We start from the raw sequence: 60785 nt of genomic DNA on the forward strand, positions 1-60785 counted from the left end.
GATAATTAGTTAGACATTAATTTACTTCAGTTTCCATAAAAGCATTGTGGAGTGGAGTAGAGAAATAGTGAAAATCAAATAAAGCGCTTAGAACGCTTAAGAGCTAAGCATATGTAAAATTTAGAGAAATTGTAATAACTAAACAAGCTTAGCATTTTAAACAAAAGGTCCAACGAAAATCGGTAAAGATAATTGGAGAATAATTCTAAAGCAAAGATTGCTTTTAATTTGTCTTAGATAAGATTATAATTTCTCTAAGGAAATTTATTTTCTAGTTGTCTTCTTTCTGGAAATTCTTTATTATATTTTTCATAATCTTTTCTTCTTTATGGAGAAAAAAGAAAAGTGCTTTTCAAAAACTTTTCTTGCTTACTCCTTTTCGTTCGCACCACGGAAGCATGAGAGTATAATAGACATGTTATTGTACCTGGATTATTTGATAATCTGTGTCTAAAACCTGTCCAACTATAAATATACATTATTGGCAAGGATGAAATACTAAGACCCTAAGTATAAGATACTTAGGCAACATGGTGGAAATCGTGAAAATGATGGTATGATTACCATCACTTCGCATCTGATGTATTATTTGGAAACTGACCACAACAGAATGCAGAGTTCGGTCCCTTATCTCACAAGAGAAATGATAAGGACCCCATTCCACTCTCACCTCTTCAGTATTAATGTAGATGGTCTGGGTAAGCGAACACAAAACGAAATTCGTTAGATAGCATATGTATTCAAAGAATCGAAAGGCATAAGGAACGCTTTTGACGTTGACGTCATCGAAACCAATTACGCCCGGTATGTCCGGTCGAAGTCGTAGTATGGTAGATTCTATAAGTCCCGCTCTCGAGCATATGTAGCGAAAAGCTCATGAAAACTCTTGAGCATCGGTGTCACTTGGGTTGTGCAATGATTTTCTATACCTGTCACCATTTACATCAAACAAATATTTTAATAAGCGCACCTATCCATTTACTGAAATTTTGTACACCGCGCAACACACTATCGCGCTACCGCTCATAAGAGAAAACCACTTACGGTATTGCCCCTTGTTCTTCCAAATGTTACCACTTTCAATTCAGAGATGCATCTCCTCCCTCTTTCCCTCCTTTACAATTCTAATCCGTCCTGAGCACCAGCCTGTCTGCATGTATAAAAGATACACCATGAGAGACTGGCTTAGTTAAAAAAAATAAAAATAAAACAATTTGAGTCCGTCCGTCCCTCTGAAGTCTGAGTCGAAAGAAATGAGACTAAGGCTCAAACTTGACATACTTCGAAAATACGTCCATACATGCGTCCGACAACAAGCAAGGAACGACGGGTCGACAAATCATTTCTATTCCGAAGTAATGTTTTGGGATGATGGGTGTCGAAGTTTCGACTTAATGGCAAAATTCGTATTTATTTATTTATTTTTTTTTTTTTTGTGACATTTGGCTCATAAAACGTACTCGAGCGCACAAAATCGTATTTATTGCAAAGTTTATCATCGTCGGTATACATTAAAAAAAAAAAGAAAAACAAAATGTGTCACATAAATGTAACAAAAGTCTTTCACTCTTCAGCAATAAAATGTATTTACTGGCTTTCACATAATGAGTTTTTTTTCTTTTTCATAAAAAATCAATTTATACATTAAATAAGCCTGAAATCCAATTATCGATTGAGCTAAAGCATCAATGACCAAAGCTAATTGAGTCAATTCCACTAGAATGAAGGAAAAAACAAGTTCTTCACTATTGAGGAGAAATAGAAATTAGAAAGGAGAATAGATCATAAAACATTTTTCATTTTATTTATTTGCAATGGTCAGGTTACGGCAATGGAAAAGAAAGAAGAGAAAAATATATGTGAAGGAAAGAAACCAAAGACTTAAGACACAAACTTTTGTAATGAATTGTACACACATGCTTGTACGATGTACGCGATAACTGTAGACGTAACCTATTACTCCATAAATATATATATATATGAATCCGATAAAGCAGCTTAAGTCATAACAAAACAGAAAGACATAAATAAACTGACAAGGGAACGGACAATTTGCTAGTCAAAGCAAAAAGCAACAAACCTTTAGATGATGGAAAACTAAAAAATGTAGAAAACTATAAGGTAAATAAATAAAATAAACATACGCTCTCTCGCTCTGCACAGATATAAGTTCGGAATAAGTTAAAAACTCTAGAGCAAGCAATCCGTGTTTTGTTCGAAAGATTATAAACATGAAGGCATGAAAGTAAACAATGTTTTGTGTTTATTATCCTGACATGGTAACAGCAACACTGAAGTGAATTGTAAATGAAAACAAATTTATGTATACAGTCGGAGCCAAAGCAATATTTCTTGCTGACTATCAGCAGACATGTTTGCAAACAATCGTTACAACACACTTGCGAACAACGAAATCCCTAAAAGGCGTTTATTATTATAGCACACAGGCACACATACACAGCTTTACGCACACTTAATGCACTCACTTGATGTAAACGGAGAGCCATACATGCTACATAGCTACATAGCAGACCTCACAGATTCTTTGTATACCTTTTCTTTTTTTTTTTAAAAAGATATTATACAAGACAACTGACCAACCAATTATTGGCTAATTAATGCTTAACCTTATGCATTGATAGTTAATGCAGTTACTAGAGATATTTCTTCGTTGTTCTTCGCTGACAATGTGTTTTTATTATTATCACTCCAGGCAGGTAATCCTTTACATGTGAATTAAAATCATTATGTTGTATGCTCGCGATCAAATTAATCACTTTGTTATTCTTTATGGTTTTGCAGGTAAGTAATTTACACAAGCACACTATCGAGGAGCTGAAGAGCTACGTGCTCAAATATTTAAAATAAAGAAGTTTTCTGAAATACCATTCACGCACCAATGCTTCTTATTAGTATGTATGGTACACAGAATTTTTTTTTTTTTTTCTTTTTTCTGTTTCTTATTTATTAGAATTCAATTCACTGCAAGTTAGTTTCACTTCACACGATTCTTCCCTTACAAAAGAGACGATCTTAACTTGTCCGGTTCTTGCTTACAACTGAGCACATCCAGCATACTGCAAATGTTTAAAAATAAATTTCGCTACTTCTGATGCAGACTGAAGACCTAAAATATTCTTAGTCTATACTTTAAGAGAACTCAAAAAGACAAAAAGAGAATAATACCTGTGAGAGTGTCATAGTTAAGTTGGACTTTTTTTCCTGCACTTGTAGCTCTTTACATTCTATTGTTATTACTTCCGATAATCATTAGTTTTGAATGGAAAAAATTAAAAATACTTATTACGCAAAACATGGCCTAAAAATACTGTAGATTATGATACGCTTCCTCGCCAATTGTCAATATTGCCATTAATATGACGTGTAAGTTGATTAATTGATTACTGACCAAGTTTATATTGTACTCGCGCCTATTAAAGATTGGAATTTTTCTCATAATAAATAATATAAAGAATTTTTGTTATACATATGAGATGAATAGAGTTCACGTTCACGTTCATTAGAAGCATTATGTACGGTATATAGATTTTCTTTTACACGTTTCTTAAAGAAAGTAAAAATATTATTCAAGGCATTTTTATGAACAACTCTCTTCTCCAATCTTTCTAGTAATGTTTAGATTACAGGCCGAAAAAACGACTCATGTTTTGAGGATATTAACGAACCGTTTTATTCCGTTGAAGCATAGTGAGAGTGATAGTGCTGGTCACAAAGATCATAAAAAGGATTGATTCATATACTAATCAGCGCTTTAGGCAGACGTTTTTGCTTTGTTTTTCCATACTTCCCATAACTCTTTGACGCAAGGAACTTAAAGACGAAAGTGAAGAGTATCACTTTGCTAGGCTAATTTATGTGTCAAGCTTGAGTGTTTTGCAAAAGTGTGGAGATATCGGGAAAGATTTTTCATATACGAAAGTCGATAAAACACCAATTAATGGCAACGCTTATCATCTAATAGGCTATTAAGTTCTCTAAGTGTTCGAAAAGCTTATATGTTATGTGCAATGAACGATTTAGTTTTAGATATCAGCGTAATACTTCACGCCACGCTAGTACCCATATGCGGGCATGTTAAAGACAAATTTTAAATTAAAGAATCCATTGGTTTAATTCTCGTGGACATTGCCTGATAAATATTTCTGCATTTCCCTCTTAAATGAATTTTCTCTTTTACTACCTTTTGTACGTCTTTTCTAGGGACCACACTTTTACTCAATTTTCCATTTTGATGATATTGACATTCGGTTAGAAATACATTAAAAGTTCCTTATAAGCGGGGGATACGTGCCGTGAATACAGAAACCGTGAATACGGAATTTGGGTTGGATACCTGTCGGAATCCTTTTATTCTTATGTATATACTTATTAGAATCGGCGAATAAAGAAATTTATAGCCGCGAATAGAGAAATTGTATCGCATTTTTTTAATCCTCCCGAATAAGAAAACCGCAAATGAAGGAAGCGCGTATAAGGAACTTTTACTCTATTTTATTAGGAATATTTCAATGTGCTACAGTCGTAGTAGTAGCGTTCTGGACAATCCATATCGCCACTTAAAAGATCCACTACGCTCTTAGATTCTTAAGAATCCCGCAAGTTGTTTGAATCGGCGCACCACGCTGTATGCGGCTTTATGAATTGGTCGCCAAACATCTGATATCTTATTCTGCAAATTGGCGCGCATTCGCGTAGGATTCGATGGCGATTCAGAGAATTTACATAAATTGACATCTACGGTGCCTATATCTCTGAGGTGGTATATGAAGAGGTTATGGTCCATCGAGAACCCAGTAACGAGACGTGGTGTGCTATGCCGGCAAATTTTACGAATCTTGATGCTTACCATTGCCCTACACTATGCTAATTTTTTCTACTTCTATTGCCATAGCAGTCTAATGACATGGGGTCTCGGTGCGTCATAGAGTGTTTCTGCACCTATCTTTCCTTCCTTCAAGCTTTCTGTGTTTGCTGAAGAGTCAGACCTTTCGTTACGGTTTTGGTAAATCAAATGCAACATTTATGACCGGTGCATGTAAATAATTCTATCGGGGATTGCAAAAAGAACAAAACAAGCCAAATGGTTAAAGAAAAGGAAATTTAAAAAAAAAAAATTTATTCAAAATATATTTTCATAAACTTAAAAATAAAGACAAGAAACCCTAGATGAATTACTTTATCAAAACATTTCTGTCTTTCTCTCTCTCTCTCTCTCTCTCTCTCTCTGTCTGATTTAAAGAACAATTTATGCAATTCAATGAAAACATATTCAATTGCATTCAGTTCCAATGATACTGAAGGTTCTTTTCTTGTTTTTGTTTTGCAAATGCGCCCTCGTTTCGTCAGTGCTTACATATATACATATGTTTTTTTTTTCTAAATATCATATAAAACTATAAACAAGTTCATTTATTTACTTTGGTGGGTGAAAGTCAAAAAAGTTTCTTATGAACAAATTTTATTATTTGCTTTTTTCGGTTTTAATACAAATAAATAGTTCAATTACACATACATACATCGTACATCAACAGCAACTACAATGAACTTAAATAGAAAATTATGCCAGAACCAACCAATTGTAGGAATAAGAAAAATTTATTAACAACAAACAAAAAAAAGGAGAGAAGAAATTTTATCACGCGCTTGACCAACTCTTTCTTGCTCAGTTGACCTGATTTTAGGCCCTTTTTATCCCCGTCTATTACAATCTGCTTTGAGCTAAAAGAATACAAACAAGATTGCGTTTTACACTAAACTGTAAACTTTAACTTCACAGATTTAAGTAAATTTTCTGCAACAAATTTTACAAACAATCAATGTTTTGCAAATTTAGAGGACAAGCGGCGCTTTTCTTTAAATAAACGAATCGGTCAAACAATTCGCTTGAGTTACTTTGATGTATGTAACGATACTGTGCGCTTGTGTAATTCTTTCGCGACGATTGGCGTCCATATATATGGCAATGCATTTGGTGTAACTTAGCGCTTGACGCAAAGTGTGTTATGTGCTTAATGTTCATATGCTAAAAATAACTGAGATAATGGCGATGGTATCGATGATTAGTTTTACCAGCAGCCTAAATTTACCGATCTGGTTTTGCTTATATTTGCATTCAGTTTTCAGAGGGCCAAAATTCCCATCTTTCATTCATTTATTCAGTTTATACTGACAATGAAGGCTAACTACAATTTGTTTCTCTTATGAGGCTCAATATATTTTAAACTGCCTGATAGAATTAAATCACATAATATGCATGTGTTTGTGTTAATTTCTTGCAATTAATTAATGTAGTCTTCGTCCGCAATTATGGTTTACATTATAATATTTTTGTCCGAAATTATGATATACATTCAGAATTTTAGTTAATTAAAACTGCTTTACATGTGAGATATTAGATTGACAAGGTTGGTGACTTTAACTATTTGTTATTTGGCAATAGTTTAGTTTAGTTTAATATTTTACGGTTATTGCACAGAACTACGCCTTAGCATACCGCGAATAGTATAGCTGGCTGTAATATTACTACACGGCAGACAATATCAAATTAGTTTGCCAAATTTCGTACGAATAACTTTAATCTTTGACGAACTAAAGGCGAGTGTTGTGTCAGAGCGCCCGTGAACTCAAACAAACAACATTAACTCATTTAGCTCATCCTTGAAATTGAATTGAGGATAAGAGTAATATCCACAAATTATGCGTCAAACTAGCCATAGACTCGTAATCAAACATTAGCAGAAGAAATTCTCTCTTTATTCTAATTCTTCGTCGTTCCACGGCTGCAGTATGTCCATATGTCCATATAGTCGGACAAAGAACGTTACTTGTCGTCTCAAGATTAGTGAGAAGATTTGAAAATTTATAGCAATTGAATCTACGCACAATTTGTAACGATATTCACTTCCCGACCCAACTTGGCCCTGACTGCCCGCCTAGAGGTGAAAAAAACGCACTTAAATCTAAGCAAAAATCTCTGCGACCTTTTTTATCCTACAGCACTTGTGGTATAAGGATGTACTAAGTTTCCGCGCGAATCTATCCTATCTGTCCGCCTGTTCGTCGTGTTTTGTTTTGTAGAACTTACAGTTCAGAATTTTTGAGATAATTTGATGAACTGATCCAAGGATGAATGCTCTTGAAAATAATTCGGACCAGACCACATTTTCGATCACTTCTCATCTAACCTATTATTTAAAAAAAAAATTCGATAAACAACTGAAGGATATTGTAGGGTAATCCACTAGCGGGCTTCATGGTTGGAGCACCTCAAAACAAATATTCCTACATATCGTCGCCTTTTAGCCGCAGACATTACTTTGGCAGTATGTTGTACTTTGCACACAGAATCCGCGGTGCAACTTCTTTAAACTTTTCACGAAAAGAATAACTTAACTACACATAGACATAAAACCCACACAAAACGAGATAGGCACAGTAATAAAAATACCGCAAGAATTTTCACATTTAAGGGAAAATAGTAAAAAAAAAATTGCGTTCAAGAGGTGAATTTCAGTTCATAAATTTTAAAAAACACAAAAAGTACTTTTAAAACCCTATCTTCCTACTTGAAATATTAAAAAAAAAAGAGTTATTTATATTATGAAAAAGAGGAAAACAAAAAAGTGAAACACAAACAAACATAGCATTTACGGAAAGTAAAAAGACTGTTTCTTATGCGGCTACTCAAGCCTTGACTATAAGAATAGGAGGAAGATGTGAGAGAATAGAAGAGGAACGTTGTCTAAATTCCATAGGTTTTATTGACACTCCGAATTATAGATATGGTCGTGAGTTAAGTTAATTCTAGAAAAGGTGTTACCTTTTACTTAAGATTTCTTTCTAATACCTTAAGCATAGCTGCAGTATATATATATATATATATATATATATATATATATATCTCTCTCTATCTGTTTTTTTTCTGATATATTTAGATAAAAAATTTTTACACACCTTTTTTGTTTTTTTTTTTTTTTTTTTTTTTTTGTTTTTTTTTTTCTTTGTGTCTGTCTAACTTGCAGTAAAATTAACATAAATACAACTGCAGCTGAGCATAAAGCAAACTTGAAATTATTTAAATAGGCTAAAAAAGTGAGTTCTAGAAAAAGTTGTTACTTCTACATGGAGACAGACTGGATATAAAGTATTTTCACTCATCGTGATCATCAACAATGCTACAACAAGTTTAATAGAAATGTAAACTTAAAGAACAAACTAAATTAGCAATTGACTGTCGAGAAAGTTTTGAGCCTATGGGAAACTAAATCAAGACATTATTATAACTTCGTTGCACTTTTGCACTTAACCTCAAATACGTGGAGTCTATATGTTTTGCATAAATTTCAGTAAACAGGACATGTTGCACTTCGATTAACTCTTTTTCCAAATTTTTCAACCAAAGCCGGTATCATAATACAACACTATATACGTCGAGTTTTCGTCTACGCATCAAAATTCCTTAGCCAAGTTCTTTCAATTTTTATCGCGCCGTGTACATGATTATGGATAGGTGGGCATCCTTGACACTTTTCTCATAGATTAACTCCTCACGCTTTGACTTAATTGCATGCTTTACTTGCATTTTTCCTTTCCTTCCAATCCCAATAACCACAAAACGTATTACGTAAAATCAATCCGACGCTTGCAAACATTTATGCAACTTCATCGATCATCATTATCGTATCATATGTATAAATGTGTGTCGCATTTTCGTGACTCTACCTTTGGAATTTTCAAAGCAATGAAAAAATTTGAATTTCATGGATTGATTAAAAATTTTTGCTTTTTCCCAAATTAAAATTGGGTTGAAAGTGATTATAGCGACTCGTGTCTGTCAACAAAGCGTTTTTGGATGACCTGCTACTGTTAACAACAGTGTGATGTTGAGCCCCCTGGTCATCCAAAATCGCCAGTTGTACACAACATCGTTTTAGAAGATTGAAAAGCGAAATTGCGTGAGATGCTCCATATCTTAACGATAGCAAAAGGTAGCGCATTTACTATTTTGCATGAACATTTCTCCATGAGAATGCTCTGTTCGAGGCAGATTCACAAAGCTGTTTGGCGCTGTTTAGGCGAAATAAAGTGGATTTTTTCATGCTCCAGAATTAAATCGGCAGCGAGCTGAGTGCTCAATGGCCAACGAAATCCGAAAACTAACTCGTAATCTAATTTTAAAGGTTGATACTATCCAAAAATCATATGGGTCAGTCAATAGTGTTGTCTTATATGTGTTAGACTTATTGAGTAAATATATAATAAATAAATAATAAATAAATAATAAAAATAATAGATAATAAATAGTTAGCAAAAGAAAAGAAACAATAGTAAATAATAAAAAAGCAATTCGTCCCGATGGTCTTCGTTCCGAGTGCCAAGTCTCTTTGAATTGCACAAACACTAATTTTCGTGCAATTTTGTTCAAGTAAATAAGCTACAAACCGTAAACAACTAATAATTAAATAATAAATAGGAAATAATGTAATAACATTGTAATAAAATGAAATCAGTTACACGCGACATTTTGTGTTATGCGGTTTTTCCAAAATTCGAGAGCAAAAAGCAAGCCACACTATACGATCGATGCATTAAGATGTAACATATCACTTACCTGCCTTAACCTATATGCAGTCTAATCCTGCTAACGCTGCATATAACACACTTTCTGTTGCCAACATTTTTAACCAATTGCTAAACATTTTTTTTCCAATTGCTAGCTAGAATTAGCGTAACTGTCGAAGGCACAAGTGTTTTGCATGCCTGACGTCGCGACAATATTTCTTCTATTTTCTCCGCTTTTCCACTGTTTTTTTTTTAATACCTCCTTTCTTTGTCAGTCAAGCAGCTCGCATGTAAGGCTCGTTCTGACGTACGAAGACAGCTAACATCAAAGGGCTTAACACTTTTTAAATTACTTCAAAATTTAAAAAAAAAAAAAAAAAGAATTTTTTCTTTATTGTTATTCATTCACCTTTCTTTGCCAATTGATAATAATAATCTCTGTCTGTGGGTGCAGTGTCATTAGTTTACCAATTCTTTGCATTCCTTTGCTATATTTCATTACAAAGCATACGTTGCTTTATTCTTGTATCTAAAATTATATTCATATCGTAGCCCATGACGATAATCTTATCGATAATGCAGAACACGTTCTTAAATGAAAGTGGAATTGGCAAATAAAGTGATAGTGGTACGGGTGCTGGTGCCATTATTTATTCTATGCAAGAAAGACATGTACAGCGCTAGATAGATAGATAGATATTCTTTACATTATCATCTTGTGGATATAAGTACAAGTGTGTAAGAATGCAAATATTAACGTCAAACTATTTGTGTCTTTAACTATTTAAGACTTTATTTCTCTTTACACTTTTGTTCTGCTTTCAATTTTTCCTGGTATTATAATAACTATATATTTACGACATATTATATATATATGGCAATCTATTTGCATTATAGCTTACATTGTTAACAAATTTTATTATTAAATTGTCATCAAGTTATCGTATATCATATACTTATGCATTACTTGGCAGTGCCATCAGCTGAATGTTAGTACAAATCATTTTCATTCGATTATTGTCCTCAATCAGTTTACGAATAAAACATATACTCTTTTAATTCATTTCTCCGACCAACTATTATGTAATCGAAGAAGTAATGAGTTTTCTATTCCAGAAATAGCTTTGATGTCTCAAAGTCGTAAAGCATATAAATCATGGGCTGAGCTACCGCATAACCGAGTGGATAGGATTCGCAATTATCAAGTCGATGTTCTCACAATCTCAATGCGGGTCGACAATACTTTTTAATAGCTATTTATACATAGTTTAGACTTAGACTTACGTTTGCTTATTGAGTCGATTCTCATTAGTTTTATACATTAAACCTAAGATTACTTGCTGGTACTTGAAGTTTAAAAAATATACAAACTGTTTACCTTTAACTAAAAAATTGTTTAGTTGGACCTTGGTTTTTACTTCTGATCGTTTAAGTCATTAATCTTGTATATAGCGTCGCTTAATCCAGCTAAATGCATAACAGAATAGAATAAGTAACGACCCTAAACACTATAACGGGGCAAGAGCTACCATTAAATGCCCAACACCACTCTACAGTTATTCATATATCGACTTTTCAGAAGACGGCTTTATATAGAAAGCGGGCCGCCCCGAATCACTTTCTTACAGGGTTCGTCGTTGCACCCTGGAATAACAAAAGAAAATAAAACAGATAGACAGATGGACAAACAAGCTTAGATCGTTTCAAAAAGCGATTCTGAATAGATCGGTCGAATAAAAAGCTGAAATGTTTCTGGGTGTTGCATAAAGTCCTTCTGGGTGTTGTATATATATAAAAATCTAGTCAAATTTCATTTGGCCTATGTGCCTTTTAAAATAAGCACCTGGACGAAAACTATTGGAAGGAGTAATATAGCACTTTAAAGATTAATAAGTAAAGAAGAGAGAGAGAGAGAGAGAGAGAGAGAGAGAGTAAAGAGCAGATTATTCTAAATTATTTATTTGAGGCTTTGATTTGACTCAAAAGTCAATCAAGATCAAGGTATAAGACAGTTAGTTGAAAGTATTCATCAACAAAAATTATTATCAAAAATTTTGGGAGTAAGTTGGCCGCAAACGAAGTTCGATGTATTAACAAAGCAAAAGCAAAAAAAGTCTAAAAAAATTCAGGTAGAAAACCGCATCATTTTTTGACCAAACCCGGAAGCAACAATCAATCTGAGTGGACACTATCTTGTGTAGAGGCTTTTCTAATCTAATCATAAAAGTTATCTTAATTTTCATCTTAGCGCGCTCGGTACTTTGTAGACAGCCTTATGACAGGCTGCAGCAGTTAACAATCGTTCGTTTCTCTTCTATTAAACGAAAGACTTAAATAAAAAACTTTAACTTTATTATCAGTCAAATGCGATCCTCATACTCACTAACACCACTACGTAATTGCATTAAACAATCAATTATAATTCTTATGTTGTTGGTTGTTGGTTGTTGTTTATTGTTTTTTTTTTTTTTTTTTGGTTTTGTTTTTCTCTTTTCTTTTAAGTTTAATTTCATTCCGCGGGCAGCGGTTAAGCACTTGAGTGCCATAAAATGCGACACCAGTAACTATTACATTAACACACTGTAACCGATATAAAAGGTAAGTGAACAGTACTTTTACCATAATTGTGGTTTTCTTACAATCAACGACGACGATGATACGTTAATGTGCCAAATGCTAAACATTACAATGTTGCATATTTTTTTGTTATTGTTTTTGTTTGTTTTTTTTTTTCTTTCTTTCTTTTTTTTGCCTTTTTCTTTCAAATACTAATCTATTGACCATATCGCCTTAAACTGCATTTTTGTAAAGCAGTAGAGCACTCGTTGGCAAGTTTGCAAAGATGTTGGAATAGTTTTTGTTATTGCTTTGGTTACTTTGCCGTAATAGATATTCTGGAAAACTTGTCGACACAACCTAACGGATTAGTGTAAAATGTAATAAGAAGTTATTCTTTCCTTTCATTCCGTTTACATTTTCTTTTCACATACATATATATATCTATATATATATATATATAAGTGCTGGTATGAAAACCGGTAGGGAGGAAGAGATGGCTACGTAACGTACGTTTTGCCTTTGGGTATTTTTCTACTTTGTAACAAATAGTTGCCAGCTTTTCCCATTTGACAGTAGGTTTTAGCATAAAGTCTTGGCATATGTTACCTTAATTTCTCTCATATCGAAGTACATTTTAAGCTCACTTATCTTAAAGTTATAAATAACTCAAACGCATAGACTATTCAAAAAAAAAAACAAAAAACAAAACAAATGTTTATATAAAATGTAACAACAAATTATCAGTTTTTTTCTTTTTGTTATTGTGTGTCGGTGCAAGTGTCAGCCCCGATACCCCACCACCAAGTTAAACGTCAGCCTCTCAGCAAAATATGCTTTTTGTGCATATAAACGACGACAATTGTTAGAGAACGTGATGGCATTAGGTGTGAAACTATGCAAATGATGAACTTTTTTTTTTCCATTTTTTTTCTTTTTTTATTTTAATTCACGGCAACAGAACTTTCACCGCAAAGCAAGTTATACCGATAAGAAATTTTAATTAAAGTTTATTTCTTTTATTTCTTTTGATCTTAATTTTACATTACCTAGGAAATGTCGAGCTTGAGCTGGTTAGCTACACTCCTATGTTGGAAAGATAAACAAAATAAGCGAAGTGTTGATGGTTATCGATTGACATATGAGTTGTCCTTCCACAAGCGTCGTGTTCCTCTGATATGTCAGTCAGATATTATATTCTTTTCCCACTTTGAGTAAGAGCTTCTAAAGAATGTCCATTGAAAACAATTCCCTACAATTTCCAAGTGATGTCCTATGCAACAATTTCCCAATGTTCCCATTTCCGAACTAACAGATGCAAAGGGGAAGGAAAGCTCGGATCTGTTGTGTACCGAGCTAACAAAAACACGTTGAAGTTGAAGTTTGAAGCGTGAAAATTCTTATATGAAGCAGATGAGCTTCGATTTTTTCACAGATTTTTCCATCATTCGTTCGAATATTGAGTGGATGGAATGTGAAGAAAGGTTCAGATAACATTCTTTGCATTATTTATTACCCGTACCTCACCACTTGTAGCTGTAGCTCAGCCTATGCGGAGTTAAAACATTGAATTTACGTCGACTTCGCTTCCCTTTAGCCAAGATAACACAGTGCCAATGCAAACACACACACACACACACACATGCATATGCATATAAATGTTAAAACGAAGAATATGCCGTAAAGTTAGTGCGGACTGCATATAAAAACACATTCCAATGCGAGTGCAATATTGCTTGAACCATTGAACCACTTTCAGGAATTTAAGACTTTGAACAAATGAAGATTTAGAAAAGATGAAGAAGAAGAAGATTAGAAAACACTTTTATGCTTTAGTCGTAGACTTTTGATATAACCCGTTAGCTTAGTCGGTTAAAAGATCGCGCTGCTAAAGCGGAGCTCAGAGTTTCGATTCCCCTGCGGACCTTTTTTGGTCAGAATGGTAAGATTTCTGCTTGTTTTTCTCTTCACCCCCGTAAGACCTAAATAATCATTTTAGTTTTAAAAGCAGAACAAAAGCGCTCTAAACTATTTCAAATGTTGACAGTTGTCAAAAGGAGAAGATGTCACAGTCATTGAAATAGTTGAGCAATGTGTACACATTCGATTTGTAGAATCGAGAGTGGAACGTAAAGTTTTGCAAAAAAATTTAAGAAAAGACGAGAGATAAAAAGTTTAGAATTGTTCATTAAAAGCGCTCGATACTTAACTTTCTTTTCCATAATTCAGTTCTTATAACTCCTGCTTAGCATTCTGACCCGTTTTATTAAAAGCGAATATCATAGGCATTCAACTGTCTATAATTGTTAGACCCATGTACTATAGTATAGAGTACAGAAGCACCGAAGCTATTGAAACCTGACCAGTGTACGAGTAAAGAGTAGACTATGAAAAGTCGAAATATTACAAAGTAACCTAAAAAGTAACCATAGTCCACAATTCTTCTACAGTTTTATAAAAAAAATACTTTCCTATCATTTAGTTTATGTCAAAAATCATTTTTTTTTTTTTTTTTTAATATTATTACAATACCAGTCAGTCATTTAGGTGATGCCTCCTATTCCTCACTGTAATACGATGACGGTCGGAAAAAAGTGAGAAAAAAAGAGGTCGAAAAACGGCCATGGCCTGGTGGGTGTACGCCCAATTGATAGGTGCTATGCCTTTACCGGCTAAGTACGCACTGCGACTATGACCAAAGGAAACTGTAACGCACTGAGACTTGAACTCGCGAACACAGACTTGCTAGTCACAATTCTTACCTACACGGCTGCTGATGCGAACGTTTCGTATTGATGCCTAAAGAAGCAAACTTCTTGTACCTCCTTGGTCCTACATGGAGCAAATTTTATTTTCTAAATCCAATTGAAGGTAAGTAAATGAAATTTTAAGCTGATCAAGAATTCTTTCTTGCTTACACACATAGTTCATAGAAAAGATTCTAATGCATGCTTCAGTTTCTCACTTTAATAGGGGGCTTGTTGAGGAGAACTTGTACAAGCGGCAGCCAAACGATAGATAGGGTATGAAGTACGAGTAAATCTAATTGAAATGCGCGAAAATGTCTTATGCTGATCATGAAGATGTGTGCAATGTATTCAAAGGTATCTATATCTATCAAACATAAATTATTTCTAAGAGAATGCGAAAGAAGAAGAATGAGATCAATTGTAATAATATAGCTTTGTATGATCGGTTTAGTATAACAAAAGCAAAACCCCACTGCACAAAAACAATTTCTCATTGTTTGTGCGTGTGTAATGGGTTTGAAACGGGCGCACGCAAATCCAATCCAATGCATTTTAATTGTTCTTACATTTAATTGCATCGCATCGTCTGCAATCTTCTGGCGTAGACTTGAGTTACCACTTGACGTTAAACTTGAGAAGAACTGTATTTTAGACAAAAAAAAAATAAAAAAAGGGCTGAGAAAAACCCAAGTTGTAAAGAATTTTTTTTTTTTTTTTTTTTTTGTTCTGCGCACACTATTGGTTTGCACGCACAAACACACCGAACTCTATTACGAACAAGAATAAGAATAAGTGCATGCACAAGTGTTCGGGACGTGCCAGTACTTACTTATATGAATCTTGGACATGACGATGAATACGCGAAAAACAATGAAAAATTCGCGCCGCAAATATTCTTAGCTCTGCTAACAACTGCTGCTGCTTACATATATAAATATGGACTTGTGTGAATCTTTCATTCACAAGAATTCGCACACACACACGCACATACATTTCTAAATTTTATGTTTTGTAGATAATTGCGCAGACATATGCATTACTTATAAGCACACTTACTTACTTACTTACTTACTTAGTTAGTTACTACATGCAACTAATGCAACTTGCAATTCATATGAACCGCACAAGTGCGCTTAGTGAGGAAGAGAGTAATTCATTTTCAGCCAAACGAAAATTAAATTTTCCATTCAACCATTTGCATTTTTCGACTTAACGTTGACTTCGACCTGTTCGAGCATACACTGATCGGTTTTGTTTCCTTGTACTGTGCGCTATACTCTGAGCTATACTCTGCCTGACTGCCCTTATATAACACACAAGCAGGCGCACTCACTCGTCTAATGCCATTGCAAAAGTTGAACAAATGGAACCAACGTTTGCAAGAGGTATGCTGCTAAACTATGCGCAAACAGACACACAGACACACTTAAAATATATTTCATTTTATTGTTACTGCGATCTTTACAAGTAAATGGTTTGGTTACTGTTCTTTCGCGACACGAAAAAGTGAAAAATGTGCTGTCGACGGTGTTTGCGTATGAATTATTTTTACCCTGCGACAAAGGGAACCCTTTGTAGACCTTCGTAGTAGAAATTGTTTAACACGAAACTCACTAAAACGTAAATTCAATAAACGAATTGAGAATTATTTCGGATTGCGTTGAAAAGGTTATAGTATTTTTATTTAAATATAAAACTATTTCGTAATCATTGATTTTGCTTGCTTCGAAAACACATTGGCAGGCAGTAATTGAAATCCGGGAAACGTGATTTCTGAGGTGAGTTTGATTTTGTCCGCTAAGAAGTTCTTTTCTTGTCGCGATATTGTTTGCAACTAAAATCTACTACGACTCTTTTAGCTTTCGTCATGCAGAACACATACACATATACATATTTTGCACGGTTTGACCATCTCTTGTTCCAGGTATTCTTTCACATCCTATGCTCGTTTATTTAGTGCAATTTGTTCTTGTTTTTTTTTTTTTTTTTTTTGTTTTTTTCTTGTGCAAATTAGTTTCAGAAATTCAGATACTTAGTAAGAGAGTATAGGTTAAAGAGAATGAAATCTCTCCAAGTTTTCCCATAATTTCTTCTTTTCAAGTTCACAAATATAATCGCGGACTTTCCAAATCGTGGCTAAACTTTTTTAGAACAATCTAAATTTGAACAACAAGTAAGAAGAACTTTGTTGTCGATTAAGGGCGACCACTAGATATCCGACATTACTTCACCTAGTACAGTTATTCACTTCATTCATTTTTCTTGAAAGCACGCATATTCCAGGACGCCCAAAGCATCATACATAGACCTATGTGGTCCAAGTTCCCTACCGTTATAAATCTTAAAAGTTAAACATTTTCTGTTGTGCTTACTATTCATCAAAAATCTTAACTGAAGTGAACGTCCATGAAATGGATCCATGTGGTCCAAATTGAGTCCTTTTAAGTTTTACATCAAATTATTGTTTATTCATCATAAAACATTAACATTTGCGTCTTTTTCGCAGACAATGCTTTAAGTTTCTCGAGAGTCCTTATATGCGGTGGCATTCAAAAAATAGAGCTGCGTGGTCCGATAATCGATAAGTTCGGTGTCTTGATCTTTTTACGATTATGAATGAATTTTCATCATGAAATATTGAAAATGGAATGGTTGCATGAAAGACCCCAGAACCGAACCAAATTTTTCAACGGCTTTTGTCAAGAAACTTTGAAAATTGTAATTTTTTCCATGCAACAACAACTTTTCAAAACAAATCGATATGTGGGCATAGATAGGAGAAGTGGTCCGATCCAAAAGATTTTCAATAGCACGTCAATGCACCAAATTGTTTTGTAGATTGACTACAATATACGTGGACAGACATCGGACAGACCGACGGCTAAAGAAGATTCTGAACGGCTCGGGTATAATAAAAGATGGATCTATTTTAAGCCCTTCTGCGTGTTACGTACGTCAGCATGTAGCATGTTGAGCAATATTCCTAATGAAACTTACAAAGTCGATCTATTCCTGACTAACTGAACTAAGCTCTGCGCGTGTTCTATCATTCTATCATTCCTCATGCGTTCTTTGAAGTGCATACTGCGAATAATTCCTGATACCCTTCGGCGCCGTCAAAAAATCGATGTTAAAATCTATTTCGTCCCCGAATAAGTCTACTGTAGGCAGAACAATTGTAAAGTACAAGCTATTGCCAATATTTGAGGGACATATGTTCGCACGTTTTGCGCGCATAGTGTATAACTGGTTTCGAACCACATCTTAATAAAAACTGATCCTCGTTTATATTTATAACGAAAGACACTAAAGATTCGTCCATTTTATTTATACCATGGCTATGGTACAAGCACAGCAGTCAAAAAGTGAGCCACTTACCATGCCCCTTGGGAACAACATTAAAGTAAAATTATTCTACGGCCTTTCACCTCTTTATTTGTTTTTATACCCTACATCACTTGTGGTACAAGAGATGTACGTATCACGTAGTGGACTTATATTAAACCCACCTTTTTATTGCACCGATTCATTCAGAAATCTAAACCTGTCTGTCCATCTGTCCATGTAAACTTATGTTCAAGCTGCAGGGCGCTATTTTTGAGATATTTTGATGAAATCTGCTACACTCCGCATATTACGCCCCATTCCGAAAAATCATTATAGTTGCATTGCCAAAATTTCTTCACCAATGTGACTAAGTAGGAATATTACAGCATTCTAAATAGTTTCGCAAAATTTGGATCGGCTGGACCGATTTTTGGAACTCCCTCTCATATAACAAGAACTGAAGTTCATATGACAAAAAGATCTAATTTTCAGTTTTTCATGATTTGAAAATCAGATCACATCGCTAAAATAAATAAAAAAATTTAGTATAACACGATTAACCTTGGTGCCTGTAATAATGCTTTATACGTTCAGCTTGCGAATGTAAGATCTTGTATTGCAATTCGGATCGTTTTTCCATAATATCCTCGTCACATTCCGCATTCGATTTTACTCTCTCTCTCTCTCTCCCTCTTTCCATTTTTCTACCTATCTTCTTAATTCTTCATTTTCATGGAGTAAACATATCATTCTCCTCATCATTGAACCTAAAACGCCGGTCAATATCTTGTAGACGATCTTGCATCGCTTTGTAATTTGCTTGCATTTTAATACTCTGCGTTAGATACCTAGCCCTGCCAATAGCAATTGGTTTTTATTCAGCATGCATTCCCTCGCTCGCAAAGCTAATGCAATGCACAGACAGTATAGAGTATAGCCGAAAGAACAGACAACAAAATCTTCTTTACAATGTGAATAAATAAACCGAGCCCATCAGAAAATAAACAAAATTGCACAATACAACAACAAAATCAACGGCGACATCTCGCAAAGTAAACAAAAATTTAACTAATCACAACGAACGCTCGACAATGTAATCTAAACATAAATGCAATAAATTTTTAACGCATTTATAATCAAAAACAAGAAAGCTTTTTTATCTTGCACAACAACCCACGATTATTCGTATTTGGTTAAACTACTTCCTAACAGATGCCCATGCGATGTTAAAATGTTTAAGTTGACGTTGTCTCACTCTATATTTTAAAACTCTTTAACGACGTATGTTACAAAAATTGAAGAGACACAGAAAGATGTCTACTCAGAGTATCTTTTTACATATTAATCAAAATGGGTTCCACAAATTAAGCTCTAGCTCCTCATTCTTTCCACAAATTAAGTTCTACCTAGTAGTTCTTTTACTAAATAGAGTATGTAGCTATGTCTTAAATATAGTTTCATAGCTTGTTATATTAACATACAACACCACTAAAGAGAAAAAGAGAACAATTCAGGGATAGTCAAATAATTCATTATATTTCATATTCAATCTGGTCTGATATATCAGATATTCTTTCGCAAACGATGTACAGCTTATATTACTCTTCTTATTTATATAGGTATGCCCTATGGTCCTATAGAAAAATAGAACGGCTCATACCATTGACATACCTCGTCAACGTGAAGTATTAACATCGTTCCATTGAAATTTTTTCTTTTCTTATCCTCTCTTTGTTTCCGTTGTTAATGTAAACACTGTCTTTCTCCTCTAGTTCAACTGCTTTGTTGTTCCGTTGTTTTTTTTACGGTAGCTATAGTTTAAACAGCCAAGTGTTTGAGACTTTAAACTTTAATACGTTGATATTATTATTAAAAATATGTCCTTACGATAGCTCAATGTTGCAATTTTTTTTTTCCCCTGAAATTTGCAGAGGGATCTTATAAATACATTTATTTGAGTATCTTGGTATATACACTGAGTGATCCGACTGAAAAAGATCAAAATAACATTCATAAACTCAATTAAAATTAAGCGATGATGTGGAGCAAGATCCAAACCCCAAAGAAAATCTTCTTCATTTTAAAAACAAGCTTAAAATGGCAATTCCTTCATAATTGTAATAATTTTACAATAGCTGTTTTTAGCAGACGTAACAGTCTCACAGTTTCAAAACAATTGCTTTTACATAAGCATTTAAAATGTTGCAACGAGTATTTGAGTTTTATTTGGGTTTGTGTCCTCCGTAAATGCGATAATGGAATGGAACAAAACAAATTTTTTCTTTTTAAACAAGTACGTTGTCCTTATTCTCGGTATAGGACTTCAACTTTGCTGACTTTTGACGAGATTTTGTAGGAATTGGTGTTGTTGTAACAAATAAAACGAAAAAAAACGTAGGGGAAGAACTAAGAACGGTTCATTGCAAATTCGAAATGTATTTATTTAATTCAAGTTTTTATTGTAGCAACTGAATTTATATATTATGTGATTTGATATTTTGGATTATATTCCATATAATAAATATTTGTGAAATAGGAAAGTTTAAGTGACCGTTTTGCTTTGTGTAATCGCGTTAGAGAGTTCCACGCCTATGTTCCAAGACTAATTTTATTTTTAATTTTTTTTTTCATTAATCAATCAAAAATCTAATTTGGTTTTACATCAATTTTCTGTGGCTGTTTTTAATGTATGTATTGTTTGTCATTATGTTTCTCATTTGGGGTTTATGTAGTAGAAAAACTGAATAAGACGTCATCGTGTCGAAGCTTGGTCGGTTATTGCTGCAAATGTTTGCTTAGAAGTTTTTATCTGGCAACATTGTCTACAGTGAGTGTAGTTTAAACATGTTGGTAACAATAGAAGAAAATTCTAAATTTTCAGTAGTTGTTCGGGCGAAAATCATTTACGTGCTAAGGGCATTACAGAAATCTGACTCTTTTAGAGAAAATTGGGTTCGTTTAAAATTATAATTTTAATTCATCTGAATAGGACAACAAAAACTCATAGGTGCGTATAAAAAAATAAAAAAATAGTACTTTTACACAATTTTTATATACTTGTAAATAAAAATGAAGTCTAAATAACTGAAAAATTAGAGTTCGTTCATGTGTCTCCTGAAATTTGTAGAAAAAACACTATGCAAAATTTTCCATATTGAACGGGTGGCGATCTACGAAATAAAGACACATAAGCATATGGCTTAATATTTATCCGAGAATCTAACGCGTTTTGAAAAGCTTGCTCGCAACTCCGCCAAAACTTAATTTTTGATTCCAAATTTGTCAAGCATAATAAGGCGTAATTCGCATAAGACTACTGTAACTTATCGCCATTTATCGCAGTCACCTTTAAAACGTTTTACAACTTTTTGTACTGAACACTTTGTGGAAAACTTAAAAATAATGATACAATTTATTTATTCGTGGAGATTTTGACTTCATTGTATAAAACACACTAAGGGCATTAAAGTAACTTTTCATTTTACATCATTTTTTATAAAATGATTTGGAGCTGAAATGGTAAAGTTAGTACTAACACAATTAAACTTGGAACTCTTTGTCTTATAATTTATCGTGCATACGCATAAGTTGAATGAGGGATCTCTATAAATGGTACGTGCACTTGATATCGCGACCTCTTGCCTGCCAAATGAAAACGCGATCTTAGTTTGACAGTATAGTTGGCGTCAAACGTTTAGAGGGCATTCATTATAGAAGTAGCATATAATCTAATTTCAGTTGATAAATTTACTTTTTTGAAGACTACTTTTTTCAATATTTATCGCTTTATTCGGAAATAGCTAAGCGTGGAAAACTTTTTAAACCCATTTCGCGAATGATTCAAAGCAAGAAATTGCAACGCTTCCCGTGCTTAAAAATTGGACTTATGAGTTTCACGTTTTCATTGCTAAATAAGTAGGGCTACTTATCATGCTTATAGAGCAATAATGGTACTGGCGATTTCATACTATACCTCCTGTCCTTTCTAATAACACACGATGTACATATTTAACAAAACATTTTCTACCTCAGCATTTGAATAAAAGTGCAGGAAGGTCGCAATGGATGATTTATCCAAAATCCATTCGAAAAGATTTGCAAATGATGAGATGAAATACACATCACCTAAAAAGACAAAGAAGGCAAGCGAACTAAACTTTCATACTGTATAGGGTGGGCGCGGCTGATTTTTTCAATTTTCAAAATTTCGCATAGATGTGTGGGTGTTTTAGGCGTGTCCTTCAAAAAGTTTAAACCACTTTCAAATTCTTTTGCAAAAGAATGTTTACCAGGAATTCTATACAGACGGACCTGCTTAAGTGCATTTCGAATTTGAAACTGGCCAAGAATTACTTTATTATATAGTTATAGGATTTTGGGGAAACAAAATTAAATTTTGATTAAGTAGGCGCAGCGGATTTTTTCAATTTTTGTACATTGCTTATATAATATGCCTTAAAATTTCTATATCTGCTATAGCGTGTGAGTAATGAGCAAAAACAACTTTTAATTCTTCGGAGATGGGTATAATTAATAAATCCAGTCGATAGCCATAATCAAATTGTTTCGTTCTGATGTGAATTTATACCGTTTAACAAATTTGGATTGGGATTACGCACTAATTCAATTGTAACGCATTTACATTTTAATAATCGCCTTGCAGATTTATCCAATACCATGGCTTCTAAAAGGATAAATAAAGTTGCTTCAATCGCCGAAAAGAAATGCACCAACTCTGGTTATGGGAATACTTTTCTAGACGGTTTAAGTAAAATGCGTGTCGGGCAAAAGGTAAGCAGGAAACTATGTAACAACGCCTTGATCGAACTAACACGTTGGTACTCTCTCCCATAGCTCTGCGATTTTTCTTTGGACGTACAAGGTGAAATCATCTATGTTCACAAGGTCGCACTCGCTCTTGCTTCGGACTATTTCGCATCCATGTTTGACAGTAAGTCCTTCCAAGAAATTGTCAACAAAAAAAAAACATTAAACGTATAATTCTTTCAAATTTTTATAGTTGATATGGAAGAAAAACGAAAAGGAGTTATTAAATTAAAGGACGTAGACATAATTACTATACACACTCTCGTTGAGTACATCTACAGTGGGGTTATCACGCTCACCAAAGAGAACGTTGAAAACCTGCTTTCTATAGCGGATTTATTTCAGATCCTATGGGTGAAAGAGCAATGTGCTGAATTCCTCAAACTCAGCGTAAATCGAAAAAATTGTTTTCGAATACGAAAATTTGCTGGTAAATATACCATTGGGGCAAATATGCTCAGCGTATAAGTATTTATTCTTTTTCAGATATGCATTGTTGTAAACAGTTGCTCGATTTCAGCCACAAATATATTTTAGACAACTTCCATAACTTAACTGATCAGGAAGATTTGTTGCTGCTGCCATTCGAAGAGGTATTTAAGCAATTGAAACTCTGCGGTAGTCAATTCTGCACCATTTGAATCGCATCCACCTACAGAATATATAACGCCATTCAAGGATATTGCAGAGTTATCATATCTAGATTGCGCCATATTTGAGAGAGTAACGAGTTGGTTTTTGGAAACATCGTAAACTTCGAAGTTTTCACATGCAGATTTCGTTGGAGAAAACTTATAATGTGCTCTCTTGGGAAAAGGGGTTTCGCCGTAATGATTAAGGGCAGTAAACTTGAAACCACCGGCGAGAAATAAAAAAACCTTTTCTTTCACAATTTTTGTTTCTGTTGAACATCTTTCACTTAAAGCCTCAATTAAGGATTTAACGCATTGTTGATCCTCGATAAGCATAGATTCAGCTATGACGTGATTTATCAAAAACTTATTACTGACACAAGGTAAGCGAATATGACTCATTAACTCTCTCAAATGGACTTTTCGTTCTTCTAGATCGAATGAAATCATATCATATGAAACTTGAAGCACCCAAAATTTTATTTGAAAAGTATAAATTTGATGTCAGCTGACATGATAAAAAATAGATATCTAAAAATCAGTTTTAGAAAAATAATTATTGAAACCTCTCAATATTGACAGAACTGTGAAACAGTTAAATGTCGAAAACCTGCATGGTGTTAAGAATATACTTAGAAGGATGATCGAGGAGTACAACACGCTTACTTAGGTTCGATTCCAAGGATCTTAACATGAATGTCTCGGTCCATATGCCTATTTTTATATGCCCACTTAACATTCCACCGAAGCAATGATCGGCTCTCCATCAATTCGCTTACAATAAACACAAAAGTTTCCGTGATAATGTCATCATCGTATTATTGCACTTACTCCGTTATGTAATTTCCCGTACCCGTACGAAGCGGGCGCCATTGTGTTCTGTTTTTTGACAGGATAGGAATGCATACATGTAAGGCATTAGAATGGTGACCCCAAATGTTGTTTTTTACTATCTAACAAGTTATGAAGTCAAGCTAGTGACTGTTATTCCATTTATTACCCGATATTATCTATTTCTACTCCAAATAAGTTTTTATAAATCCCTTATCCTAACGTTTATACGCCGACCTCCGAAGGCCTGCAATACTTAAAAAGAGCTTCAGAGGCTCTATGTAGTGCGCATACTCATGCTCAGCATTAAGTTCTAAATCGACGAGGGCATGCCTCTCTTTGCAATATCTCTGGTAAACATCTTTCGTTTCTTTTAAGCTAGAATATAATATAATTTGATATTATTAAGTGTATTACATACTAAACAAAAATGAAGGTACAGAATAGAGTAGTAGTATGCTTGCAAAAGTAGCTTAGCAATTCGTTTTTCCTGAAAAGGCCCTATTTCACTCTCCTCCCTAACAACTTAAGCTTCTTGGGTCGTTATTAGGGGAATCAATTCATTATCGGTGGCTTCCAGTTTGACTATATCATTTATTCCTTATCTTAACGGAAAGCATGTTATACGTACGTGGGAATAAGTAGTAAATCGTACTATTTATGTATCAAATTAGGAAACAGGTACTAGGACACGCATATCTACTTTTTTCCAAATGAAATAAGAAATAAACCTAAGAGAGATGTTTCGATTTTTGGAGAAATTATTATTAAGCTCGTCCATTAGCACTCTAGTCATGTTATGAGCTTAAGTTAGTGTAATCGATTGCATCTTCTTTCTTTAACTTCATGTCAACTCTAAATGTGAATTTTTAAAATATTATTTTCAGTTCCAGAATTTGATAAAAGACGAACAAAGAAAAAATTCATTGCGATTTGTAGAGAGTGCTTACAAAGCCTCAATAAACTGGATAAAACACGATCTAGAAGAACGAAAAGTTCATTTGAGAGAGTTAATGAGTCATATTCGCTTAATTTGTGTCAGCACTGGGTTTTTAAGAAATCAAGTTGTAGCCGAACCTATGTTTATAGAGGATCAACAGTGCGTTAAATCCTTAATTGAGGCTTTAATTGAAAGATGTTCAACAGAAAGCTGTTCAACGGAAAGACCTTCAACAGAAACAAAAATTGTGAAAGAAAAGGTTTTTTTATTTCTCGCCGGTGGTTTCAAGTTTACTGCCCTTAATCATTACGGCGAAACCCCTTTTCCCAAGAGAGCACGTTATAAGTTTCCTCCAACGAAATCTGCATGTGAAAACTTCGAAGTTTACGATGTTTCCAAAAACCAACTCGTTACTCTCTCAAATATGGCGCAATCTAGATATGATAACTCTGCAATATCCTTGAATGGCGTTATATATTCTGTAGGTGGATGCGATTCAAATGGTGCAGAATTGACTACCGCAGAGTGTTACTATCCATTTAATAAAAAGTGGAATAGTATTGCACCTATGACTGTTCGTCGAAGTAATTTTGGGATTTGTGCTTATCATGAAGCATTTTATGTTGTCGGTGGAACCTACACTACAAATGTCGAAAAATATGATCCTCCAAGTAATCGGTGGGTACCATGTCCAGCTATACGAAGACACTGCCAACAATGCACCCGCGCCGCACTCGCGGAGGGTAGCATTTATAGTTTCACCTATGATTCGTTTTTTCGTTTCGACCCAAGGGAGGGTCACTGGCATACTTTAAATGTGATGAAAAAGCGACCTGGTAGATTTGAACTTTTATCGAATGATCGTTCGTTGTTTTGGATTGGCAGCGACTACGCCCGCTTTGACATACAAATGAATAAATGGGAAGAGATGGCGCCGCCAAAGTATACGTATAAAGACCGTTTTACGGCGGTGATAGCAGCAGACAACATTTATCTATTAGACGGAAGAGTAGAACGTTATAGTGTCCTCGAAAATGAGTGGACTACAGTCAATGCCGAGCAATTTGTATACCTTGGCGGAGCGGGGGCGGCACTGACAGGACCTTTTGATTTTAATTAAACAATGGAAACTTGGAATGTTAAACAGAATAAAGAAATAAAACAACAACAATAGAGACAATTTTGAATAATGAGTTTACTTTAATTATTCAAGTGCTGCGCACACTAGGTATGTTGTGCGTAATTTTTACGCATCTCGCCGAATATCGCTCAAAGAACGACCAACAAATTATTTGAATTGTATACAACGTAGCACGAATACTTGAGTAACAATTTGTTGTTCGTTTTCCCTAAAAGGAGAAAACACATCAAAACCACTCTCTGCAGGAATAATGCATTCACATAATTTCAAATGGAAGGCAATCTTCTGCTGAAGCATTAAAAGTTCATCGTACCTTTTCCACCCATTTGGGTGAATTTCTTATCGCTTTTTATAGATTGTATCCATCAAAACAGGCCAGAGATGTAATCATTTCCTTACAGCATTTCGTATGTCGTATCCCAATAAAACAATAATAACTCAGGCAATGTCATGTAATACTCTGCAGATATTTTTGTGGGGGGAGCAACGTCTTACTCTGTCTCAATTAAGTCGCTTTGCTTGCATCTATTAACCGACCAAATACATATAAATACATTGGGAGACAGAATTGTTTATATTTATGAAAAATTTTTAAAATCGCTTCGTCAAGGATTTAAGTCTTGCGCGAGCGATCTGTTACGTAATGAAACCATGCGGAGCAAGCGTTGGCATACGAACTAGTACGAAATAGGACAAGTCGCAGCTAATCTGCTCTTGACATTAAAGACTTTTAAGGCGAATAAACGTATTGTGCATACTCTATATCGCCTCAATACTATATTCCCGCCATAGTAAGTGGCAAGATTATCCACGAATTGCATTCTCATGCTCTGGTATTAGAAGGCTACGGAGGATACGCAGAAGACGAAAAGACGAGGAAGACCGCGAAACATTAAAACGCCCGTTCACTAAGGAATTTCCGCCTACAGACGAGTCTAAGGCATGTTGAAACACAGTGTTAAGTATGTTACATAACCATGTGCTAAAGAAATGCAGAATATACAAGTAGTTGTAACTAGTAATGCCGATATATATTAGAGATGCATAGTCTTGATTTTTTAGTCGAAATGATGAAATCAATGGGACTTTGTTGGTTGTGTCTTTGTTAAACAACACGACGTTTAAAGATAAGAAAGTACAAAGGCTCATAAGCTTTAAAATTACAAGCAAAAATAGAAAAGTGCAGGTAGTCGATCCATACTCACATTGAATTTTCCATTTGTTTTTTAAACTAGCTAAAGTCAGAATAGGTGCAAAAGCAATGAGTAATCTTAAGATCAGGAGGTTATGTATCCTACACATGCGAATAACTACCGCAATTACATTTTCCAAACTGCAAGCGTACAGCATTCGATTATTAAAATTTGCTTGAAGACAGTAAAAAAATTTGCTTATATAACGGAATACATTTTCAATTGAGCATTTATACATTAGACTGCAAATAATGAGAACTACTTTCAGCGGTCTTTCTGTCATCAAAAAATATTTCAGATGGGGGACTTTCAACCGTTGGGGTGTCTTCCCGGTGATTGGTATTTTTTTTAGTGATAAAAAAGTGGGACCCAGATTTCGATCGTACAAGGAGCTAGACCAAAGAGGAAGCATTTAAGTTTTCCTTACAGGTATAAGTTATGACTTCCTAAACCTATAGTAGCTTTCTCTGAAGAAGTTGTAAGGCGCAATCATGTAAGTAGGCGATAGTCACCAATAATATCTAATCATGTAAACAAATTTGCTGCTGATTGTCGCCAAATGCACTTTCTGAGTTACGTCAAATCTGGCAGCAGACAATTTGCTGTCGCCGAGAGCAAATTTGCATTAGTATTGAAAATAAACGAATAAAACTTGCCACCAAACTCTGCTTCAGAGTTGCATTTGTAGAAAAGCAGTTGTAAAAGGAAAAATATAAACGTAAGATTAGTGAATTGTGAAGAAAAGACACAAAAAAAAAATTGGTAAAAGTAATTAAATCTTTTTTTTAATGCCTAGGTAACTTGAGGAATGCTAATCAAGGTGCACATTTCCATCACAATGCATCGTAACTTACTTTTATGTTCGTTCACTGAAGAGAAGAACAGGCAGAACCGCACAAGGGGAAACATTGCCGCGGGACGGGGGAGAAAGACTTTGAAGATTGCTTCCGACCTCCTAATGTCACTTCACACAAAAGCGAATGAATTAATCATTAATTAATAATGTAAGTAATGTGGGTGTTTGTGGGAACTATTTTTACTTACATAAATATAAACATTTCTTTCTAGATTTCTTTCTCTGGCTGTCAATGTCACTTCATATTTTATTACAGGACCAGCTATTGTTACTCCATTTTCTTTCCACTCTGTATTTATGATTCATCCAAACATCAAAATAATAATATAAATAAAAAAAAAATGGAAACAAGGACTAATAAAATTTTATTTAGCTTACTCTGCTCCTCTTCACCGCATTGCTCATCGCTTATCGGTTATGTCTGCAAATGGATGTTTGTTTAAGTTGGCGGTTATGTACTGAAATTACCTTTGATTTAAAGTCGATAGCTTCATTTTTAGCACCAGTGCAATGTTAACCACGGACATTACGCAGGCAAACAAATGGACGTGCTTAACTCGATTTGGAATTTAATGCTGACTGCTGCTTCGGCGAGCAAATGATACGTACTGATAGGTCCAATGAAAGGAATCAAGAAACCAAAGAGAAATTTTACAAAATACAAATAAATACGAAATTTATACTAATTTACAGAGAGCCGACGACCAAGCCTACTTAATTTTTTAGTATGTCGTAATTTCGTTTTTTTTTTTTTCAACACTTATATGATGCACAGAAGCAAGGTTCAAAAGTTCGAAACGCACTTAAGCATGTCCATCCGTTTGTCTGACCATCCGTCCGTCTGCATAACCATGTAGTATTTGTGGTAAACCTCGCAATTTGCACAAATGAAAATATCGCTTAGGAATTTGCAAAAGTATTTCAAAATTATCCAAACTTTTTAAACAAACACGCCTGCGAAGCCTTTCTTTGGCGTGTTTATTGTTTCTTACTCATAAACTACACTACATAAATTATATATATTTTTACTTTTATTCTAAAAATATAAAAAATCAGAAGCGCCCACTCATTATTGTAGTGTACGAAAATTTACTTGTTTTCCTTTTTTTTTAAGATCACGGCCGTATATAATTTTCTTAGTTGTTTCTTTTTAAGTCGTCCAATGAATCATTCCACATTCGAAAGCTAAAATGTAAAAGCGCTACAGCTGCTTACCTAAATTTCTTTGTATTTAGGTTAGTATGCGTTTTGTTTTATGAAAATCCTAGTAGGTTTTGATTTTAAGTTGACTGTGTTGTACGCTTAAAAAAACAGCATCCAAGCAGCCGGTAAATGCTTTTATAATATTTTCACAATTTTTTTAATAAATTTATACTGCGAAAATCTTAAGATTTGACTGTTATGTCTTCTCCTTCCAACGTCGTACAACTTCGAACTCAAAAATTATTTGAATTACGTCAAAAGTATAAAGAATATGAGACAAGCATGACGAATTCATCTTTCCCGTAAACTTTTAGCGAAGACAAGGTAACTGATTTTCTTTTAAATTTTATGGTTAGTTACGCTACATATTTCATTTTAGCATATTATACGACCACAAGAAGCAGGTCGCTACGATACAGGTTCTGATATATTAAGCCGGGTTATAAGATCTCTGAAACAAGTGCCGTTTACCGGTGAATTCGTTATTGAGCCAAGAAAATGTCCAAATAAACCAACAAGGAATAGTGAGTACGACGAAATCCCTCAATTTACCGGAATTGGGGAACCGGGAAAGACTGCTCTTGGCATAACTTTGGCGTATGAAAGCGAGTTTGTAATTAAACCAAGAAACTGTATAATGAAGCTATCACCTCCTTTGATAATCAAGAAGATGTCAAAAAATAATTAACGAATTTAAATACACTGAGAATATACTTATCACAATTATAAATTCTTATTTTTACGTTGAAGGCGTGGTTTTTGTTAATATTGATAGATGTCTTGATCATATTAATACTTTTGTCTTTCTCAGCTGTAAATTGTGCGGAAGTCAGTTTCCTTTGTTCGATTAGCGGACGCAGGAATTCTCCACAATGTCACGAAGAACTTTTTCTTGTGATGAATTTTTTTCAGGACCAAAATGTGTTTGATTAATTTCACCAAGACGGCCCTTGTATTGGTAAAGCGATGGGAATTATTTGAAAGAACTTCTGCTTCTGATAAAAAACGTTGGCAATGAAGATTTCGAAAACAACAAACCTATCAGCCACATTTTGACATTATAACCGGCTGCTAGTCAAAATGGAAAAGAATGGGTTTTCTTCCCATATGCCATTATGACTTCGCATTACGGAGTAATAGTCGCAAGAAAATTGTCCAACCTCCTTTTTATAATACAACTTGCTTGTTAATAAAAGATATTTTGTTCGAAACTTAACAAACATTGGACGTTTGCATTCAAACTCTGCATTCAAATAAAATTCAATACTTTTCAAGATTCCTACACAATTCATTATCTATAAACATAACAATTAAGTAAATTTCTTTTTAGATTCAAATTCGGGCCATGTGTTGGCCGTATAACTTCTAAAATCTCGGAATCTCGCCGGAATAGCTCCGGTCTTGGCATTTTCAAAAATTTCTCAAAAATAGCAAATTATTTATTTAAGGCTGCCTCGCCAAAATATCTCCATTCAATAATATCATTCTGTTACCTTTCCTTCTTTCCAATTATCGATGGTGTCAGTTTTTTGATATATAATAAAAGTAAGCTCTGCATAGAATTCGAATAAAGAATTCGACAGAAACATTGTGGAATTCACACAGAATTGATTTTTTTAGGTTGGCTTTACTTTCGGTCAACATGTATAAGTTCTTGGTCACGATCGGCATGATTGCTTTTATCCATTAAGTAGAAATTTGTACATAGAATTCTACATAGTGGGTGAAAAAAACCCCACTATGCTGAAGCAAATTTACAATTTTTCTAAATACTAGATATACGAGAAGTAGGAAAATTAATGAAAATTTTAATAAGATACAATATATAAGACCTCGATTAAGTGTTTTGTACATATTAATAATTTTTCTTGTTTTCAGATTTTTTAATTAAAAAATAATCTAGACTGTTTGAAATTAATAATTTCCCTTTAATATTACATTTAGGGTTATTATCAACCAATTATTTTTTGATACCTTCCGATGTTGAATAACGGATTTGTAGTTGAATTACCTATACCAGCGGTTTTATCAAATAGGCGTTTATTTCTTATCAATAGCTTGGCAACTCTTCTTTTTGGACGTGTTATCATTTACCAACCATTTATTCGTGAAAGAAGAAGCATTGCGGCAGTAAATTTAACTGGTTTCTTGAAGGTTAAAACTAAACAAAAAACTAAAAAATTAGTTAAAAATGAGCTTAAACGATTCAGTGGAATCAAACGGTATAAACGTGTTCAAGAGATCTGATAAAAAGCTAAGGAAATGTTTCTTCTTTCATTGTAGCCGTTCCTGAAGCTACGGAATCGGAAGATTCAATACTTAACAATAATGTGTCTTTAAGCAAACTAAATCTGAGTGAGATCGAGCACCCGGTAAATAAAACCACAGAAAGCTATAGCTCTATAGCGAACAATTCGGGTTTTAGTTTAAATACATCTTTGAACGGGGAAACATCGGAGAGCATTGCTCAAAGTTCAGTACCAATGCAAGAAAGTGCATGCGAAGAAGAAAGTATAATAGCTGTAGAAGATGACGACGATGAAGAGAAAAGCACTTTGCAAATAGACATTGGCGATGAGGAAACGCTTTCCTATTCAAAGTCATTAACGCAAATGAACGGTGAAAACTCGAGCATTACCCTTAAACAAAACAATAAAAAACGTATAGATAAGTGCAAAGTACAAAATGGAGAAAACATTGAGAATGATTTCCGCTTTGCTCAAAATGTATGTTGTAATGTTAGTACACATCCAATAGATGAAAGTACTCACAAGTCGATTAGTATTTCTAGTAATATAGAAAAAAAGGAAAAGGGTATAGAACACAAGACTGCTGAAATTCCTCCAGTTAAGATTAGAGATGTCGGAATGCAAAATGAGGATGAAGTGTCCGACGAGGAAGCCACTTCTATCACGGTAAATGAAAATAGCAGTATGCAAGCGAAAGAATTTTGCAATGCTTCTGAAATTACGGCCAATGTCTGCGAAGACATTGATATGCAAGACAATGATCTCCTGTTTCAAGAAAAATCTGCCTTATTCCAACAGCCTTTGTTAGAGTTAGGAAGACGATTGTGGGCTTCCACAGCTCAAGAACAACATTATACTAAAGGTTGCCTCTGGTCACCTGATGGTACTTGTCTTTTGCTCCCAGTGAATTTAGATGGTAATGATTGGATTAAACATATTGTAAAACATTATTGTAATTGTTCTTTCTTTTTTTGAAGGCATGCACATTTTAGAATTGCCACAAGATTTATATAATACTAAGCAACTAGATTCGAAGAGATCTTTAAGTTCTTTACCTTCGGCAATTCATATTAAAGAAGGTGGAACGGTATACGACTGTGTATGGTATCCATTTATGGATAGCTCCGATCCTGCCACTTGCTGGTAAATTGGGAAACTATTAAGTTGTTTAAATAATTGCCTTTTATTTATACAAAACAGCTGGCTAGCGAGTCGTCAACACGAGCCGATTCATATGTGGGATGCGTTCACCGGCGAATTGCGGTGTACATATCGAGGATATGACGAAGTTGACGAAGTCGAGCCCGCCATTTCTCTTCTTTTCAGTAATGATGGCCAGAAAGTTATGGGCGGTTATAAAAAATCCATTAAAATTTTTGATACTAACATGTAGGCGTTAAAATACTCGATATTCTCTTTTATAAAATTAATATGCAATATCCATTGCAGTCCTGGACGTAAATGCAGTAACATCACAGTAAAGCAAACAGTGTCTTGTTTCGCTGTAACGGCTGAAAATAATCACTGTGTATCCACTGGGTCTTGGAATGCTCATATATATCACTATGATTTGCGAGCACCAAAGCTAGGTCCTCTATTTACTTTGGGTGGTCATACAGGCGGTATTACATGGTTGCGTTATTTTCCAATAAACGATAGCAATTGGTATTTATTTAGCGGTGCTCGCAAAGATAATAATATACTGCAATGGGATATGCGTAACTATACGCAACCTGTGAGCATTTTTGAACGTAATGTTAATACAAACCAACGCATATATTTCGACTTGAAACGTGAATGGCTAGTAAGTGGTGACACAACTGGCTCACTAAAGATATGGAATTTGGAAGATTCCGCAAAAACGGCACAGGTGTGTTGATTTTGTCTCCGTTGAATTTTAACTACAGCAATTTACTTTATAGTTACCTATACACGCCGATTGCTGTAATGGTGCCAACTTTCATCCGTCGCTCCCCATATTGGCCACTAGCTCGGGTCAGTACCACTTTGTAGACGTAACCCAGGATGATAAAGAGACTAAGCATAAGAAGCAAGTTAAGGAAACAGAAAAATTTGTAGATTACGAAAATTCCGTTGTATTGCTTTGGGTGGGAAATGTGCCACCATCAAAGTAATCGTAAATTCTCTTCTTTACACTACACCTTTAGATTTGTTAATATAACATGCGGCATTTATTAAATACTAAAGTAATACAAAAATTATTTCTTTGCTTATAATTATTTTGGAAATACATTCAATGGAATTTTTTAAAATCTTTTTAAGAATTCTTCTGCACAAGTACGTGCGCGAGCATTCACTGCCAATTTCATTTCGCTAATTTCTTTATCGATCTCTTCCATGAAACTAATAACAAAATCCACCAATTTGTGTTTATACATCTGTTCTGTATGGAAATTTGTTATCAAAAAGCTTATATCATAACTATCAATGGGTTTTCGCCTTAGAATGATAAAAGATTCTGCTCGACGCATCATAAACCGGGTGAATTTATGGCATAATATTTTCTCAATTTCATCCGCTTGCTTAACGGCGATACTAACACGTACCGAATTGATTGACGGTTCAATGAGGACCCGCTCACGTTCATTACGAGATATCACTATTGGGGTTAAAATCAGTTCTTTGCTGGAGCAGACCTCTACTTCTGGTTTGTTGTGACGCTCTACTACTTGGGAAGGGAAGTCTTGCAAGCACATTGCCGCTGTTAGCGAGTGACGTACGGCAGTTAAATATAATTTAAGGGTAGCAGCCATTGTTTCTTAAATATTTACTTATTTATAAAGAAAATATATGATTCACTTGACTTTTTCTGACAAAAAATAGAACGGAAAATTGCACCAAACACCACCCAAAACATCAAATGACGTGGGGCAGAGAAGTTTTCAATTAATAATAAAATTATACAAATGTTCCATTCCGTATTGTTTCAATAACAAATTATGTGAAAAGTTGCAAGGTTTTACTTTATAACATCTTTGTAAATTCTTACATGGAACAAATCGTTTAGTTTCTTTAGAAAATTTGTGGCACTTGTATGGACGAAAATTTTAAATATTAGAGCAATCTTAAAAATTTTCATTACTGAAGTATTTATAAAAAAGCGCCTGAATTGAATTTAAAATGTTTTTGTACTTATCACTTTTCTTTCGATCATTCGGGCTTGATAAGGGCATATTTTGGTAAAAAATATAAAAATTTTGCAACCCCTGTTTCCATTTCTTTTGTCCGGTTATATTCGATAAACAGAGAATATGGGACTGATATGTGGTCACTGGAGAATGTATTTATATCGCAAATGCGTTGTTTTTTTCAAATCTATCCAGTGCAAACAGTTCTTTCTCTTCCTTTCCACTCTCTAGCGAAACCGGAGACAAAAAAACTGATTTGGAAAAATTAGCGGGAAACGAAGATTCAACACGTCTTGACGCTAATCTGGCAACACGTACCCGCAAAATATTCAAATCAGAAAGCTTATTAAACATATTCTCGCGACAAAATTAATTCCCTTAATTCATGAAATTGGCTGAAAAGTAAAGTAAGGCTAATATGATCGGCCATCATGAGAACGGAAACTTTATGAACTTAAGCACAATGCTACCACGCTATGTGGATGCCAAGATATAAACTGAGTCAACTTTTTTTTCCTTCTGCGAGTCAGCAAATCAGCAAATCAACAAACGTATGATTTGCCAAGTTGAAGGTCTTTTTTTGGGCCCTAATAAAAATGGATAGATGATTTGATTATGAACATATGCACTTGTATGCATGGAAGTTATGCGCGCTATAACGTTCGTCACTTGACCATGATCAATATTATCCTTTTCAAGTTACAAATTAAGATTTTTCTTATATATCTCGACTTTTGAAAGCGAGATGTTCATGAATTTTTGTTTTTTTCCTCAAAGGTTGCTTAATAGAACATCGTAAAGTGAATTTTGTAGTGTGAGAAGCGACGGAGTAAATGTGTTTACGAGTGTCTTATGAAAGGGCTCAAATTTGCGAGAGTAAAAAGAGTATGAGAAAGAGTAGGTTCGTAACTTGGCTGTGAATATTTGTATGTATTGTCGGCAAGCTTTATGAAAACAAAGAATGGCGGTCTAGGCCACTAAATTGTGTGAACGCAAAATGTCAAAACCGCTGTGATCATGAAGATCACACGTAGGCAAATTGCAAAGTTTGGAATGGCGAACAGAAGTGGCAGCCTTCGGACAGACAAATGGAATATGATCAGAAGATTGCAAATCGCCACATATATATAAACGTCTACTCATTATGTTCTGTTGGTCAACAGATGATCGTTCAATCCCGTGTGGTCAAACAACCGCCTGTTAATAAAGCAAATAATGTGTCGTCCAAGACCGCTGTTGATAAGCTGACTTGCTATATTCATTTGCGAGAATAAAGAGTATCAGTGACGACCATACAGTGAATTATTTCGCCAAGTAAAAATTGGGTATCGCTTGTCGTTTGCCTTGCAATAAAAGGAAATCAAAGCACGATCATTAGAATATAATGGTCTGGAAGAGGCAATATTATCTGCAGTGGTATTGCCCTGAATACCCATATGACCAGGCACCCAGAGAAAATGAAGACAAAATGCCGCAGATTTGAGACTATATAGTAAAGGTCTGATTTTTAATACATAAGAGTGGGTTTTAACTGAGAGAAACGATTGTAAAGCGTATAAAACATGTCTACTCTCGGACATTATAAGGAATTTCTTTTGAAGTTGAGTTATCGCTAAGTGAAGTGGTTTCCAGGATCGTAAGACATTCGGCTGAATATTTGATTTGAAAAGTAAACTTCAATATTAACACTTGGAATTCAAAAAAAAAAAAAAAAAAAAAATTATTTTATCAAATTTTGTTACACAGAAAATTTGGAAAGTTTAAATTTTTATTTCACGGAATTTTTTAAATTGTGAACAGCAAAATATACATAAAAAAAGTTCTAATGTGAAAATTTTAGTTGAACATTTTGTTAAAAGGCCTAGCTTTTTTTTTATTTATTTCGATCTTTCATACATTTTTTACGATATAAGCGCAAAATTATTTAACGTGTCAATAGGAAAAATTTAAATAAAAACCTAGAAAAAAAAAACAATTTTTTGTTTAAACAAAATCGCGATTTATCTAACGCTCTGGGCAAGTGAGAAGAGAAAGTTTGAGAGCCAATTATGTCGTATCATCTGAAGTCTACCCCATTTTTCTGGCGTACGTCTTTGACGGGCAAGAAGAACGGGCAGCTGCAGAAGCTAAAGGAGGAGCATGATCGTATTAAAGAGTTCAACGGACGCACAATTGATACTAAAATGTGTCACGTTCGATTAAAACGTTTGTTTAAGGAGATTGAAGAGATTAAGGAAACCAATTTGAAAAGACGCAATACGATTAAAGAGGAACCGCTCAAAAATCAGATGCCATTTTATCATGACGATTCATCGAAAACTGAGAAAAATCGTAGAAGAAGCTATCAACATAGGAGCTCAGCCGATCAATCTAAAACAATGATTCAGAAACGTAATGAGGGTGGTTTGAGCCGTGCCATCCGAACAAGAATAGCCACGTCACCGAGAAAGGCGAAAACGGATAAAGACGAACAGACAAGTATGACACGCGTTAATCGGCGTCTTAAATACGGCAATGAAGTATCGAATTGGAATATGCAACGTATGCTTACAAATAATTTGAGCGGAGAGGTTAAGGTTGGCTTACGTCAGACCCTTAAAGAGACTCGTCGTTTCTTCCGCAAGCCTTCCGCGCGTACCGGTCCCGCAGGAACGCTGGATGTAATAAACAGAAACAAAAATGAGAAAATGAAACATTGCATTAACTATGTAAACAATGTTTCGCCTAATACTATTCCCAAAACGTCAAGACGCCGGAAAAAAGACGCTGCCGCAATGGATGATGTGCGGACCGCTTCTAATCCGAACTTGACAGATGGTAACATGTCGCAACAATTTAACTTTGGATGTAAGCCCGGCGAATACTTTCGTGGTAGCGAAATGACAACAAAACGTGGGGAGCTCTTTTATTCTGGTCTTTCATCAGAAATACAAAGTGAAGATGATGACAAGCGTACCATTGCCCGTAAACGTTGGGACAAAATTTCCGAAGTAATAAGCAGTCGATTTGATATTAACAAAAGTGCTAGAAATTTAAAAACTTTAGAAAAGTGTGGCAACGATTTGGAATATCAACTGCGCACCATCTCCAATGATACCCATTTACCGCAGAGCCAAATTATGGTTCAACGAGGTGAGCAAATGAATCCTTCCGAAAACAATGGTGACAGCCTTTTTGAAGGCGAAATTTTTGTTAACAAGGAAATCTTATTAGATGTCATCTCACGTTCTGTAAATGCAACACCCTAATTGGGCCCCAACATCCCAATCACCAGTTTCGCTTAGTCTTCATACAAAAATTATGTGAAATCTTACAGCATACACCTTACGATTTCCGCCACCTGAATAATATTATATATATATGTTAATAATAGTAGCGTTGACTGACGTTGCAGTCAAAGCCAGTATTGAGTTTAAAAAAAAGATGCGATTGAACGATGAGTTGGTGTTGTTGATTTGAAGACGTTTCCACCAACACCTTGTTACAATCGGCGCAATTGGAAAATTACTTGACAATTCGATCACCGCATCACTTATTTCATCTTGCTTGGGAAATCCAGTATACGCTGACACTAAGCTTTTGGCAAAACGCAAAAACCATCTGTCTCTCCAGCATAGACAAACCAGCGCCGTTAGCTAAAACAATAGCTTACAACGAATCACAGCCACTTACCTCGCGATCTATCATATCGAAAACTTCTCGCAATTCTTCCTCTTGGGAGGGATATAAAAATTTCGGGTAGGAGCGTAATTTCTAATAACACAGGGCCAGGCTTCCGTAAAAGGCTTAGCACCATAGCATAATCTGAAGTCATTATTATATAGAAAATGCGCCTTTTTGCGTTGCTTTTGTAACAAAACAATGGGATATGTAATGACTATCATCTGCTTGATAAGAAGATGTACCTTCACGACCGATCTACTCCATCAGTAACGAATATCTCCAGCAAGCCATTCGCCCAACAAGCTTTCAAAAAGGTTGCGGAAAGTAACAATCGTACTTTGATTTCAACACCGCCTCAATTATAATTTCGTTAGACATTTTTTGGGATGTAACGTAAGCATGGACTAAGCAAATAAAATATACTTTAATGTTGAAAACAAATGTGTTAGTAAGCTTTGCTTTTCAGTATAATGACAAACTATTAAAGGAACAGGGGCATGGAGCAAAAAGTAAAACGATTTCTATCCATTGTTCAGAGTTACATTATTTTAAAATTGAGTATAAAAAAATTAATTTTTTATATAAAGCAGAACACTTTCATTTCATATTCCTATCATATTCCTGGAAAGGCGATGGTATCATCAATTTCTTAATCATTTTCACAATCTGCCCTGCGTTAGTTGCTCTCATATGTGGCCGAAAGAATAGAGATGTAGAGCTGAAATGTGTTATGTGCCGTTATAGAAATTAAAGAGAGCGTTCTCTCAAGTAATTGTTGTGAAAACCGGGACGTACGCTTGCGGCAGCTATTTAAAATTCCAATGAAGTCCGATTACGAGTTCATAATGCTCATAAAACAATCAAGTGTAGCATGCAAGAGTAGTTATCGTTAGTAGTTACATTTAGTAATCGGTGCGGTAGATGAAAGCCGATTCAAATGAATCTGATAAGTCGGTCAACAAACGCTTTATCATAGAGTTGAATTGTGAAGATTAAAGCGTAGATGTTTAGTCGCCAGCTGCATGTCTCTCTTGATGCCCTATAAGATATTTAAATATATTAAATTTTTATGAATTTTCCTTTTCTCGATAAGGTTCGTGTCACTAGATCATGTATATCCTTTTTTAAAAGAGAAATGCCCTTGCTTCACTACAAGACTCTTTTTTTTTTTATTTACAATCAATTTTTTTAAGGGTAAGACTATTTACATTTTACTTTGGCAATACTCTCCGTTCCGCAGTTTTAATCTTCTTGTCCGACTGACCCTGTCCTACATTTTTACAAGCATATTAGTATTTCCTAAGTTCATGGTTTCATTTTTAATCCCTCAGCCTGCTCTTCCGCTAATCGTTTTCCTCGGTTGGCAGTTGCATGACGCGCCTCGATTTTGCACTTGGGTTTTCCCTCTCTAGGGAATTTATTATTTGAGAAAATAAATTAGTTGGAATGAAGTAGATTTGGGATTTCCTTGACAATACCATTTGTGCCTTGGCCCGTTTTATACGATGGCACTTGTAAGGCTACGATATTGTTTACAGAAGTCTTCGATATCGGCATTGATAATTTCTCATTCTCTATTCTTTAAATCATTTTTATTACGACAAACGAATATTTTGGTGTTCCTTGCATAAGTGATTATATTCAGCAAATGCTGTGGCAATGAATGAAATGATGCGTGACCAGCTAAGGCAAATAAAGAAGTGTTCTTATTATCTTTGAGAAAATGACGTTCATCACCTTTCGACTTCATTTTCTTCTTCTTCTTCTTCTATTCAGCAAGTTCACAATCGAAAATTTGCTTACGATTTCTGTTTTAAAGCTTGCAGTAAAAACCTTGGAGGTGTCATCCTTCGATCAGGTAGTGGTAATTTCCTCATTTGCATTCCGGCAAATCATTTATCGGCACATTTTGACTAGCCTCGCGCTCACTATTTCTGGTGCAGCTCTTGATGTTGATTTTTTTTTACTGAAGATGCATTGTTTGGTAGATTTCGAGGACTTGCCAAAAAAAGTTGAAAAAACGATATTTTCTTAAGATTGGCTTTAAAATGGTTTCCGGAAAACCGGCCCAAGATTTGGATTTTAATTCTGTTTGTCAAAGCTTTGAGTTCGGATTGTGGCGCCAATGGCAATTGACTGAAGTACTTTGTTGCTATTTGCGTCGAAAATAAAGCACTGAAGCAAAGACTGTCACCAATTTATACTCTGTCAGAAAAAATATCTCGACATTTTCTCGGATGTCAGAGATAAATAAAGCTGGGTCCAGAATTAATCAGCATGTTTCCTGTGCACAAACCCTCCGGCCCATTTTTCTTCATTTCTTTTTATGTTTTCAAATATTATCTATGTCCCGTTCCATATCGCCATCAAATCAATATTATTATCATATATTTATCAACAATTTGCAGTAACAATATAGAAATATATTTTTTCAATAATGAAGAGAGAAACACAAATATAATATATATATTATATATATAAAAAATAAATTAAAGATTGGAAAACAAATCGTTCCAATTTTAAGCTGAAAGTCTTGCATTCCTAGCGATTAGTGGAAGTTTTATGTTTTTGATTTCCTTAAGCAATCAAGTGGATCATCCAGTTGTTCTTTTTCGTAAGAGAAATTTAAATTTATCCAAAAAGGTGCACAAGAATCCTTCCAGCCGCGCAAGCGAATCAAATCGCAAGATAAATTGCGAGAGTTTCTTATAACATCCAATAAAAGTGGATATACTTGGAGAATTTTCACCTTCGCAAATAGATAAATAGCTTTCTTCAAACTAGAGGCATCTCCTACTTGTTTCGATAGAAATTTTACTTGTTGCAGGCACTTCTCAGCCATGCGGGACTGCGATACTCCAAGAGCAATATAGACATCGGCAGCGTCTAATAAAGCTTCAATTTGTAAGTTTTTCATATCATTTTCTGTACTTAGTCTAAGCGACTCGTAGTGCGACATTAACGCTAAATACTTTTGATCAGTTCTAGCAAAGATCATATATAATTGGCCAAATATGAGAGTTATTTAATAGAATAACACAAATTTACCGACTATAACATTGTCCTTTCAAACAAGTATATCTGCTCAAGACTTCTACATAGTTTTTGTCATTCGGGCTGCAAGATCGCATGCTTTTACTTATATGGTTAATCGTGGAAGTAGCCTGTCTATATTTGCCGCCCTTGATAAGAAAGGAGGCGAATTCAAGATAGACATTTATGAAAAGTAATCTATTTTCATTCCAATTTCCATTAGATAAGATAACCAAAGCTGCTTCTGCTAATTCTGCTGCTTGATCGGGCTGCTCGTGTACCAGGTTACGCGCAAGTTTCAGAGTAATTTCAATCAAAGACTCTGCAATTACGGCAGATGTCAATTTCAGGACCTGATCTTTACCGCGTGTACCCACGAGAGTTGTCCAACTCGCGCCCTCAGCTAATTTAAAAGCCAGCTTCAAATATTTCATAGCTTCCGATGTATCTAAGGAAAAAGGAATTATTACCCACTGCTAATGAAACTTAAGTAAAAAAGACTTCTTTACTAACCTTTGGCAGCTATTTGTGCGCATCTTTGGAATATTTGACACAGAGTCTCCTCGGATCCATTTGGGTACGCCATCAAATGTTCGCATATTCCCGCCATAATTCTGGAAATTTCACACAATACCCAATAAAATTCTTTACGGAACCTCTCGCATATGAGTATGCATTGCAAGAGCAAACGTGAGCATAAAAGTTGACCATTTTTTTGTTTACCCGACTTTTCGGCCATCTTGCAATTATCATATAAACCAAGAAGAAATTCAGGTTTAGTGAAGGCGCGACGTGAAATCAGAGCGCCATGAAAAAGTTGCTGTTCCTTTATTACTAGAGCATTAAAATGTTTGGCTGTAGTGAAGCAGCCATCTTCGAGTAATTCTTGCATTAGAGCAACATAAATAGGAGAAGTAAGCCGTCGACATTCTCTATAGCTGGGCATGGATAGGTTTGCAAGGTAATCTTTTTTATTAAAATTACGATGTCCGGCGCCCAATATGGGTGCTCTTACGGGCAACATAATGAAATGATAACAATGTTTACGGATAAATAATTATAATAATTACAAAAGATAGACTGTTGTGGAAAATAGGCAATAAAATTGAAAAAGCTTCTAGTCTTAAAGACAGAAAAAGCTAAGCTGGAAAAATAAAATATGGGAAAGCGATTTTTATTAAACAAGTAATAATATTCTATTGCCTTGAGAGAGAGAGAGAGAGTGAGAATCTTTGTCCCTTCACGATTTTCGATGCATCGATGATAATTTCGAACCACTACATATGAAATGAACAACGTTTCATGGAAAGCAAGCACTTCGATTGGTTTAACACAACCGTTTGCACACTTTGGAAGATACTCATAAATGTTTGCACCACGTTTCGGATTAGTACCTTCTATGAATTGCAATTTTTAATGTTTGTCGTGTACCACGTAAGAATCAAACATTATTTGTGTTTATGGCCTAAAGGTTTATATATAAAATTTCACTTGTCTTTTCGGATTTTTCTCAGAATAAGTTATTAAAAACCACAAGGTTGGCAGGCAGGTATGGATAAATCATCTCATTACCTTTTATTGGCTTTGAGCGTTTATGTTTTTTACGGTCTGCAACGCCTACTTCGAGCACTAGGCAGCAACGTCTTTTGGAATTGGACGTAAAAATGAAAAAAATTTCATTTATTTTCGCTTCACTCTGTACGTAGCCGTACCAAGCGATATGGAAAACAAGCGAAAAGTTTACAGTAGGCTAAGGCGCTCCATTAAATACCCTACACTACTTCACTTAACACAGTTGTTCTACCTAAGGACTGTTCAAAACGAGGCATTACGAGGGCAGAGGTTGAAAATATATGAAAAATTGCGATCTGCAGGAACAGCAGACGAACAGACGGACTGGCAAGATTAGATCGGTTTAATAAAAGTTGTAAATAATGTAATGACTTCCCAAAATAAGGCGTTATATGGGAAGTGAGACATCTTCAACAGTATGCCTCCTTAGGCTAAAACAAATTGATGTGCCGACTTTCTTTAAACTCTCTCGAAAATTAAGTTTCGTTAAATAGAAGACGAAATGGACACACACATCAGACGAACCGATAGACAGGCAAGCTTAGATTGATTCAGAAAGTGAATTAGATAGTAACTCTTGATCAATCGGTATAATAAAATGTGGGTCCATCTCAATGCTCTGGGCATTGTACATGGTTGCGCAAACTTAGCATATCCTTATTGCACAAGTGATTTGGGGTACAATAAAAGTAAAGGATTATCTTAAGCCAACAATTAAATGTGTGCTCGACAATTTTTGGACTGAATGATGCAAAAAATATTTAGCTATAGATTAATAACATAATAACAATATGTTGCGTATTATGAATGGGTTTATAGACGGACGATGATCCTTTTCCAGCGAATTCCGTATGAACAGATGATATACTTTAGAAGTTATAGGTTAGTGTGTACGTGAATGTGAGCGAACTATAATCACTTGTAAAGTTTGCCGATGGCTATCGATTAAAAATTTAAAGTTCTTGCTCTCGCCATCACAAACGATTGAGGGCCATGAGGTGGAAATGTCAAGCAAAAAGATAAATTTGAATAAATCCTCCTTATCCTTAACAATTTTTAATAATTATAAGCACTGGAGAGTGGCTGGTGTACTATCTGCATTGCACCAGTTTGTATAAACTGACTGATCGACAACCTAATTAAAATATGAGCCATTTTTCTAAAGGGTTCTGCTAGATAGGCTTCACTCTGAGAGTTTTTTTAACTAAAGTTTTTAGGTCAATTTTGGAACTGAATGTGGTTCGTTGAAAAGCCAAAGCCAAGCTGCGAATAGAAAAAAGGAAAGGAATTTCATTTCATTTTTCTGGTTAATCCTTAAAATCGGTAGCAAATAATGACCTGGTTCAAGTATTCATACAAATATATAGGCGATTGTCGAACCTTGATGTTCAGCAAGCGCATCTTTTTCGGCACATTTGACAACGTAACGTTAATTAGTAATAAATTTTCTTTCGTATTATTTATCATCGTAAAGTTTTTCCAAATGCGTTTTTTCTTTGCTATTTTGTGCTTAACTAACTTTCAATTATAATAAATCAATAAATTTATGGGATAAGTAAGTAAGCCACCCACAAATGCTAAGTGTTTACGTTTAGTTACAGTGGTTTGTTCAGTATAAATGCTTCATTAACAAAAATGTACAAATTTTATTGCTTAGCACATGGCAAAGACCATTACCATTTGGTAGAGAGGAAAAGCAAAAAAAAAAAAAATGAAATCACAGTTTTTTACAACAAATTTCTATTGTAATCGAGAGAATTTGACCATAAATTAGAATAAACAAAATGAAACGATATTTGCCAAAGTAATAAATCGATATTTAACAATTTGACACCAACCTCTCTTAATACAAGGTTCCTATATATGCACATATACATGCAAACACATACATTAAACAAAAAGCCGAATTTTATTAATAACAAGAAAATGGTAACAAAGAACTGATTGGTCAGTTCTAAGATTTATAAGCGGGACGCTTGAAATGTATTAGAAACAAAAAAAAAAAAAAATAAATAAATAAATAAAATAAATGAAAAGCTAAAAAATATAAAATCATGCATTTTTATTACCAGTGCATGTTAAGTTTGTTTTCTTTGTTTGATTAGCTTAGATTTTTCCTTTAAATTTTTAAATTTTTACATGCAAAAGCAAAGGTGTACTAAGTTTATCATACCTTTGTAATTCCTACAAAGGAACAAGCTTCAAAGCTTTCAGACTCAAGACTCAAGTTAGCCAAGCCAGCTTAACAATTTCGGTAGATTCACGTGCAGTTTTTTCCAATTGATATCTGTTTAAAACAGAAACTAAAAACTCAAAGCCGTAAATGAAATCCACCTCTTTACACGTTGATGTGCACTGAACCAAAGCTTGTAAACAACAAAAATTTCTATCGTACAAGGACCAATACCAAAGCTATTTATATCCAAAATTTCGGAAAAAATGAACGCAGCACATCTAATACAATATATATGTATGCGGAAATATATACATCAGACGTATAGGATATTGTACGATTTTATTGAAATCGGATCTCGTCTCAGTCCCAATCATCTAATTCGTTCAGTAATCATGTTTTCGCAGAGTCTTACAGCCCATTACGGAAGTTTCGCGGCGACTATGATTGATCCAAATCGTAGATTGTTCGCTCGATGTGAACTTGCGTTGTAACTGGGTGTTTGACCCAAACAAACAAAGACAGAGGTTTTAAATGAGCCTCGCTCTCACAAGTGGAGGGATATTCCCGATATATATTTGGCACCCGACGACTAATCGTTCTCAGTACGTGCCTGAGTGTACATGTCCTCATTCTGTGTGCCGTTGGGTGATCGTGCTGTTAAGTTTTCACGGCACCATACCGTACGTATAAAGCATCTAGAAACATATGTAGCGTCGCTCATTAACTGCAATGAAAATTTCATTGTCAATAAGTAACTTCGGTTGTGACCCAAAAAAGGAGGAAAAGAAGTAAATTTTCATATTCTATAATATTGAGGGCATGGCTGATATTTTCTACTCTCGCAATAAAACGGAAATTTATACGTATGTGTCTTACTTTACGAGTAAAAAGGAGAAAAGATGTTCACAGATAGATAGATAGGCAAACGGGCGAACATGTTCAGGTGCATTCCGAAGCTGACAATACTCAAGAATAAACTTGGAGTTATTTGAAGATTGTTTCCGGGCGTTATAAGGTATCGAAAAAATTAAAAAAATTAAATTTTGATAAATTTTGGTAAATTTTTCTCATTCTTATACAGGTACTACAGCATCGTTCAGATTTTTGGAGATTTATCTGCTGTAGTTTATGGCTCATCTGAAAAAAATCAAGTTTTTATTTTTATTCGTGATATTGTAGACCTGTCCTGCAATCGATTTAGCCCACTTTCAATACTAACCTGTATGAGAGAGCCTTATGTTTACAACAGCCATTACACAGAGGGATAGAACGACGACGTCCTTAGACTTTGAGGCTGATCAGAAATATATATACCTTGCAGGATCTCTGAAGCTTCCTTCTGGGCGTTGCGAACTTCTGACATAATAAATAGATGGATATAAAGAAAGTCATTTTCAGAGAGACAGAGAAAGACCTCGTTCAGAAACATCAGACGGATTTTTTTACTTTAGCTTCAATCCTCGTGCATAAAATATAGCTGGAATGGGTTCAACTTCATGCTTTGCCATAGTGATTTGCCATAATGAAGATAAATGACAGTTTTGGCGGGAATCTTAAGAAAAAACTCAACACAAAAGTTCTTATCTGCATATATATATGTGTAGATATATATAAGAAAAGCAAGCACGACATGCGATGGACTTACCTAATAGTTTGTAACGAAGACACTTTGCATTGTAAGGAGGGCAAAGGTAATTAGGCCTCGTATTTTGCTGGCAAGGTAAGACTTTTCCATACTTTCAATAATGTAACACATGCATATAGTTTCTCTCTTTAAAACATTGTTCAATAAATTAATATACATAGAGGTTTATAATGTATATAATAACAATATCTATATATGAAAGTGTGTTTAGATGTGATAGATTTACTTCATTGATCTTTTTGTGTTGGATTGATGCTGCACAACTATTAACTTTCACGAAAAGCTAAGTTGTTTTTAAGCTTTTCGCTTTACTTGTCATTAAGTTCTCTTTGAAAATTAACTTTAGCTATCCATAAAATCGCCCACAATTATTAAAATTGTCCCTTGTTTTCTAAAATAATTTATCCTATATGCTATTAAGTCTTTTCATAATATTCATGCATTAGGAAAATTCAGGCTTATGTTTGTCACTTTTATATGTAGGAACGTATGTCAACCTTTCCATCACATGGGCGTGTACAAGTTACATTTCGTTTATGTGTTTGTAAGTGCCGTGTAGACTGACTTTAGTTCCATAACGGAAATCATATTAAGTAATAGGTTGGCAAAAAAAACAAAATGGAAGAAATTTTCTGCGTCATAACTGGTACTGGAAAAAAAAAGGATAAACAAATTTCTTGGTTAACAACTGATTGTATGCATATTTAAGCCACGTTTATAGCAAAAGCAAATTATTTTGTTTGTCTCCGTCTGAAACTCTGATTACAAAATTTTCCCGGAAATATTTTAAACTTTTTAAACAAAAACGACCTAAAATATTTCTTAGATTCGCCGTCGCCCTCTCAAACATAATAATAAAATATCTCACAGAAAAATCTTAAAAAGTGGTAGGTAGATCAAAATTCATAGGTTTTTTTTTTCATTTCTATTATTCTGTGAAATGACATTTAGAACTAACAAATCTTGTTTCAACTATTAGTCAGGGTATTTCATAACTTCAGATAAGTTCTTCAGTTGGTTTAGTTTAGGTAGGTAGAGTAAGCTATGTGCTTGGTATTTGGTAGCAAAAGATTGTATTTGGAATACTATAAGCGGAAGACGTATTAAGTAAACTGTAATTTTCCTAAATGTCTTGACGCTTGTGTCAGACCAACAAATAAGCAAAGTCATTGCGTCAGACTTGCCTGATAAGAAAAAGAAAGAAGCAATTGATGCCAATCAATGTTGGATGAATCAAAAGGGATGATTTATTGGACGCGATTTGGGTTGGCTAAAAATCTATCACAGACCCAAAATACAACTTCCGAGTATGCCCTTCTTTATGGCTCATAAAAATTACGCTCCGAAAGTTTATGGCCAAGTTCATGTTTTCGAACAAAGGTAAGCAAGCTTTTCATCGATTTTTCCATGAAACCGAAAATGCATAAGCATTTGCCATTTAACCTATATTTGCAATGTTGTACGAAGGAATAGTGATATAGATTAGAATGCCTTCTTATCATATTACGCCTGGAGCACTTTGTTTCCTGAATAAGAAGAAAAGATATATTTGTTTGCTAACATTTTTAAAGAAATTTATTGAACGCATCCTTTTTAAAGTGTTGTGCATCCTTAGTCAGTGCTTATTCCACTTATGAATTCCGTCTTCTATTTACTGCATTAGAAATTCCAGCTTTGCTTAGATAATTCATTAGCCGTCGATTCTAAACAAAATGCAGAGCTAGGCATCTCGTTACGATGGGTGCTCGTTACGATTCTTGCACAAATTTTGCTATTTATCGCGGAGACTTGTCTCGCCCCTAGATCATTGACTTTACCTTTTTGGGATATTGAAATCGTTGGGGATCTGCCCTCAATAATCTGGTCAACTGCATTAACTGTCATTGTTGGCATCGCTACATTACAATATAAGTTGTTGGTAGATATCAAAAGATTCGGTTTAAATCGTATATAATTTCTCTCCTGTTTTTTTGCTTTTCTTGCTTATGGTCAAAGTTTATTTTGCTGAAATATCTTAAATGCATGAAAAAAGAAAAAAAAGGAAAAAACGAGTCTTTATTCTTTGGCTATTGTTTGCTTCTAAGTATTATGCATTTTTTGATTGAATTCGTGAAAAATATAAGAATATATTGGCATGAAAACGTTTTTTTTATTATAATTTTATTTTTTTTTTTTTTTTATAACCTCTGGTGGTCAGTGACCAAAGGCTGACTCACAAAAGTGTAGCTACAAATGGGTCAAATCACATTCTATTAAAGCTTTTTTTTTTCTTCCGTCTAATAAATAAAATAAAAAAGTATAAAAAAAAACATATATATATATATATATATATATTTATATAAAATCGAGGTATGTCTGTTTGGAAAGTTCGAATTTGTAGGTTATTGTAACAAAAAGTTAGTCATAGGATTTAACAAAGTTTTTTTTCGGGTTGAAGAGTCTAGCGTTTAGTAATGAAAAAAATTTACTTTATACTGTTTCCTGTTGGTCTCTTCAAAATGTATATACCTGATCATATAAGGACATTCGCATTCTTTTCTTTCTCTTCGCTTCGATACTCTCATTGAATTTTAATAGTTGTCTTTAAAACAATGTCATAGTCTCTGGTAAGCCTATATTTGGAGTATCCTCAGTGTGACGTTCACTTTTTTCTTACCATCTTAAATGCTTGCTGAAGCACTCCATTAATCTCCAACGGCTTATTGAAAACTATTTACTTATAGCTTAGTCTTGCGCTTGTATGTGGGCATGAAACTGTTAAGTCTTTTAAACTGACTTAAAAGAATAAACAAGTTGCAATACCTATTAATGAAGAACAGTAATGCGAAACAATGTTGCATTGATCATCGCAGTTCGAGTCTGGCCAAACTAGCTTACGAGGGCTGTCTGAGATGTAAGAAGATGGCAAGTAAAAAAATATTATTTTTTGTACAAAATTCGACTTTTCTCGTCAGAAGTAATAAAATCGGGTCGATTGTTCTTTAATATTTCATTAATCTTTTTATAGAATAATTTCAGTTACGACAATGGCTTCATCGCCTAATTTAAAAGTTTTTCTTTTGAGATTTCTTAGCAGTTAATAAATTCGGGGAATCTGATTGATGAGGGATGAGCGAATCGAACTTCCGTTCGTGGAACTCTGCCAACACTTGCGAGTCGGTCCAATACTCAACCTGGGATCAGCTTTCTCATTCCTAAACTTTCATTCATCATATGCTAAGCTTGTGTTTTGCACATTCTCACAGGCTGTGCTGTCTCTCTAAATTTCATTCGGCGGCCGTTGAGCAGTCACATGCAGAAATTTAGCGTTGTTTATGTTAGTGATTGCAATAGTCCAAGACCTGGATAACAATTGATGAATATAATGCGGAATATATCGCGGAGGCGGAATCGCTTGGATATAAAATCACAAAAATTCTGATTGGTAGTAATCAGCAATTTGTGTGAGGCAACAAATATGATTAATAATTGTTTATTGACGAGTTCGTAACGCAACAAGCGCCGGTGACGTCTGCTGAGAGCACAAACTTTAACTCTGCAATGAAGGTCTACAAGGTTCATTTGTGGTACCCAAAAGGACTTGAGAAAGACTCACGGTTTCAGTATTACTTTTTGAATCGATTTATCCATCTGTTCGCCTTGCTCGCTTAAGTCTAACTTACAGGCCGAAATTTTTGAAGTTTGAATTTTAAATTTATATATTTAATATAATTAATAATAAAAAGAACTAATTTATAGAATTTGGGAGACTGATGTGCTTCGGCCGAAGAATGAAATTTGTGAAAAATGGTCCGGATCGGGATACTTTTTTCACCCCTTCTCATAGAAAGGCTTATTTTCCAATGTATTTATAAGACTAAGTGTAGAGTAGCATAGGGTGGCTCACTATTGTGTTTTTATTTGTTCATATTTTACTTTTATTAACCCCACTTCCCCTTTGAAAGGTTGTTATATGAATAAATCTATTAAGTGAAGTGGTGTAGCGTGTTTAATGATGAGCTGAGGCCTGTTGTAATGTTCTTAAGTCTCTCACTTAATATATATGATCTTACAAGTCCTCTCAGAAAACTAGCAGTTTATGGTAATTGGATTGAATTGAGGGATCGCCCATCTTCTGGTTTGTCTGCATTGTCATCTAATTGTCTCTTTTATTTCGTTATGCGAGAAACAATGTGAGCGGAACGAGGCAATGCAAGCATTCAAAAAGCGATTATTAAAAAGTAAATGATTTATTATAAAAGCATGTAAAAATGCATTGACCACCTGGAATATTTTGGATAATTATGCATGTATGTGTCCAATGCTTTGAACATTTTTTTTTTTGCCGACAAATCTACCTATGTATGCATATATATAAGTATATAGGCGTGAAAAATGTTATTATATTTTTAATAACAAAATTCCAAGTCTGACCGTGTAGTTATAAATAAAAGAAATAATGTGAAACAAAATGTTTTATGCCTTCTTCAACAATCTACACTTTGTTTAATAAGAAAAAGTATGTTGCTTAAGTCTTTTGTTTTTAGCTTGGAATTTTTGGTATTTTCTTGATCATTCAGCAAATTGAGAGAGATAGTTTTAAATAGAAAATTGCAATTATTTTAACGACAATTTACAGAAATTTTGAAATTTTTCAAAGTGCTAAATAATGAAATGTGTGGGAAGTGCAAGCGTAAACATGCTGTAACAATGTTGGAAAATGGCTAAATAAGCAGATGTACTTAATACAACAAATGAAGGCACGCAACGTTGGTGTTGACTGTAAGCATAAAATTAATGCAAGATTTGATTATAAATGAAATTTATAAATTATTCAAAAGATATAAAATTGAATAAATTAAATAAACACACGGAGACTTAAAGTTATTTATAAATCAATTGTGTGTACGTGTAGCATACATGTAGTATGCATAAATGAAAAACTTTTAAGCCTAATAATACATTTAGTTAATTTCAAATGTCAAAGTTATTTCATTAAAATAAGGATTTCTGAATTATGATTACTTGAAGGCGCAATATTTTTTAGACTACCTTTGTATTCAGTTGAATTGATCATAGCTCAACAGCCCTTTTATTCATAATTATAATAAATCATCGCATTTTTATTTTATTTTATTTCATTTATTATTATATTATATACATATTTTTATACCATATAAGTGAACTTAAAGCAATTAATCTATTTGATTGCGATTTCTTAGCAATAAAATAAAATAATAGCAACAATCGGTAGATATATGTTGGTTCAAAACACTTGTTGCGAACATTTAAGGAAATTAGTGTGTTAGTGGTTTGTTTTCTGCTGTATAAACTGATGGCACAATTGCGACAAACACACAACAAGCAAAAAAAACAATTTTACACAGAAACACACACTAAACTAAACTATAATAGTTAAACTAGTACAACAGCTAAGCTAAGTATAAGCAACAACAAAGTAAATGGCGGCTATATCCTCAATTTGGTATAACAATTTATTGCAATATTACTAACCAATGCGACCAATGCAATCAATGACTTAGATATATGGGTGTAAATTATTGAGAAAAAAAAAAAAATAAAATAAAATAAACCCCGACTGAACTCATGTAACTATGCTTAGAGAAACTAAAGAGAAATTGTGATAATATATGTATACCTGTATTACATGTATGTATACATGTACATATTGGGGGGGGAGAATAATACATTTTTAGTGTTATTGCAAGAAAATAATTTAAATAGCTTTTCAAGATTTTCAATGGGTACACATGATATAGACACGAAAAAGTAGAACAAGCAATCTTAGTAACGATAACCTAAATACATGATAAGATAGACGATAAATAACCAATTAAATGTAAAAATTAAATTCAATATCATTAATCAACATCGTTCATCATCGAGTCATTTATTCCTTTATTAATGTTATCAACTATGTCGCCAACAAAATTTCGCACGCTTACCTACAACAACTTCGTTACCTTCATAACATTTTCTCAGCTAAATTAAATATATATATAAAGAAGAAAAAAAAAGAGAAAAATTTATTTTTAAAATTAATTTTGAACTTGAACACTAATACAGGCCGCCAAAAAAGCGGCACAAATCAATTTAACACCATCCACAACACCAACCTCTACCACACACAACTCTCACAGTCACGTTCTTTGAAAAAAAATTAAATCAATAAAATGAAAAAAAGAAAAAAACCGAAAAAAAAAACCTTACAAATTGCATTCAACAAACAGTGCGTGTTAAAAGTAATCAATAAATATGAAAAAAAGAGAGAAAAAAACCGCCTCTAAATTGCACGTAATCGTGGCTTTAGTTTACAAATCATAATTTATATATAATTTTATTAATGATCTTCTATATGAAAAAGGTCAAGACCAGTAGTCTTGCGGTGCGTAAAATTACTCAGGAAAATTGCAATAGATTAAGGTTTTTATTTTTAATACGATTCTTATATCTACAGCCAAAGTAACTGGTTTACTACATTTGTCCATTCGTATGGAAAGTTTAAAGAGAAAATAAAAAACGTATATCTACTTGGTTAGCGTATCGCGCTGAATCAATTTTTCCAATATTAAAGAAATATTTGTTCATCTGTCCGTCTCTTTTAAGTTCGTGCAACTGCCACGTCTTTATAGATTGAGATAGGAATTGATTTAAATTTTTAACAGGATTGCCGTAGAACTAATATAAGCAGAGATGTGTAGCCTATTATTAGAGTACGAATTTTATATTGAAATAAGAAAGAAAATTATACTCGGCTATGCCGAATCTAAGCTTTCCTACTCTATACGGGATCGCTTGATTATTTCCACACTTGTAGTATATAAGTGAAAATTTTTATCGCTTGTCGTTTGTAAGTAATGAGTAATGAACAAAATGCTCAGAAAGCGAAGTTGTTCGCAGTTTACACGGCAGTTTGGGATGCATCGTTGAGCCATTTTCAAATCTGAAGGCGATATCTCTTACCGCAGGTACCTCTAACGGCCAGAGGGGCGCATGGTCATCCTGAAGTTGCTGTGTGTACTATACTTTCTACTGAATATGTCCCGTCCTTTGGTAGTGATTATAAAAGCAAATTTCTTCTTCTTTTAAACTATGTGTGGGGTTTTAAAAGGCAGTCAAAGCCTGTAAATTTTTCAATTGACTTAACAGATGCTTTGATCCATTGAGAACATAAGGGGAAAAATTAAATATCTGTTAGAAGTTTTTCCTCTGAAATTTCTGGTCTTCATTCCGGAGGTAAATGAGTCCTTGATGAAAATTTACTCCCTAAGATTTCTGGAACAAGAGGACCGCACTTTTTTTTTTCCTTTTTCAACTTTTATTGTCAGGCCTGAAGAAAACATTATTATTATGAACTTTTCAACATTAAAAATTACACCTTTTTACCATATAAAGATTCAAGTTTCGTAGGAATGGTTATTTGAGAGAGGTCTCGAAAAATTGTCCCAGCCAAACTCAATATTTCATACCAATATAGAATGACCAAACACTATTACGGAGAGAGTTTTGTCGAGAAACTTGGAAAATTGCAATCTTTTTCCATGAGGAGTGGTCAAAAATGTGGACCGATCCAAACCAAATTTTGTTAAAATATCTCAAAAATTTCGGCCTGTAGCTTGAACACAAATTTACATGGACAAACACCAGACAGAGGGACAAATGGACAGATAGGCTTATGATGACATACAGTATAGTGAAAGCTTAAACTCGTTTGCGTATTACATACGTGAGTACAAGCTTAGTATACTCTACACCAAAAGTGATGCAAGGTATAGTAAATTAGAACTGTATAGCCGGGCAAGGGCGAATATTAAGTGCCATACACCAATTGGCGTAAAATATTATATTTTGTTTCCATTTAAAGGTAAACTTTTCTTTAGAGGTTTTATACAGCAAGAGTCGAAAGCTGCTTTAGGGCAAATTTACTTAAATTAATTTTCTTGTCAAAAATCTTATTATTCTTTACAAAATTTTGGGGTAAAGTTGGCATATGAAAGCGACAGCTCAAGTATAGGTGGAGTTTGTCGTTTCTTTGTCATCACAAGCACATTGAAAGCAGTTCATTCGATATTGGCTTCTCTCTCATATGTGTTGGAAGAAAGAAGACGTGTGAACGTAGAAATAGAAATAAAAGAATAAATATATCTCTTGAACTTTGCGGGTATTTCAAGTGTACTTTATTTCTTTTGTACGCGACAGAAGTATTAAAAATCAGGCTTTGTTACCATTACTTAGATTTCATAAGATGGGATCCCAAATATGGAGTCATCCAATCCAAATTTTGCACATCAGTTTAACCTGCTGCTATACTACTTTTGTCGCGAAATTTTGAAGCTTACAAAGTTTGTGCTTATGTCCACATATTGAAATATTATTATTATTATGATTATAAATTTAGCCGGAGAATAAATTCTAAGACTAAGGTCTTAAAGCACTAGCATCTAAGGCTTTCGATTTTATTAGAAACTCTACCGCACTTGAGACTTGAACCCACGACCACATTGAAATAAATTTAATAAAGAGAAGACAATATTTAATAAAAGTAAAGTATAAACAGTCCACGACACACCATTAAGTGCCCTACGCTACTCTACGAATATTCATATAACGACAAGGCATTTTATGAGAACTTGTCGGAAAAATGGTTCGATCCGAATCAATTTTGTTTGCGTTCATCCTTGGGCCAAAGCACATATTTCATCTAAATGTCTCAACAATTACGACTTGTGGGTTAGACACAAGACGCACCGACGGACATACAAACTTAGATCGACTCGCAAAAGGGTTCCGAAGATGATTCCAAACCGATCGCTAAAATAAACGGTGAGGGTGGGTAACTCATGTACCTTTAGGTGTTGCATACATCTGTACAAACTTCATTAGCTCTTTTATCAGAAGTGGTGTAGGTTGTAATAATAAAATAATTTCTTTCAATAATTAATAGATAGTATGACCTTTCACAATTTTGGAATTGCTAAGAATGTCATGCATCTTCTAAGGGCTTAAACTTTCGCTGCAACAGCTTCAACCTAGTTATTGATATGAATTTTGATAATATGCTGATGTCACACCTTTATATCATATAGAAATGCTTAAAAGTATGTTGCGTTGTTAACTGTCCGATCGTTTCATATACGTATGCATATATATATATATATATATATATTTTTTTTTTTGCTTGTCTGCATCGAAAAGCGTGCCAATTATTGCGAAAAGAGCTTAAACTGCCGCTTATTTTCATTGTATGCATTTTGATAAATCAAACGTTGGTAATTTAAGATAAATCATGATTAATTTTTTTGTATTGAATTTTAAGTGCATTTTAATTATTAACGATAGATAGTAGTAAGACACACCAGTTATGGGCTTAACAATGAAATGATAAATGAAATTGATATGATTGTTACAACTTTAATACGCAAACAATTGAATAAATGAAAGCCATAAGGTTTTCAAAGTAGTTAAGTCGGTCATGATAACGATATAATAAATAAGACTTAATACTATTTTGACAAGTAAATTGGCAAGCAATTGCATCTGAAAATGTATAGGATTTGACGATGAGATCTTTGCAAAACACTGAAGGTATTAATAAGTTGGAAACATTTTGGATTGAAAATTTACTCTTGCAAAATTTTTTAAAATTAATTCAAGAGTACGTATATTGATTACGCCTTGAGTCTTTGCCTTAAAATATGCTACAAGAGTTTTAAACTTCTGCTTTAAAAATCATGCTATGATATTTCTTATATAAGATTTTCATATCCGCTTAATAACAGGCAAGAAAATCTTAGGCTTTATAGTTATTATAATATTATTATTATTATTATTGAAATTTATTTAGGCCAAAAGAGGAAATTCTAGAACTAGCGCATTAACAACTAAGGCTGTTGGTTTTTTTTGTTAAGGTAGATCAGATAGTTAGTTTTGTCGCTTAAACAAGACAATTTTAAATGAAATATTTTATTGATATTAACTTCTCCTGGCGATCAAGATGTTCATAGCTTTAAATGGCCCGAGAACGAATCTTTGAATATGAGAACAGTTTTGACATTTACAAAATATATGTAAAATTTTGTCTACAGTCGCAGATCGTAGGAGTACAATTCCTAAGAATCGATTGTTTTATAATTACAAAATTGCAAAGGACAAGTTTTGAATAATAATTAGGCATTATTGTCGTTCTGAATTAAGGAGATTCTGTAGAATAAGTAAATGCCGATGATCTAAACATAATAGAAAATTCGATTCAAAGACACGGTCTAATGGCACTTTCGCTACCTTAGCATTTAAAAAATGTAAATAATGTGTAATAATTCCAAATAATACCTGAAAGTCCCAAGGCAAGATATCCTTTTCGAAGACGGTATGCTGCTTAATCTTCCGGGGAGAGCTGTCGACAGTGAACGAATTAAAAAAAAAAAATTGGTGATCTTTATTTAATATACACTAATCATTTGGAAGGTTCCAGCACAAAGCCAATATTAAAACCGAGTTATATTCTTCTCTGGGCAATCGGCGTTTTTTCTTCGCAGCAAAAATCTATTGAGTGGCAAAGTTTAAAGAAGGCTTTACAGGCTGCCAAGATGTCCATGGTAGTAGTCGTCTACATGAGGTGAACCAGCTAGAATTATTGAGATACATTCGCAAAGTAGTTTTGGATGGTCGTGGATTGATGGCATTACAAACAGTGCTGCTCATCGTATGCAGACTGGGAGTGTTGATGTAAGACGTTTTTACTCATAGTGAAGCCAAGGCGTAAGGATGTATCGTTCAAGTGTTCGACGATTTACAACCAAGGATGGAATATTGGCTCCATCAGTTTTCATCTGAGGTGAAAGAACAATTGAACTATTGACTGAAAGTCTTAGCCTAAGAATGCGAAGACGAGCCACTGTTCTAGTTCCCAGGGCCGAATTATTTTCTCATTTGTCCTCTCTGACGGATTTACTGTCTCCATCGGATTTTTTATCCTCGAACTTTAAAGGAAGCTTCGGCGCTAATGACGAAGAGATACAGTCTGGGGTCGATAGCTATTTTGAAAAGTTTGGTGGTATGATGCGGTAGCGATTAAACATAGACGATAACACGGTATCGACCTATACGGTGTCCATATTGAAATATACCCTTTTTCCAATACATCTTGTGTTTTCCTTGTCCGGCGGTGAATTTTTGGAACCCTTCCCGCATGAAGTAAAGTTTCTCTTTGCAATATGAGTTTTAATCCTATAACAATTTGCTCTTCTTTTAACTCGATTTTCTACTTAAATGATTTTTCCTACAATGGCCAACAATATTCAAGGACTTCTTTCGACTTATTAGCAAATTTCCTTGATCTTCTTGCAACTTCTGACTATTTCACATTTGGTCAAGTCGAATTTAATCATAAACGAAATTTGTTAAAGCGAATTTTGTTAATATGTGCGGTATAGGTATATATATATATATCTATCTAAAGTTTTTTCTTTGAAAAATTTTTAACCATGAAACGTCAACAAAAAATATTAGGTAAAAAATTCATTACATTATAATTGATTTCCATGTCATTGCTACACCAACACCGTTCAACAGTTCAAGTAAATAAATCAATAACAAAATAAAAGTTCACAAAAACATGGCAAACACTTTTAAGCGGGGTCTGTGAAATTCATGTTCTACTACCACGAAACAGACTAAATTAACTCGAAATTATAAAAAAAGAGGCAAAAACAAAAACTAAGCAAAAATAAAAAAAAAAAAAACAATATATATATATATAAACAATATAAAAACCCAAACCACAATGCGAATGACAGAGTAACACATGTTATTTTTCTTGAAATGTCTACTTTGTTAACGAAAATTTAAATAAACTTTTTACTCGTATGCAAGTTGACTAAGTTTATATTACTACCAAAAAAGGTTGACAAAGAAATCCATAAAAAATCCTCATATATGGAAATCGTATTGATTAATTAGCTAAAGGATTTAAATATGAAAGAAAGAAAATACAAATAAAAAAAAAAAAAAAAAAAACCCAACACCGAAATTGTAAAGAGAAAGATTTCGTTTTCTTCTTTCATCTGACAGCTTAACTGAATAATTAACTTGTGTGGGTCGAAGCTAAATGGTATTAATAATATTTTGTAAAAGAAAGAATAGTTTAGCGAGGGAAGATTTTTATTTCATTTACGATGATATATTTCATATATTTACATACGGTTGAAAATTGATTAAACTAAATTTAGTTAATTATAGACCAAATTTGGTTAATTACATCATAAAAATTTGTTTTTCTTTACATACCATCTTACATCTTACATTAACTTTATTCTAGAAAAAAAAAGTCACGTCTCTCATACGCTATGCGATGTATATTAGATTCGATCCTGCTTATTTATGATATATGATGAACTTAAGGAGAACACGCATATATTTAAGAGAAGAGTAGCAGCTGAAAGTATGGAATGCTTTGTAAATTTATCCTTATAGACGGATATATTTACTTTACGTATGTGAATTTTCTTTACCTGAGTACAATAAATATCAAACAATAAATATCTACAAGTGTTAATGGCACAAGGCAATACATCAAGTTGGGGAAATTGAAAGTGGGAAATATATATTATTTGCAAGTTAACGGTAAAATGAAGCAAAAACTACCACTCTGGGCGAATAGTTAAACGTCTTGATAAACTAACTAATTGGCACTCTACCCGGTTTTTAAATCATTGTTGTCTCAGCTGTTGTTCACCACGACAGCGTAAACTGCAGTCCTAACCGGGCATCATATAGAGAGTTCAAGAAATTGTTTTATTATCTTAAGTTGCTGTAAAGAAAATATCACCTTTGGGATTTTTTCCCTTAAATATGTTCTTCTTTTTATGGGATCTTTTCAGAACCTTTTTCACGAAAAGAGAATATTGATGTTCATGTTTTTGACTCTTTATTTCTTATCCAGCACGTCCGTTTAGTTTGAAAATTTTCCGACCTAAACGCGAGCGGGCTAGTAAAAGTTGGTCAACGGGATAACTATATGTCGATAAGTGCTTGCCAAAGCTTCGGTCATTTTGGATGCGCGCTTATTGTTTGACAATAGCTTGAATGAGTCGATGGTATAGTTTTTGTGAAAATCGAAGTAAATTGGAGCACGGGGAGGTCATTAAGTATTTCTTTTTGAATATGTCTACGTAAATTAAAGGACGAGTCATTCGCAACTGTCAAATTTTGGGTAGTTGAACTTAAACCTGGTCGTACCGTCTTGGCTGATGACGTACGTTCGACACAATCAAAAAATATAATCACTAAAGGAAATATCGCTCAAGTTCACAATATGGTGCTCGATGGCTCGATCGAACAAAAATTAGAGAAGGAAAAACTGTGGCCATATCGGAGCAAGGTGCTTGATACGTATCGTATCAAGCATTAGGCATAAGATCATGTTAGTAGTTTCATGGGGGTCTTCAATCATTATCATTATA

The 60785-nt window shown here is 34.1% G+C and overlaps 5 protein-coding genes across 5 annotated transcripts; 3 read left to right on the forward strand and 2 right to left on the reverse strand.

The window, feature by feature from the left end:
• Nucleotides 1-21091: 21091 nt before the first annotated feature.
• LOC119642900 (kelch-like protein 20) lies at nucleotides 21092-26613 on the forward strand. The gene is made up of 6 exons (XM_038042194.1): nucleotides 21092-21222; nucleotides 22879-23006; nucleotides 23070-23166; nucleotides 23236-23472; nucleotides 23529-23635; nucleotides 25393-26613. The coding sequence occupies exons 2-6, from the start codon at nucleotides 22893-22895 to the stop codon at nucleotides 26563-26565; spliced, it is 1728 nt and encodes a 575-aa protein (XP_037898122.1). The 5' UTR covers nucleotides 21092-21222; nucleotides 22879-22892; the 3' UTR covers nucleotides 26566-26613.
• Nucleotides 26614-31965: 5352 nt separating this feature from the next.
• On the forward strand, nucleotides 31966-34222 carry LOC119642898 (telomerase Cajal body protein 1 homolog). Its single transcript, XM_038042192.1, has 6 exons — nucleotides 31966-32060; nucleotides 32122-33003; nucleotides 33065-33230; nucleotides 33288-33476; nucleotides 33537-33957; nucleotides 34010-34222. Exons 1-6 carry the CDS (start codon nucleotides 32030-32032, stop codon nucleotides 34220-34222), a joined length of 1902 nt encoding a protein of 633 aa, XP_037898120.1. The 5' UTR covers nucleotides 31966-32029.
• A 74-nt stretch (nucleotides 34223-34296) lies between these two features.
• Nucleotides 34297-34965, reverse strand: LOC119642899 (actin-related protein 2/3 complex subunit 4). The gene has a single exon (XM_038042193.1). The coding sequence runs from the start codon at nucleotides 34859-34861 to the stop codon at nucleotides 34355-34357; it is 507 nt and encodes a 168-aa protein (XP_037898121.1). The 5' UTR covers nucleotides 34862-34965; the 3' UTR covers nucleotides 34297-34354.
• Nucleotides 34966-37284: 2319 nt separating this feature from the next.
• Nucleotides 37285-38718, forward strand: LOC119642901. The gene has a single exon (XM_038042195.1). It carries the CDS (start codon nucleotides 37285-37287, stop codon nucleotides 38482-38484), a length of 1200 nt encoding a protein of 399 aa, XP_037898123.1. The 3' UTR covers nucleotides 38485-38718.
• A 2741-nt stretch (nucleotides 38719-41459) lies between these two features.
• On the reverse strand, nucleotides 41460-42956 carry LOC119642902. Its single transcript, XM_038042196.1, has 3 exons — nucleotides 42446-42956; nucleotides 41948-42380; nucleotides 41460-41883 (listed from the first exon to the last, which is right to left on the reverse strand). Exons 1-3 carry the CDS (start codon nucleotides 42954-42956, stop codon nucleotides 41460-41462), a joined length of 1368 nt encoding a protein of 455 aa, XP_037898124.1.
• Nucleotides 42957-60785: the final 17829 nt, after the last annotated feature.

This window comes from Glossina fuscipes, unplaced genomic scaffold (genome assembly GCF_014805625.2).
Source record: "Glossina fuscipes isolate IAEA_lab_2018 unplaced genomic scaffold, Yale_Gfus_2 280, whole genome shotgun sequence".
Classification (NCBI taxonomy): Eukaryota; Metazoa; Arthropoda; class Insecta; order Diptera; family Glossinidae; genus Glossina; species Glossina fuscipes.

What these genes read in the sequence shown, in the direction of transcription:
- LOC119642899 (XM_038042193.1), bottom strand. Translation starts at nt 34,861, where the DNA reads ATGGCTGCTACCCTTAAATTATATTTAACTGCCGTACGTCACTCGCTA.
- LOC119642898 (XM_038042192.1), top strand. Translation starts at nt 32,030, where the DNA reads ATGAGCTTAAACGATTCAGTGGAATCAAACG. An exon ending in GCTCCCAGTGAATTTAGATG is followed by an intron (nt 33,004 to 33,064) that starts GTAATGATTGGA and finishes CTTTTTTTGAAG; the next exon opens with GCATGCACATTTTAGAATTG. An exon ending in ATTCCGCAAAAACGGCACAG is followed by an intron (nt 33,958 to 34,009) that starts GTGTGTTGATTT and finishes TTTACTTTATAG; the next exon opens with TTACCTATACACGCCGATTG.
- LOC119642901 (XM_038042195.1), top strand. Translation starts at nt 37,285, where the DNA reads ATGTCGTATCATCTGAAGTCTACCCCATTTTTCTGGCGTACGTCTTTG.
- LOC119642900 (XM_038042194.1), top strand. Translation starts at nt 22,893, where the DNA reads ATGGCTTCTAAAAGGATAAATAAAGTTGCTTCAATCGCCGAAAAGAAA. An exon ending in AAATGCGTGTCGGGCAAAAG is followed by an intron (nt 23,007 to 23,069) that starts GTAAGCAGGAAA and finishes TCTCTCCCATAG; the next exon opens with CTCTGCGATTTTTCTTTGGA. An exon ending in TGCTGCTGCCATTCGAAGAG is followed by an intron (nt 23,636 to 25,392) that starts GTATTTAAGCAA and finishes TATTATTTTCAG; the next exon opens with TTCCAGAATTTGATAAAAGA.
- LOC119642902 (XM_038042196.1), bottom strand. Translation starts at nt 42,956, where the DNA reads ATGTTGCCCGTAAGAGCACCCATATTGGGCGCCGGACATCGTAATTTT. An exon ending in CGCACAAATAGCTGCCAAAG is followed by an intron (nt 42,381 to 42,445) that starts GTTAGTAAAGAA and finishes CTTTTTCCTTAG; the next exon opens with ATACATCGGAAGCTATGAAA. An exon ending in AAAGGACAATGTTATAGTCG is followed by an intron (nt 41,884 to 41,947) that starts GTAAATTTGTGT and finishes GATCTTTGCTAG; the next exon opens with AACTGATCAAAAGTATTTAG.